This window comes from Mytilus galloprovincialis, chromosome 4, assembly GCF_965363235.1.
Source record: "Mytilus galloprovincialis chromosome 4, xbMytGall1.hap1.1, whole genome shotgun sequence".
Lineage (NCBI taxonomy): Eukaryota > Metazoa > Mollusca > Bivalvia > Mytilida > Mytilidae > Mytilus > Mytilus galloprovincialis.
This window is the reverse complement of record NC_134841.1, coordinates 29,000,639-29,061,586: the sequence shown is the minus strand read 5'-3', so window position 1 is coordinate 29,061,586 and position 60,948 is coordinate 29,000,639. Positions and strand designations below refer to the sequence as shown.

Below are 60,948 nucleotides of genomic sequence, written 5' to 3'. Positions count from 1 at the left end.
GTACTTTAAGATTATAAATGATATCTTTTTAAAGTGCAATACGATTTGGGCCATATAACGGCCTTAAAATGTTCTAAAGTAGATTTTTATTCTGTGCTCTTTTTTTCTGAAAGTGTTATTATGACTAAGAAAGTTGATAAAATCTGTCTCGATGAAACCTTTTAGTAATTTTTATTTTTTAAATATCATGATTGCATGCATTTTTCGTTTTATCTGTATTAAATTATTTATCCTACCAGCCATAGACTATATCTCGTATTTGCATTTGAAGTGATACATTCGATGCAGTTATTTTATTATTTGGCATGATGATCTATTTTAATATATGAACGATCTAAATAAATACACATTTTTGTATTCTTTTTGTGTAGGGGATATATAAATTTCTGTATGTTGTTTTATCCTTATACAAGATTTAAGATGCTCAACGTACTATCTTTTGAAGATTATTTTTCGCTCCTGAATTTTTACAGGTATAGATATAATATTTCAAAATCAAAAATTTTAACAAATAGCTTCCAAACTCGTCAGGTACAAGATGTTATCCCCATATTTCCTATATATCATAATAATAAAATCTTCCTTGTCTGGCTTTCCATTCCATTAAAAGTTGATGAAATTTCCTTGTATTTCTTGCATACAAAAAATAAAAAATAGCGAATAGTTGTGTCATAGTCAATCATACCGCAGTCTTCTTATTTTATATGAGCTTTCGATCTATCCTGAAGTCTGGTTATGATTGCTTTGCTTTCAATTTCTACAGAATTTTAAATGAACTAATTGTAGCCAACACTTGTTTGTTCACTTTAACACAATTTTTGTTACATTTTTTCGACGGATTTTGTACATAGAGCGGATTTAAATGATTTTATGGAATAGAGACAAAATAAAAAAAAAATGAAAATATTCCATGATTACACGTAGGAAAATTTATATTTAAATGAATAAACAGGCGTTTCAGTTTTATTTAAATTATATATGTAAACTGAACAAACCCTGACTCGCGATGAAAATAATCGGCAGTCAAGCAAGGCACATTCCCTCATCCGATGACTTTTTTCTGGATATAAAAATGTTCATATGTTAAAGACACCACACTTCCTAGAGCAATGAGGTCCTTCTTATGTGTCATCATTTTGATTGTCAACTTTATTGCATGTTTATGCTATACAGATAATTTTAACAGTAAGTCATTTCATTCATTTCATTACTTCATAATAATTCTACCCTCAACATATGTATGATAAAACTTTTTATATTATTATATTTTCATCTTTTAACACTATGCAACCCTGTCATTAACAAAATCAGGTTCGTTCAAATATATTTGAGAAAAAGTGAGATCTTTTAGTTTTTACTGATTTTTACATTCACACGTCTATTAAAGAAGTAACATCTTCAGTTTTCGGGGACATCTCGATGTTTAATCATACACACGACGTATTTCTAGAAACAGTTGCGGATCCAGGTTTTTTTAAAAGAGGGCAACAAAGACAAACTTTATGAGTTGGACTTTTAAAAACTCTATGCATTAAAACTATATGTATTTGTATACAGAAAGATGCTTAGTCCTACCTATGAGTAAATAGTTTAGATTGAAACGAATCAATAAATAAAAAATCTGAAGCAAACACTTGATATACGTTATTTGTATTAGTCAGCCAGTTTTAACAAAGTTCAACAAAAAGTGTTCTTATACAATTACGCACATATTCAAGAATAACTAAGTAGCTTGCAAGTGTACATACTTTATCTATGTCCGTCATATTTTAACGTTTAACAGCATAATTAAACAATAAATAAAATGTTATCGTGTTCTAAAATCAAATAATTCAATGTTTTTACAAAACGACTCACACGTATGTTCAAAATTAAAAGTAAAGTAAAAAAAAATGCACTCATATTGAACATTGAACATGTGCATCTATACTAAACCACCAACACCACTGACAATCATGATTGAAATTGCAGGATTTATTCTTTATAAAAAAATGAAACAAATATAATCGAAGTTTTATTACATTCTTTCTTTTCGTATCAAGAGTCACCCGTTTTTGAAAAGAAAACCTTATACATGATACTAGCATTTTAGCTCACAATGACCTGATACTAATATAGAAGTTTCAGCAATGAACAATAACAAAGAGAAGAAATTTTAGTATGTTTAAAGGAATCCGAATTGCAAACAAGTGAATTTAAAGAAAAAAACATGAAAGGAAGATCTGCCTTAATTTTCTGTCTTTTCTCTTAGTAATTCATGTACAAATATATATTTATACTTCATAGCTGACTGCGGTATGGGTTATAATTATTGTTGGAAAGCCGTGCAATGACCTATCGTTGTTAGTTTCTGTGACTTTTGTCTCATTGTCAAACATACCACATCATTTTATATGAGCAAAAGAAGAAGAAAAAAACCAAAGCTACTTAGTCAAGGCTCGAACCCGCTATCATGATATCAGCAGGCTATAGCGCGCTACTTACTCAGCCACAAGAACCAATATATAATCTCGGAACAATTAAAGTATATAACTCTTTTGCAAAAAAAAACACAACTTGAAAAAATTAACATATCATCTGCTTTTTCTCTTTTTTACAGTAGAATTTAGATGCAAATTATCAACTTAAACAATGATAACGAAAGAGATGAAATAGCATTACATTCTGTTATCTTTTCTCTGACGAACACTTTTTAAAATGTCCTCGCTGCGTCAAAACCACTAAAATGTTTTTCTTTGTTTTCAGGGACTTTCTATACTAAGTTAGTATAGAAAGTCCCTAAGTCCCTGTTCTTTTCAACCTCGGTAACAGGTTGATAATAATTATCCTTTTTCCTTGTTTTTGACAATTCCATACTTGAATAGGGGAGGGTGGGGTGGGAGGGGTCCTGATCCCGAAACCCCGGGTTAAAAACATGAAATCCCGAGGTCCGAAATTTAAATAAATCTTAAACAAATTAAAGTACCTTCATGATTACATACGGCTTGAACATTGATACTAGAAAAGTTCTTATTGTTGACGAAAGCAGCTTCATCCTCGGCTGGCCTCTGGATTCGTACATGGGTACAGTCAATGCATCCTACGACATGTTGGAAATTAGCTTGTTCATGGAAACCTAGCTTGACCTCGTCAATGTCAGCTTTACTGGTTGGAAAAGATATAAAATCATTTTTTCTGGCTAGCATTGCATTGGTAACATCATCCACGGCTCTGCTAACTGTTGACTTATCATTCCCCCAAGGTATCACCAATCACTTGAAGAAATGACCCGCTTGCATAAAATCTCAGGGCAATAGATAACTGCTCCTCCACTGTCAGAATGGTCTTTTTCATGGTTCCTCGTTGCAGATCTTTTCCAAGTAGATCCACTAAAAAATCAAAGGTCTCCCTCCCAAATCTATATCTATCTCTCATTTCTCTTTCTGTTAAGTTGGTGAGATTAATTCCTCCCCGAAATACTCGCGGTTTTCTTACTTTAACATTTGGAATATTAAAAACAAGTTGTGCTGCCACTTTAAAACTTTTAACCCGAGGTTAAATATTTAACCCAGCCCCTAAAGGTGGGTTAAATATATCTGCTTTAACTAATGCTTTAACAGAGGGTTAAATCTAACCACAGGGTGAACAACAGAAAATAACCAAGGGTTAAAATTTAAACAAGGGTTATGAAATTTAACCCTTGGTTAAAATTTAACCGAGAGATGAACAACTAGGTCCAGGACGGAACTGATGAATTAAGCCTTTTTCAACTGACTTTTATAGTTTGTTCTTATGTTGTACTGTTACACCACTGTCTCAGGTTAGGGGAGGGTTTGGCGATCACACATCTGTTAAACTCCGCCTTATTCTAAATGTGGATGTCCCAAGTCAGGAGCCTGTAGTTCAGTGGCGGTCGTTGGTTCATGTCCTGTAATATTTATTTTTCGTAAAAATTGTTTTGTTATATAATAGGCCGTTAGTTTTCTAATTGAATTGTCTTATAATTTTCATGTCGGGGCCTTTTTTAACCGACCAAACGATATGGGTTATAGGCTGTACTATTGTTTACAATTGCTTACATCCAATTCATTTGAACTTCGGTGGATAGTAAAAATAAAGAACAACACGTTTGATAATTTATTGCGTCCGAAGCGCTTTTCTGGATTTACCTTCATCAGGAACGCTCAAAGCCAAACATTTGAAATCCGAAGATGTATAAGTACCGAAAATCGTTGAAGAGCTATATGTTAAAAATACCTAAAATAAATAGCCAAATTCATCTAAAGCCAACTTTGCCTGAGGGAGTTGAAACCTTAGTTTCGTATAATTTCAAAATTTATAAACGGACAATTTTAGTAAAGTTTGTTTAATCATGTCAGTACCGAAGCACTGACTACTGAGCTGATGATACCCTCGGGGACTGATAGTCCACCAGCAGAGGTATCGACCCAGTGATGTAAAAATAAAGAACAACACGTTTGATAATTTATTGCGTCCGAAGCGCTTTTCTGGATTTACCTTCATCAGGAACGCTCAAAGCCAAACATTTGAAATCCGAAGATGTATAAGTACCGAAAATCGTTGAAGAGCTATATGTTAAAAATACCTAAAATAAATAGCCAAATTCATCTAAAGCCAACTTTGCCTGAGGGAGTTGAAACCTTAGTTTCGTATAATTTCAAAATTTATAAACGGACAATTTTAGTAAAGTTTGTTTAATCATGTCAGTACCGAAGCACTGACTACTGAGCTGATGATACCCTCGGGGACTGATAGTCCACCAGCAGAGGTATCGACCCAGTGATGTAAAAATAAAGAACAACACGTTTGATAATTTATTGCGTCCGAAGCGCTTTTCTGGATTTACCTTCATCAGGAACGCTCAAAGCCAAACATTTGAAATCCGAAGATGTATAAGTACCGAAAATCGTTGAAGAGCTATATGTTAAAAATACCTAAAATAAATAGCCAAATTCATCTAAAGCCAACTTTGCCTGAGGGAGTTGAAACCTTAGTTTCGTATAATTTCAAAATTTATAAACGGACAATTTTAGTAAAGTTTGTTTAATCATGTCAGTACCGAAGCACTGACTACTGAGCTGATGATACCCTCGGGGACTGATAGTCCACCAGCAGAGGTATCGACCCAGTGATGTAAAAATAAAGAACAACACGTTTGATAATTTATTGCGTCCGAAGCGCTTTTCTGGATTTACCTTCATCAGGAACGCTCAAAGCCAAACATTTGAAATCCGAAGATGTATAAGTACCGAAAATCGTTGAAGAGCTATATGTTAAAAATACCTAAAATAAATAGCCAAATTCATCTAAAGCCAACTTTGCCTGAGGGAGTTGAAACCTTAGTTTCGTATAATTTCAAAATTTATAAACGGACAATTTTAGTAAAGTTTGTTTAATCATGTCAGTACCGAAGCACTGACAACTGAGCTGATGATACCCTCGGGGACTGATAGTCCACCAGCAGAGGTATCGACCCAGTGATGTAAAAATAAAGAACAACACGTTTGATAATTTATTGCGTCCGAAGCGCTTTTCTGGATTTACCTTCATCAGGAACGCTCAAAGCCAAACATTTGAAATCCGAAGATGTATAAGTACCGAAAATCGTTGAAGAGCTATATGTTAAAAATACCTAAAATAAATAGCCAAATTCATCTAAAGCCAACTTTGCCTGAGGGAGTTGAAACCTTAGTTTCGTATAATTTCAAAATTTATAAACGGACAATTTTAGTAAAGTTTGTTTAATCATGTCAGTACCGAAGCACTGACTACTGAGCTGATGATACCCTCGGGGACTGATAGTCCACCAGCAGAGGTATCGACCCAGTGATGTAAAAATAAAGAACAACACGTTTGATAATTTATTGCGTCCGAAGCGCTTTTCTGGATTTACCTTCATCAGGAACGCTCAAAGCCAAACATTTGAAATCCGAAGATGTATAAGTACCGAAAATCGTTGAAGAGCTATATGTTAAAAAATACCTAAAATAAATAGCCAAATTCATCTAAAGCCAACTTTGCCTGAGGGAGTTGAAACCTTAGTTTCGTATAATTTTAAAATTTATAAACGGACAATTTTAGTAAAGTTTGTTTAATCATGTCAGTACCGAAGCACTGACTACTGAGCTGATGATACCCTCGGGGACTGATAGTCCACCAGCAGAGGTATCGACCCAGTGATGTAAAAATAAAGAACAACACGTTTGATAATTTATTGCGTCCGAAGCGCTTTTCTGGATTTACCTTCATCAGGAACGCTCAAAGCCAAACATTTGAAATCCGAAGATGTATAAGTACCGAAAATCGTTGAAGAGCTATATGTTAAAAATACCTAAAATAAATAGCCAAATTCATCTAAAGCCAACTTTGCCTGAGGGAGTTGAAACCTTAGTTTCGTATAATTTCAAAATTTATAAACGGACAATTTTAGTAAAGTTTGTTTAATCATGTCAGTACCGAAGCACTGACTACTGAGCTGATGATACCCTCGGGGACTGATAGTCCACCAGCAGAGGTATCGACCCAGTGATGTAAAAATAAAGAACAACACGTTTGATAATTTATTGCGTCCGAAGCGCTTTTCTGGATTTACCTTCATCAGGAACGCTCAAAGCCAAACATTTGAAATCCGAAGATGTATAAGTACCGAAAATCGTTGAAGAGCTATATGTTAAAAATACCTAAAATAAATAGCCAAATTCATCTAAAGCCAACTTTGCCTGAGGGAGTTGAAACCTTAGTTTCGTATAATTTCAAAATTTATAAACGGACAATTTTAGTAAAGTTTGTTTAATCATGTCAGTACCGAAGCACTGACTACTGAGCTGATGATACCCTCGGGGACTGATAGTCCACCAGCAGAGGTATCGACCCAGTGATGTAAAAATAAAGAACAACACGTTTGATAATTTATTGCGTCCGAAGCGCTTTTCTGGATTTACCTTCATCAGGAACGCTCAAAGCCAAACATTTGAAATCCGAAGATGTATAAGTACCGAAAATCGTTGAAGAGCTATATGTTAAAAATACCTAAAATAAATAGCCAAATTCATCTAAAGCCAACTTTGCCTGAGGGAGTTGAAACCTTAGTTTCGTATAATTTCAAAATTTATAAACGGACAATTTTAGTAAAGTTTGTTTAATCATGTCAGTACCGAAGCACTGACTACTGAGCTGATGATACCCTCGGGGACTGATAGTCCACCAGCAGAGGTATCGACCCAGTGATGTAAAAATAAAGAACAACACGTTTGATAATTTATTGCGTCCGAAGCGCTTTTCTGGATTTACCTTCATCAGGAACGCTCAAAGCCAAACATTTGAAATCCGAAGATGTATAAGTACCGAAAATCGTTGAAGAGCTATATGTTAAAAATACCTAAAATAAATAGCCAAATTCATCTAAAGCCAACTTTGCCTGAGGGAGTTGAAACCTTAGTTTCGTATAATTTCAAAATTTATAAACGGACAATTTTAGTAAAGTTTGTTTAATCATGTCAGTACCGAAGCACTGACTACTGAGCTGATGATACCCTCGGGGACTGATAGTCCACCAGCAGAGGTATCGACCCAGTGATGTAAAAATAAAGAACAACACGTTTGATAATTTATTGCGTCCGAAGCGCTTTTCTGGATTTACCTTCATCAGGAACGCTCAAAGCCAAACATTTGAAATCCGAAGATGTATAAGTACCGAAAATCGTTGAAGAGCTATATGTTAAAAATACCTAAAATAAATAGCCAAATTCATCTAAAGCCAACTTTGCCTGAGGGAGTTGAAACCTTAGTTTCGTATAATTTCAAAATTTATAAACGGACAATTTTAGTAAAGTTTGTTTAATCATGTCAGTACCGAAGCACTGACTACTGAGCTGATGATACCCTCGGGGACTGATAGTCCACCAGCAGAGGTATCGACCCAGTGATGTAAAAATAAAGAACAACACGTTTGATAATTTATTGCGTCCGAAGCGCTTTTCTGGATTTACCTTCATCAGGAACGCTCAAAGCCAAACATTTGAAATCCGAAGATGTATAAGTACCGAAAATCGTTGAAGAGCTATATGTTAAAAATACCTAAAATAAATAGCCAAATTCATCTAAAGCCAACTTTGCCTGAGGGAGTTGAAACCTTAGTTTCGTATAATTTCAAAATTTATAAACGGACAATTTTAGTAAAGTTTGTTTAATCATGTCAGTACCGAAGCACTGACTACTGAGCTGATGATACCCTCGGGGACTGATAGTCCACCAGCAGAGGTATCGACCCAGTGATGTAAAAATAAAGAACAACACGTTTGATAATTTATTGCGTCCGAAGCGCTTTTCTGGATTTACCTTCATCAGGAACGCTCAAAGCCAAACATTTGAAATCCGAAGATGTATAAGTACCGAAAATCGTTGAAGAGCTATATGTTAAAAATACCTAAAATAAATAGCCAAATTCATCTAAAGCCAACTTTGCCTGAGGGAGTTGAAACCTTAGTTTCGTATAATTTCAAAATTTATAAACGGACAATTTTAGTAAAGTTTGTTTAATCATGTCAGTACCGAAGCACTGACTACTGAGCTGATGATACCCTCGGGGACTGATAGTCCACCAGCAGAGGTATCGACCCAGTGATGTAAAAATAAAGAACAACACGTTTGATAATTTATTGCGTCCGAAGCGCTTTTCTGGATTTACCTTCATCAGGAACGCTCAAAGCCAAACATTTGAAATCCGAAGATGTATAAGTACCGAAAATCGTTGAAGAGCTATATGTTAAAAATACCTAAAATAAATAGCCAAATTCATCTAAAGCCAACTTTGCCTGAGGGAGTTGAAACCTTAGTTTCGTATAATTTCAAAATTTATAAACGGACAATTTTAGTAAAGTTTGTTTAATCATGTCAGTACCGAAGCACTGACTACTGAGCTGATGATACCCTCGGGGACTGATAGTCCACCAGCAGAGGTATCGACCCAGTGATGTAAAAATAAAGAACAACACGTTTGATAATTTATTGCGTCCGAAGCGCTTTTCTGGATTTACCTTCATCAGGAACGCTCAAAGCCAAACATTTGAAATCCGAAGATGTATAAGTACCGAAAATCGTTGAAGAGCTATATGTTAAAAATACCTAAAATAAATAGCCAAATTCATCTAAAGCCAACTTTGCCTGAGGGAGTTGAAACCTTAGTTTCGTATAATTTCAAAATTTATAAACGGACAATTTTAGTAAAGTTTGTTTAATCATGTCAGTACCGAAGCACTGACTACTGAGCTGATGATACCCTCGGGGACTGATAGTCCACCAGCAGAGGTATCGACCCAGTGATGTAAAAATAAAGAACAACACGTTTGATAATTTATTGCGTCCGAAGCGCTTTTCTGGATTTACCTTCATCAGGAACGCTCAAAGCCAAACATTTGAAATCCGAAGATGTATAAGTACCGAAAATCGTTGAAGAGCTATATGTTAAAAATACCTAAAATAAATAGCCAAATTCATCTAAAGCCAACTTTGCCTGAGGGAGTTGAAACCTTAGTTTCGTATAATTTCAAAATTTATAAACGGACAATTTTAGTAAAGTTTGTTTAATCATGTCAGTACCGAAGCACTGACTACTGAGCTGATGATACCCTCGGGGACTGATAGTCCACCAGCAGAGGTATCGACCCAGTGATGTAAAAATAAAGAACAACACGTTTGATAATTTATTGCGTCCGAAGCGCTTTTCTGGATTTACCTTCATCAGGAACGCTCAAAGCCAAACATTTGAAATCCGAAGATGTATAAGTACCGAAAATCGTTGAAGAGCTATATGTTAAAAATACCTAAAATAAATAGCCAAATTCATCTAAAGCCAACTTTGCCTGAGGGAGTTGAAACCTTAGTTTCGTATAATTTCAAAATTTATAAACGGACAATTTTAGTAAAGTTTGTTTAATCATGTCAGTACCGAAGCACTGACTACTGAGCTGATGATACCCTCGGGGACTGATAGTCCACCAGCAGAGGTATCGACCCAGTGATGTAAAAATAAAGAACAACACGTTTGATAATTTATTGCGTCCGAAGCGCTTTTCTGGATTTACCTTCATCAGGAACGCTCAAAGCCAAACATTTGAAATCCGAAGATGTATAAGTACCGAAAATCGTTGAAGAGCTATATGTTAAAAAATACCTAAAATAAATAGCCAAATTCATCTAAAGCCAACTTTGCCTGAGGGAGTTGAAACCTTAGTTTCGTATAATTTTAAAATTTATAAACGGACAATTTTAGTAAAGTTTGTTTAATCATGTCAGTACCGAAGCACTGACTACTGAGCTGATGATACCCTCGGGGACTGATAGTCCACCAGCAGAGGTATCGACCCAGTGATGTAAAAATAAAGAACAACACGTTTGATAATTTATTGCGTCCGAAGCGCTTTTCTGGATTTACCTTCATCAGGAACGCTCAAAGCCAAACATTTGAAATCCGAAGATGTATAAGTACCGAAAATCGTTGAAGAGCTATATGTTAAAAATACCTAAAATAAATAGCCAAATTCATCTAAAGCCAACTTTGCCTGAGGGAGTTGAAACCTTAGTTTCGTATAATTTCAAAATTTATAAACGGACAATTTTAGTAAAGTTTGTTTAATCATGTCAGTACCGAAGCACTGACTACTGAGCTGATGATACCCTCGGGGACTGATAGTCCACCAGCAGAGGTATCGACCCAGTGATGTAAAAATAAAGAACAACACGTTTGATAATTTATTGCGTCCGAAGCGCTTTTCTGGATTTACCTTCATCAGGAACGCTCAAAGCCAAACATTTGAAATCCGAAGATGTATAAGTACCGAAAATCGTTGAAGAGCTATATGTTAAAAATACCTAAAATAAATAGCCAAATTCATCTAAAGCCAACTTTGCCTGAGGGAGTTGAAACCTTAGTTTCGTATAATTTCAAAATTTATAAACGGACAATTTTAGTAAAGTTTGTTTAATCATGTCAGTACCGAAGCACTGACTACTGAGCTGATGATACCCTCGGGGACTGATAGTCCACCAGCAGAGGTATCGACCCAGTGATGTAAAAATAAAGAACAACACGTTTGATAATTTATTGCGTCCGAAGCGCTTTTCTGGATTTACCTTCATCAGGAACGCTCAAAGCCAAACATTTGAAATCCGAAGATGTATAAGTACCGAAAATCGTTGAAGAGCTATATGTTAAAAATACCTAAAATAAATAGCCAAATTCATCTAAAGCCAACTTTGCCTGAGGGAGTTGAAACCTTAGTTTCGTATAATTTCAAAATTTATAAACGGACAATTTTAGTAAAGTTTGTTTAATCATGTCAGTACCGAAGCACTGACTACTGAGCTGATGATACCCTCGGGGACTGATAGTCCACCAGCAGAGGTATCGACCCAGTGATGTAAAAATAAAGAACAACACGTTTGATAATTTATTGCGTCCGAAGCGCTTTTCTGGATTTACCTTCATCAGGAACGCTCAAAGCCAAACATTTGAAATCCGAAGATGTATAAGTACCGAAAATCGTTGAAGAGCTATATGTTAAAAATACCTAAAATAAATAGCCAAATTCATCTAAAGCCAACTTTGCCTGAGGGAGTTGAAACCTTAGTTTCGTATAATTTCAAAATTTATAAACGGACAATTTTAGTAAAGTTTGTTTAATCATGTCAGTACCGAAGCACTGACTACTGAGCTGATGATACCCTCGGGGACTGATAGTCCACCAGCAGAGGTATCGACCCAGTGATGTAAAAATAAAGAACAACACGTTTGATAATTTATTGCGTCCGAAGCGCTTTTCTGGATTTACCTTCATCAGGAACGCTCAAAGCCAAACATTTGAAATCCGAAGATGTATAAGTACCGAAAATCGTTGAAGAGCTATATGTTAAAAATACCTAAAATAAATAGCCAAATTTATCTAAAGCCAACTTTGCCTGAGGGAGTTGAAACCTTAGTTTCGTATAATTTCAAAATTTATAAACGGACAATTTTAGTAAAGTTTGTTTAATCATGTCAGTACCGAAGCACTGACTACTGAGCTGATGATACCCTCGGGGACTGATAGTCCACCAGCAGAGGTATCGACCCAGTGATGTAAAAATAAAGAACAACACGTTTGATAATTTATTGCGTCCGAAGCGCTTTTCTGGATTTACCTTCATCAGGAACGCTCAAAGCCAAACATTTGAAATCCGAAGATGTATAAGTACCGAAAATCGTTGAAGAGCTATATGTTAAAAATACCTAAAATAAATAGCCAAATTCATCTAAAGCCAACTTTGCCTGAGGGAGTTGAAACCTTAGTTTCGTATAATTTCAAAATTTATAAACGGACAATTTTAGTAAAGTTTGTTTAATCATGTCAGTACCGAAGCACTGACTACTGAGCTGATGATACCCTCGGGGACTGATAGTCCACCAGCAGAGGTATCGACCCAGTGATGTAAAAATAAAGAACAACACGTTTGATAATTTATTGCGTCCGAAGCGCTTTTCTGGATTTACCTTCATCAGGAACGCTCAAAGCCAAACATTTGAAATCCGAAGATGTATAAGTACCGAAAATCGTTGAAGAGCTATATGTTAAAAATACCTAAAATAAATAGCCAAATTCATCTAAAGCCAACTTTGCCTGAGGGAGTTGAAACCTTAGTTTCGTATAATTTCAAAATTTATAAACGGACAATTTTAGTAAAGTTTGTTTAATCATGTCAGTACCGAAGCACTGACTACTGAGTTGATGATACCTTCGGGGACTGATAGTCCACCAGCAGAGGTATCGACCCAGTGATGTAAAAATAAAGAACAACACGTTTGATAATTTATTGCGTCCGAAGCGCTTTTCTGGATTTACCTTCATCAGGAACGCTCAAAGCCAAACATTTGAAATCCGAAGATGTATAAGTACCGAAAATCGTTGAAGAGCTATATGTTAAAAATACCTAAAATAAATAGCCAAATTCATCTAAAGCCAACTTTGCCTGAGGGAGTTGAAACCTTAGTTTCGTATAATTTCAAAATTTATAAACGGACAATTTTAGTAAAGTTTGTTTAATCATGTCAGTACCGAAGCACTGACTACTGAGCTGATGATACCCTCGGGGACTGATAGTCCACCAGCAGAGGTATCGACCCAGTGATGTAAAAATAAAGAACAACACGTTTGATAATTTATTGCGTCCGAAGCGCTTTTCTGGATTTACCTTCATCAGGAACGCTCAAAGCCAAACATTTGAAATCCGAAGATGTATAAGTACCGAAAATCGTTGAAGAGCTATATGTTAAAAATACCTAAAATAAATAGCCAAATTCATCTAAAGCCAACTTTGCCTGAGGGAGTTGAAACCTTAGTTTCGTATAATTTCAAAATTTATAAACGGACAATTTTAGTAAAGTTTGTTTAATCATGTCAGTACCGAAGCACTGACTACTGAGCTGATGATACCCTCGGGGACTGATAGTCCACCAGCAGAGGTATCGACCCAGTGATGTAAAAATAAAGAACAACACGTTTGATAATTTATTGCGTCCGAAGCGCTTTTCTGGATTTACCTTCATCAGGAACGCTCAAAGCCAAACATTTGAAATCCGAAGATGTATAAGTACCGAAAATCGTTGAAGAGCTATATGTTAAAAATACCTAAAATAAATAGCCAAATTCATCTAAAGCCAACTTTGCCTGAGGGAGTTGAAACCTTAGTTTCGTATAATTTCAAAATTTATAAACGGACAATTTTAGTAAAGTTTGTTTAATCATGTCAGTACCGAAGCACTGACTACTGAGCTGATGATACCCTCGGGGACTGATAGTCCACCAGCAATTGTCTCATTGGCAATCATACCACCTCTCCTTATTTTTATATTGCAGTCACTTGGAGCTTATTCAAAATATTTCACCTTATCATACAAATGATAAGTCAAGGTAGTGCCAAGTAGATTTTTACAGCAACATAATTTAGGGAGGGACATCCGACATATGAGATAAAACTTTACAGTGTACAGGATTAAGAGTTTTAGAAAAAAATTCATTCAAAATAATTTTTAATATGATAATTGGTGTTATTAAAAAAATGGTACCGTTTATGTTATTGAATTGTATTCGGTCTCTTCGTCGCTATACAAACAATGAAGAGTAATATTCCTTCTGCATCTAATATCATAGACAATAACTTTATAGAACGAAATGACATTTGTACTGATCGTTATGGGCATATTCGTTTACGTGTTGGAATCACTCTGAATTTAAGGTGGTATGGGAGTCTAAAATAAAAATGATAGAATTTGTTCATACTTTGCTAAAACGTATTATCTATTGATATATAATTTAATTTTGGATGTAACGCGTCTTCTGATTGGCTGACGTTATTTTGTTATCAGCCTATAGCATAATTTAGTCATGTGACAGTGACGTCATCAACGATTTTTCATGGTTTTCTACGGTTTGTAAAATGGAATTTAGAATTAAATTATAAGAAATGACTGTAACATTTTTTTCTGTCTATTCGAAATAACATAAAAAATGTGGTGCACACTGTTATATAATCCGCTACGCGCGTTATTCAGTGTACACCAAATTTTTTATGTTATTTCTTCATAGACAGAAAAAACATTACAGTCATTCCTTAAATGTTCAAAAATATAATAAAAATGATAGGTCACCGCGCATTTTTTCAAGCTACAGGTTGTGACAAAATGATAGAATTGTAAAATAAATTAGGAAGAGATAGCTTTCAGACAGTATTTTGAGAAAATATCAAAAGAAAAGATCGGGTCACCGTACGTATTTTCCGACTAAAATACAAAATTATAGGAAAATTCCATGTAGATTCCTTCAGAAAATGCAGTTTAAGAGTTACCTCCCCTTAAAATGCCGATTTAAAAACATTTAAAAACAACCAAAAATAATCTACACATTTTTATTAATCTAAAAAAAAATATTTATAAGTTATATTCTTATTAATTGGTTCTTTAAATGAAAATTCATATCAAATATCTGCATTCCTGAATCATATTTTGCTAACTTGATAGAAAATCTGGACCTTAGGTTCTCTGTTTTTTACAACTCAAGATGGCGGAAGACATCCATACCACCTTAAAAACAGGTTTTACGTCACAAAAAGGCAACTCACGGTCTTTTTCCAATTGACGAACACTATAAAATTATAAGGTTACCACAATATTTAAAATAAGTATCTCCAATCCAGGTCAGTTAAGGCGATGAACCTGTTCTATGACAAAAGACTTTTTAATCGAATGGAATCTACACTTTTAATTTTATTATTTGCCTAACGAAGAAGAAAATGACGACGTTTATCTCATCTGTGTTATCCTGTAACAGACATGTATTTAAGTTTTAAAAACACCCAGAGGGTATTAAGGTTGAGAGTCGGGGACGAAAGTGAGGTGTGAATTGACCAACGTCACGTTTCAATCCATATAAAATCATTAGAGTTTTAAAAAAAATCTTACTTTGAAATAAAAATGAAATATTTGGCTATATTTTTTGCTTTCATTGCAACAGTTTCAGTGTGTTTCAGTTATAGTATCAAAGGTAGGAAAAAATATTTCATTTATTATAATATTTCACGCACGAAGTTCATAAAGTGTTTTTTTATTCATTTTTTTTAATTTTATTTAGAAAAAGATATAACGACATTAATAAAAATTGAGTGTTTAAATGTTTGCTGAAATTTTGGTAACCTCGAGCCTCTTTGATAAAAAAAAAATATTTAATTGAATTGCGTCCGAATCGTTTTTTTTCTGGATTTATCTTCACCATAAACGCTTAAACCTAAATCATAGACTTAAAATCAAATGGAATTATTCATATAAAAGTGTGTCAGCACAAAAATATTTGATTTTAAGTCGACTTGCGGTTAATTTTTTTTTTTATTTTTTTTTTAAGGTTGTGTGACATGTGTGCATATCGTATATACATACACGATAACAAATATTTGAGAAAAACAAATGTCTAAAAAAATGTGAAGCATCTGACTGTTAATATATTTAAAAAGATATGATATGAGTGTCAATGAGACAACTCTCCATCTAAGTCATAATTTGTAAAAGTAAACAATTATAGGTCAATGTACGATATTCAACTTGGCTCACACCGAACAACAAGCTATACAGAGCCCCAAAAATGACTAGTTTAAAGCCATTCAAAGGGAAAACCAAGAGTATAATCTATATAAAAATCTAGAAATGAGAAACATTTATGAACACCTTCAACAAACGACAACCACTAAACATCAGGTTCCTGACTTAGGACAGGTGCAAACAAATGCAGCGGGTTTAAATGTTAAGACTATATAACTTTTAAATGTTATCTTGTTTTTTTCGTATTATTATGATTTACTTAACAAAAGCCCTTTTAACAATGTCTTTACTATTATACCTTTCGGATCAAGATTGAAAAAAAGTGGACACTCATCTAAAAAAAAAATTGAGAAGAAAACAAAAACAGAAAAATACTTGTTTTCGTGTGTGGCTGGTTTGGATCCGCCTCGACTTCATTTCCATGTCTCTGCATAATTGATGAGGTTGTTCATGGTCCTATAGGTTCTAAATAAAGAATTAAGTATATCAATATTCACTTAAGCTTATATCGAGATATGAAATGTGCCGTGCACGCTGAAGGTGTGTTTTGATGTATACAGATGATCGCTGTACATCAATTTTACATGAGCGCAATGTTTTTTTTTTAAACGTTCAGGGTTGGCGTCTCCTCACATTTTTCAGTTCATCCCATTTATTATGTGCCCGCCACAAGTCAGGAGCCTGTAGTTCAGTGAGCTTCGTTTGTTCATGTCTGTTATATGTTTTTCTTATAATATTGTTCTGGTATAAGTTAGGGTCGCTTTTTTCTCAATTGAATTATTCTACATTTTTAAGTCCATGCCTTTAATATCATACTATACGGCAGCGGTCTTTTCGTTGTTGAAGCTGTATAGTTGCCTTTATTGCTTACATCCACTTCATTTGAAAGGTGAACAGTTGTCCCATTGGGAAATATACCACACATCTGTATTTGAATTTCGATAACACATGTAAATATCCCTTTAGTAGAAAGAAATCTTAATATGGACCTTCACAATACGGATATAAATTTTAACACGTAAAATGCACCTACCAACAATAAATTAAAAAAAATTGAGGTTTGCAAGGTAACTGTAGAAAGCATTTACATTTGTATCTGCATTATTATATAGTTTTCGGCAGGTTATAGAGGGTTATCTGCACGATCATCATCGTTTTTCTTTTCATAATTATAGATTATCGTTGAGATGACCAATGATAAACTGTTTATTGCTTATTTACCTATGACGATGTTGTCAATTTAATGTCAATTTCATTAGCAACACCACGTGCTTCCTTAGCGATAATTTTCCATCTCAAGCGAGTAGCATGATATGAAAAATTACCACAAAAAAAGATCAAAGGAAAAATGCACAAAATATCGATAATTCCTAGTTCTCTTGATTGAAAACCCTATACAACCCGAGTAAACATAGAATAGACTGAAATTGACACTCTTATTTTCATTCACTGAATTGTTCCAACAAAATAACATTTGATGTCATTTTTGATAAGATTCATTATTGCCTGATTTGCCACTCATATTCTATGTTTATTACATGTGAAAATAAGTATGTAGTTAAAATACATGTCAAGAACCTTTTTAAAATAATTCCGAGAGCGTTAATTGATTGTGTGTCTCTTTTAGCGTAAATTCAATTAAAACAAATTGAAAGAATTTCAACACTAAAGATTTAAGTGGATTTATTTATTCATTCATTACTTTTGTTACAAAAAAAGTAATTTCGATAGTATTGAAAATAATAATGACAATTGCCTCAAAAAAGTATGTAAATTCACACCTAATTCAAGGTACTTCTGAGCTCGATAAACATAATTACCAGTGGCATAGCTTGCATGTATGCTCAGATGCTTAAGCATCCACATCATTATGACAAAAAAAAAATAAAAAAAATAAGTAGAAAATAAATAAATATAATTGCATGTGTTTGTAGCAGATACACTGAAGTATCCAAATGTAACAATGGTGAGGATATGAGAATAGCGTCTAATCATTTCCGAAGTAGTATACGTGGTCTTGCCTTTAAATCATTTAGTATAAAGTAAAATCACAAAAATACTGAACTTAGAGGAAAATCAATTCGGAAAGTCCATAATCACATGGTAAAATCAAATAACAAAACGCATCAAAAACGAATGGACAAGAACTGTCATATTCCTGACTTGGTACAGGCATTTTCAAATGTAGAAAATGGTGGATTAAACCTGGTTTGATAGCGCTAACCCTCTCACTTTTATGTTACCAAGATGGATAAATCGCAGAAAAGTGATCTCGACATTTTCGTAAAAGTCTAAGCCGTAGCGCGTCAAGCGCATAGGATGATTATACGCAGACATGCTGACATGTTTGGTCAAATAGAGCCAAGCAGAGCGATGACCTATAGCAACAGCCCTATAGCAACGTAAATTACTAGTTCAAAACTAAACCATCATATCCTGATATCGTTTTCTGTGACATGAAAGACGACGTGATAAAAACTCTACTAGTATTTATAATGGAGAGTAATCATTCCTGGGCTTATAAATCCGCTTTTCCATCTAGGTACAAATAATCATCTTATATTTAACAAAAGAACAGAGTTCCAATGTCCCCACATTGTTCATATTTTATCTAATCAAGATTTAAGGGCAATAACTAAACTTGAAAAAATCAAAAAATAAAAGCTTAAGACCAAATGCAATGGGATTTCCATTATAATTCTTTTTATTCAAGGGGCATAATTGGTTAAATACTTTTGATCAGAACTTTTTTCGCAAGTGTCAAAGACATTGCTGATGATATATAAAGTTTCACAAAAATCTGGCAAGAATTTACTCATGGCAGCGCTAACAAGATCGGACGGACAGACACCCGCTATTTTCATGTCCCCTGCAACGCGTGAAGACAAGTGATCAAAAACCCAATGAAGAGGATCAGATTCCAGGAAAGGGGGGGTCACTTCTGTTTCTACATTCCGCAGTTCCGTATACATAAGTGCCGCGCTGTAATGGGTCCGTTTTTGAGATTTCAGATATAAGATTGGATATGAAACTTTGACATCAAAACAAGAAAATAATGTTAGAAATACAATTTTATATATATATATATATATTATTGGTGGGTATTTTGAAATTAAACAAATCTAGCCAGTGTCGGAATGTAGGGGTGACATGTAGTTTTGCATAAAATGGTCCCAAAATTTTTCGCAGTTTCGCATCCACATCATTTAAGCCCTGGCTACGCCACTGATTACTTTTTTTTGCTGTGACACAATAGGTTCAAAAGTTTAGTGCTCTATAAATAGCACCATAGAGTAGAAAATGTAGTTTTTTGCATGTGCTGAATCCATTCAAAACAATAGTTTTACATGTGGGATGCAGTATATTATTTTTCTATATGAACACCCACGTTATAATTTACAAAAAAATGTTCATTCGAGTTTAACATAAAACGCGCAAACTTATTAATATATAATATATGTAAACCGCTGAAGATTGCTTCATTTAGTTTATGTGTGCAGTTATTTTTCTTTTACGATCTCGGTTGGTCCTTTAAAGTTTTCAAAGAAATATTAAATAAGGAAAAAAATAGAAAATATAACCAATGAGTAAAAACGAAAAATCAGTATAAGATACATATCAAAGTAATTTGACTAAATGTAAATTTGTTATATATTTAATTGTATTCAAATCATTGTAATCATTTTTTTTTGTAATCATTTGTACCAAATTTAACTTGTGATTATCCTGCCTGTAATGGGCGTCTTTAATTGACAATAAAATATATTTGATTTGTTATATATATATATGATTACTTAAGTCTGGAACCCTTACAATACAATAAACCCGTCCCTTTTTATCCCCTCCCATTTCCATAACAATCAAGGTATTAAGATGGAGTTTTTAAACAAATAAAACATATAGCGTTTCCACTCAAGCGACAATTGGATTGAATCTGTGAGAGTATACTTATCTGCAGACATCAAATTTTGTTTTGGTCAGAAGAACCAAAGTACTTACTACACAATGTAGGCATCACTACTCAGTTGACCTTGTTTAAAATAGTTTACCATAGTTTGAGTGAGTTTGGCGTGCTACACATCTATGAGATGAGATTTTGTTTTAAAAAAAAACAACTGTCTTTTTTTTTAAATGCCTTATAAGAAACACTCGGATGATTCCATCAGTTATTTGTGAAAATTCTGATGTAATGATATTGCATTTACATGTATCATTACATGAAAATGCTTAGAAATTAATGTTTATCGAAAGTAATTGTTTACTTTGAATTGAACTCAATACAGACTATTCTTGTATCTTTATTGCATTAAGCAAAAGTTGCGTATATATTATTGTAGGTAAAAGTGTTGATGAACAAATAAAGACCACATTAAAAAGGATAAATCAGGAGTTTAGACATAGAGGGGTATGTATGCATAAATGGTAAACCGATAGATTAATATATCTCACATAACATGATAAACCACAGAATGGACAAAAAGAAAATGCTACAAACTTCGGTAGATTACTAAAAATAGACAGAAAGAAAATGTGCTTAACTCAGACAACACGATATAGGGTGAAAGCTAGACAACACAATAACAGACTAAAGCCGAGAATGACAACACAACAAAAGACTGAAGTCAAGAAATATACCAGGACAATGCAGATGAAAGAATAATATCAAGGAGGTAAAGGTTTACAAATGACTTGACTACGGAAAATAGTTCAGTTTACATCATTCTTTGAACGGGACCACGTGTGGAGAAGGATCTTCTTATCCCTCTAAATCACAAGAGACAACCCAAGTTTATCGTTTGGGCTAGTGTTTCTCAGTCGTTAGATTTCTATGTTGTGTATTGTATATTTGTGTTCATCTTTTTTTTTTTTTTTTTTTTTATCTTTTTACGTTTTTTTTTTTGCCATGGCTTTATCAGTTTGTTTTCAACTTATGTTTTAAATTTCCGTTTAGTACATTTAGCCTCTTCCTTATAACTAATAATCAATGACTCATAGTTACAAAAAAAATGATTGATATTGAATGGCAAAAGAATACAGCAGGAGGAATTTATCAATTTCTGAAACTATATTTTAATACCAAATGTTTTTATATAAACTTTAAAGGGGAATCAACAGAGAAGAAACCATTACAGAGAAGTTTTAAAAGCTCTTCAAAATGTAGGTATTTTGACCGTTCTTTGACCTATAATGGTTTAATTTTACAAATTGTGACTTGGACGGAGAGTTGTCTCATTGGCACTCATAGCATATTTTCTTCTATCTTTTTTTTTTTTTTTTTTAGATTAAAACAAAAACAACACAAAAAGTAAGAAAATATCAAGTAAATTCTAAATACAATAATTCGGGGACAAAACAGGCAACACCACTGCAAAACTAACAAGTATAATTATAGTACATATATGCCTCATTGGAATTAGGTTTTTTTTATTTGGCTGACAACAGTCATGATGCATTCCAATATCAATTTTATTTCCGTATGGAATACATCTATGACTGCAGGTACGTTCAGTGACAATATTAAAACAATGCATAAAATACAATTTTTATAATAAAAAGTAGCTTAACACTCTATACACGAACCACAAGTAATAGAACAGCTTGGAAAAATGGAAGTTACATTCATAAGCAGGTGCTGATAAGAAAATCGAGTTAATTTCTTTATCGCAATGTTTATTTCTCAACCAATACTCTTTGTCGTGATCAATTTCAAGTTTTTAGTAAAGTCATTTTCAATGAGAGATACGATCAACAAAGTTACCAAACTACTGGTTTGTTCCACTGTTATGCCTTATTGTGAGGCATAACTCCGTAGAGATCAAGTGAAATGGTTCTTTATAGATAATATCATTCATACCAGCAGGTATTTAAACGAAACATTGTCAGTAATCAATTCTGAGTTTTCAAAATAAGCTTTGATTAAAAAAATCAACGGTAATCTATTTGATAGAATCGGTGATAAACGAGACGACCTTTCCTTTGTTAATTTTCCTTTTCTTGATAGTGGTGTTCTGATAACTACTTCTTATGGAGTGTACATTTCTACGCTGTTCCAATGTGTATGTGTGTCTGTATAGTGACGTGTCAATAAATATATATTATTTTTTTTTCTTAAAACATACATATTGCTTATAGGTAAAAATGTTAGTTTAAACATATTTGATTTATAATTGATTGGGAAAACGTTACCACAACTTATATATATCCCTCACATCTACAATATGCATATTTTGAGTATTTAGTGAGAGGATATCACCCATATAGAGAAAGGAGAAAACATAGAAATGTAATTGTTTGTGTTTGCATACACTAGCACTAGCTGAAGTGACCGCAAACACAATTTAAAATATAATGTGTAAATAGGTAGACATTTGGAATACAGCTTGTTTTTTTTATATCATACTTTATTTTAGAGCTATTTCCCTATACTAACATTGTCTAAAAATTCAGTTACAGAATTTAAAACGAGAGGATGCTAGCAGAGCAAATGAAAACATAAAACAATTGGAAAGCGAGGTAAGTGAAATTATTTATATAACATTATTACAATAATATTGATGTGTTTTGTTTCGTTCAATGATACTATTTGATTTGAGTACAGAATACAAGTATTTGCAGTAAGCTATATAGTGTTTGCCTCTATTAAACTAAACCACTATTTACATCTTTTACCCTTAACTAGTATTTGCCTCAATTACAGTAAACTATATAGTTCTCACCTCTATTACACTAAACTAGTATCTACTCTTTTTGCACTAAACTAGTATTTACCTCAATTACAGTAAACTATATAGTGTTTTAAACCTCTATTTTAATAAACTAGTAATTACCTCAATTACAGTAACCTAGTACTACATTTATTACAATAAACTAGTTTTTACTTCTATTACAGTAAACTAGAACTATCTTTATTACAGTAAACTATTATTTACTTCTATTACAGTAAACTAGAACTACCTTTATTACAGTTAAATAGCATTTACTTCTATTACAGTAAACTAGAACTACCTTTTTTACAGTAAACTAGTATTTACCTCAATTACAGTAAACTAGAACTACCTTTATTACAGTAAACTAATAATTACCTCAATAACAGTAAACTAGTACTATCTTTATTACAGTAATCTTGTATTTACTTCTTTTACAGTAAACTAGTACTGCCTCTATTACAGTAAACTAGTATTTACTTCTATTACAATAAACTAGTACTTCCTTTATTACAGTAAACTAGTATTTATCATTATTAGCCAGGTCCATTCTTTGCACTGAAGCAATGACATATTCTTTACAGCTCAGTACTGTTGCACTGTAACAAGCATTAGTGTGAAGTCAGGTTTTGAAAAAGGGAATGGCTTTCGTAAGATACTTATGCTGATATAAACAAATATAAAATCCACATGTATATATAGTTACATGTGTCAACCTATAATTTTCGTAGGCAGCAAATGTTCAGTCCTTTGAACGTAGGAGGGGATTTTGTTAACAAACTGATCAAGCTCATTAGGATTTGAAACGAAAATATAGGAAAATTCCATTCAAACAAGAAATATCTGTGTCATGGATAGATACCCAATATCTTTTGTTTTTTCTATTTAAGGAATGGATGTAATATTTTTTCTGTCTATAAAGAAATACTAGTTATAACATAGAAAATGTGGTGCACATTACATAATTTTAATTATTTCAAAGTGTGCACCACGTGCACATTTTTTATGTTATTTGAAATACTAGTAGACAAAAAAATAATACAGTCATTCCTTATAATTTAATTCTAAATTCCATTTTATACCGGAGAAAATCATGAAAAAACTTTGGTGACGTCACGGTCACATGACAAAATTATATCTATGAGCTGATAGACAAAACACTGTTAGCCAATCAGAAGACGCGTTACATCATTAAATCATTAAGAAATATCTGAAGGTTACTTTCCTAACAGTCAAACCTACTACCTCAACCATTATCAATATGAAGATCAAATTGTTTATCCTGTTTAATATATTTTTTTTTATTACAGTATGTCGATCCAGATTCCAAGTTCATGGAATTAGCTGAAAGTTTCCAAGTTCTACGAGATGGTCAGATATTATTGGTAATATAAAAATTAAATGATTACAAAACTTTCATATACAATTGAGAATGGAAATGGGGAATGTGTCGAAGAGACAACAACCCGATCAAAGAGTATATAAATGTTTAGATCTTACATGTAATACGATAACAGAGTTTATCATATAAATATACTGAGCCAAAAAAGTTTAGCAACAAATATGTGAAATTTTATTTTATTACAAAATCATAACAACATATAATTTTAATAATAACAAAATGGAATTATGACATGTCAGAAACAACATGAATGTTTATAACTCACTAGGATTATCTTTGTATGGAGCGCGGGAGGGTCAAAATGCAGAAATGAGTATAGTGTTATTCAAAATCAATTTTTCAGCCATGCCCTAAGTGCACCAATGAAGGACTGGCAGGCACACCAGCAGCTGCCCTTAGTCAATGCATACTCTTGTGGCCGGAATAAAAACTTGTCACGTGTTGACGTAAAGTGAAGGTAGCGCTCCTCCCTTGGCGATAGTTTTTTTGGTCTACGAGATATCGACATATCCTGTATTTGTTAGTCTCTAAAAGGTTGCCTTATGCACATTAAATCGAGCATCGATGTCAGCAACACTCATTCCGGCATCAACCATTCCAAGAGCATTCTGACAGTCATTTTCGGGGAGGCCTGGTTGACGCCCCATGCCATTTTTTCGAAGGTGTATGTTTTTTTTCTTACCAATGGTGTGTTTCTGAACGTTATTGAAAAAGAAATTTTTAATATCGTTTTAAAAGTACAGAAGCTAAAACATCAATTACACGTGCAAAGCTGAAATGGCGCGAAATCAATCACCAGGAAAAAAGTACGACTGTTTTAAATTACAGGTAAAACTAAGGATTATATCAATGCTGTTAAAATAATTTTTTTCCAGAAACAACAAAAAAAAAAAAAATAAAAAAAAATAGTGTTGCAAAACTTTTTTGGCTCAGTATATATACATACTACAACAAAGCAAAATTTCATTAAATAATCTATATCTTAAAATAAAGTTTTGCTCGTCGAAAAGTTAGTCTTATATATATCTAGCTATTGTATAACTCAGTACAAAACTAAATCTTCAAGGCATACACGTTGGAATAATATTAGTTTTCAAGGTAATGTGTAATTGATTGAGGAAAACTCATTAACTTTAAAATTTTCCACACCAGTTTTTTATCATAACTTTTTATTTATCCAATAATCTTACATCGTAAAAAGTTTTGAATGTTTTACAGGCTAATGGCTTACATCCGGAAGACGGACTCAAAGCCAAGGCAGACAAACAAGATAAGCACATGCTGACACACCAACAAAAAGTGGAACTTGGTCTGGAATCAGAAAAGGTATATGCTTGATGATAAAATACTTTTTCAACAATAAAAGTAAAATCACAAAAATACTCAACGCCGAGGAAAATTCAAAACGGAAAGTCCCTAATCAAACGTCAAAATCAAAAGCTCAAATACATCAAACGAATGGATAACAATTGATAATAAAATGACGTAAGTAGCAGGGTCAGATGTTTTTCAGTCATGGCAAACAGACGTGGCGTTGACGTCATCTATCGTTATAGGGCGGCCAAACCCCGTATGAGTCATATAATTTATCTATCCTTATGATGCCCCTAATGAGTCACACCGAATGGAATAGGATCTTTTAAAGTCACGTAACGCATAAGTAATGGTAAACACAGTATGGCTCACACAGAATCAGTCATGATAGTTAGTCTGACTCTTATGTGCAATGACTCATACCGGACGCGTTACGTTCATTTATTGTCAAGTCATGGCCGTCCACTTCTTCTCAATAAACAAATTTTAAAAAAATAATACATTTTGATTATTTACAGATATGCTGAATATTGTATTATATTTATTTCAGCCCGGTGAAGGTCATGGTATTGTTTCACAAAGAGCATTTACTGCAGGAAATAATCTGTGGCCAGATGGCATTGTACCTTATGAAATCAACACAACTTCACTTAGTAAGAAGAATTTTTTATACAAGTTAATATCATGTACCATGCGTCTCATATTTTATATATAGTTCACAGGCATTAGTCTCCAAAAATACTAATATTATAACAGGTAGTTTGTTTTCAAAATCAAGTGCTTGAGCTGTATTTCGATGGTCCTGAACCAATTTTTAAATTTGGAATATCATACCACATCTTCTTATTTCTATATTTGTTCCAAATTTTTCCAAGTTTGCATGAGCCAGGTATTAAAAATGCAAAATATAAAAATAAGAGTGCATGCGTTTTGTACCAACCCTATCAACACTCATTTTTGTGCATACTCTAAAAAATATTGACAAGCACTATCAAAGTCAAACTGTTTCCTACTAAAACCAGTCAAAAACTTTTTTATCTTATTTTTTTTTTTTTTTTTGCCTTACTAAAAATTCCTTTTTTCCCCAGCTTATTAACAGAACCAAAGATATTCTTTTTATCAACCTTAACCACAGGGTACCGACAGGGTCAAATGCGTTTTTTTTTTCATCACTTGTCGTTGTCGTCGTTTGTCCGTTAGATCTTACCAAACTCTTCTCCTCTGTAGTTGGACAACAAAGATATGATTACTCTTGGTTTTCTTCAGACCGCAGAATACTTCTCGATACAGCGCTTATTAACTAGAAAAATATATTAGTAATCAGTTAACAGAAATAGAAAATTTTATTCTCCATCAGATCAAAGTAATCAACTTTTTACATACTAGTATTCAGCCTCGCATTTCTTTTTTGTTTCAAACTAGTTAAGATATTCGTATTGTTCGATTGGAAAATAATGACTTCAAATGTAAAACATTGAGGCAATATAGTTTTACAATTTTCTTTAGCACACGAAAGAGCTTTACCTGTGATAGAAGATGCTATTAAAAGATTTAACGAAACCACATGTATACAATTTGTTCCTCACACAAAGACTCTAGAACAAGAACTAGGGCATACTGGATGGGTTAATTTCGTAAGTGACGGGTAAGTTTAGATATTTATTCTTAATTCATTCGTAAAAGCTGTACATTAGAAGATCGAAAACATTTGTATTAACTGCATTCCAATAAGTTCAAAGTTAAATGTCCGGATTTTTGGAAAACAATGATTAAAAAAAAATTTGTAATCAACTCTTCATTACATTTTTAACAGAGCCTCATATAATATGTTTATGTTTATTGAAAATGCGAACATTTCTTCCCGTGCTCATTTTCAGGATATTTGCAACTTTTCCAACAGTTGAAACTCACTTAGCAGTTTCAGTAAAGGAGTATAGGCAAATAGGCCATTATTTGGCTAAGATATTAGTGCAAATTAAAAAGTTACCATACACATAGTCTTATACGTGTTCTTACTATACAAAGATACAAGATGATAAGACAAACTAAAAACACATTACAATTTGTTACCATATCAACAAACCATGAGAGCATTTAATATTTTGTAAACATTTTGATTGTATTATATCAACTTACAGGTATATTTTTGCAATAAGATGGAAATGTGCGCACCAAAGAAACAAATACTCAATTAAACATATCAAATACTAGTGCCATAACCACTTTTATTGTCTTTTAAAATACAATAATAAGTATTAAAACATGACCATGTAAGGAAAAAGTAAAATCACAAAAATACTGAACTCAGAGGAAAATCCAATCGGAAAGTTCATAATCAGAATGATATTGTAGATTAGTTGGATTTACCTTCAAGGAAATTATTTTTTTTTGTCATCATCGCTTGTTTAATTTTGTTCTATAAAAAACAATCGGTTGTTGCAAACTTGTCTCTATTTTACTCTTATTTTAGACTTTATATCTAACTGCTTCACGCCTTTGACGCCCTTTCAATTTTCTGCCTGCAAACATAAAAAATATGTTTTTATTTTTAAAGATCCTTCACAAATTCCTTTTATATCTAAACGAATTAATTTGAAATCTGGTAGATATTTGTTTCATAGTTTTCTTTTCTAATGAGATCGAGTTCCTCTAAAAAAGCAAAGAAAAAGAAGAAAGATATAGTGTATATTACTGTGCAGATATGAGCATGACCAACATAACTTTGATTTTTTCCAATATATTTTTCATTACAGCGGCTGCTGGTCTTATGTTGGAAAAGTGTTCAGTGGACAGTCTATCAGTTTAGGACAGCCAGGCTGTTTATGGGTTTGTAAAAATTTTAGCAATAAACAAAATGTTGTATACGTTTGTTTAGTTCATACTATATTTGTCAATATTTCAAGTCATCAAAAAAAACCCCACAAAAATGGATAAAGTCCTCTCGTCCACACCTTATAAGAAGATTTCTATTTTATATTCAATATGGGCGAGAGTGGTATACTTTTTGAAAGCAAGGAAAATTTACTGAGAAACGAATTTATAAAAGTTTTCAATCCAAATATTAAATTGTACTGTTTCTTTGTTATTATTTTCAATACTAGTAATCAAATCCTTAAACCAGGTATTATATGAAAAGCGTCTCACAATGTCTTTGGTTTCCATTTTTCTAACTGGTTAAAAGGATAATAATGAGAAATTCAAAAATAGAATGAGTATGTCTAAATAGCTAAATGTATGGATAATAAAATTAGTGTCAAATGATGTGTATAGGCTGCACATTGTAAATACAGCTGTTTCATAAACCATGCTTCTTTTAGGCAGATATGCACTATTCAAAGATATTTTGTTTTGTTTACGTACTTGTTCCCAGAAATGATCTCTATTTTTCATCTCATAGAGACAAAACTTGGGAATCGCTTCAATATTTAGCTTGTGCCCCCGTAAACATTTCTTTTAAATGACAAAATATATAAACAACTTTAAATCTGCTGAGCCTGTGTTCTAATATTAATGTCGGTAACCAAGCCAATTTCTTCATTTCATTATGATTTAATGTTATGATTTCAGGTTGGAATTGCTATCCATGAAATGGGTCATGCATTAGGTGAATGGCATGAACAGAGCAGAACTGACAGAGATCACCATTTAAATATGAGATGGGATATTCTGGGACAGTCGACAAAGGGTGGTGCAAATTATGGTAAAATGGATACACGAAACTATAACCCATATGATTATGAATCAGTTATGCAATACGGTGCTGGGGTACGTTTGATTAATTTCATTTAGATAACAATTCATTTGTTTTAATTGCATGATGTTTAGCAAAACTGCTAGGCTGATTATGTGTTTTGTCGTGTTTTGTGACAAATTTTGCGTAATTGATAGGTGTTTTGTCTTGTTTTTGTGGTTGATATTTGTCTGGACGTCTTTCACCTTTTTGTCATGTTTTTTTTCTGTTTTTCTCTAACTTAACGCCGTCTTTGGGTTCATCTAAATTTCTTTTAAATACATCATGTGTATTGTTGCTTGAAATGGAACTTGTGATATAGAACAACGTCATCATCATCAAAGACTTTCTCCTAAGTGTCCACTTACAGAACTTTTTAATGCCATTTTGTTTTTAAAACTAGTTTGCTAAGTATTTATGTCATGAGGGTTAACATATTTGTAAGTAGTTTCTACTGAAGATTAGAGTGCGGGAATTTCTCGCTACATTGAAGACCTGTTGGTGACCTTCTGCTGTTGTGTTTTTTTCTATGGTCGGGTTGTTGTCTCTTTGGCACATTCCCCATTTCCATTCTCAATTTTTTTTAACAAGAGTTTATTATATTTTTTGCGAACGTAGTTTGGAAGTCACAATATTACCACGTAAACTATACTAACTATAACGTCAAAATTTCTGTTTAACTTTCGAATTATGGCAAACAAGCAACATGATTAGAAATTATTTAGAAAACAATACATATAGCTAAGCTTATTACATTAACGGTACCAATTTTAATGCACCAGCTGCACATTTCCATAACTAATGTCTCTTCGGCCATGTCGGCGATACTCGAGGCCATAATGTTTGAAAATCCAAAACCTTTTACAAACGTTGGTGAGTTAATCAAATCAAAAAGGACTTAAGTTATAGCCTAACCGGACAAGGATTCAAACTTTTCCATGAGGGAGATAGTTCCTTATTTTGAAATAATTTCCAAAATATTATAGTTATAACAGCATGAAGTAAAATTACAAAAATACTGAACTCCGAGGAAAATTCAAAACGGAAAGTTCCTAATCAAATGGTAAAATCAAATGATAAAACACATCAAACGAATGGACAACAGCAGTCATATTCCTGAATTGGTACTGGCATTCGCAAATGTATAAAATGATGAAAAATTGAAAAAAAATTGTTATAGTAATGAGTTCAATATTTTTTGCTCACCTGGCCCGAAGGGCCAATTGAGCTTTTCTCATCACTTGGCGTCCGTCGTCCGTCGTCGTTAACTTTTACAAAAATCTTCTTCTCTGAAACTGCTTGGCCAAATTTAACCAAACATGGCCAAAATCATTATTAGGGTATCTAGTTTAAAACTTATGTCCGGTGACCCGGCCAACTAACCAAGATGGCCGCCATGGCTAAAAATAGAACATAGGGGTAAAATGCAGTTTTTGGCTTATAACTCAAAAACCAAAGCATTTAGAGCAAATCTGAAATGGTAAAATTGTTAATCAGGTCAAGATCTATCTGCCCTAAAATTTTGAGATGAATCGGACAACCCGTTGATAGGTTGCTGCCCCTGCATTGGTAATTTTAAGGAAATTTTGCTGTTTTTGGTTATTATCTTGAATATTATCATAGATAGAGATAAACTGTAAACAGCAAAAATGTTTAGTAAAGTAAGATCTACAAATAAGTCAAGGGACCAAAATGGTCTGTTGACCCCTTTAGGAGTTATTGCCCTTTATAGTCAATTTTTAACCATTTTTCGTAAATCTTAGTCATCTTTTACAAAAATCTTCTCCTCTAAAACTACTGGGCCAAATTAAACCAAACTTGGCCACAATCATCATTGGGGTATCTAGTTTAAAAAATATGTCCGATGACCCGGCCAACCGACCAAGATGGCCGCCAAGTCTAAAAATAGAACATAGGGGTAAAATGCAGTTTTTGGCTTATCACTCAAAAACCAAAGCATTTAGAGTAAATCTGACATCGGGTAAAATTGTTTATCAGGTCAAGATCTATCTGCCCTGAAATTTTGAGATGAATTGGACAACCCGTTGATAGGTTGCTGCCCCTGAATTGGTAATTTTAAGGAAATTTTGCTGTTTTTGGTTATTATCTCTAATATTATTATAGATAGAGATAAACTGTAAACAGCAAAAATGTTCAGTAAAGTAAGATCTACAAATAAGTCAACAAGACCAAAATGGTCTGTTGATCCTTTTAGGAGCTATTGCCCTTTATAGTCAATTTTTAACCATTTTTCGTAAATCTTAGTTATCTTTTACAAAAATCTTCTTCTCTGAAACTACTGGACCAAATTAAACCAAACTTGGCCACAATCATCATTAGGGTATCTAGTTTAACAATTGTGTCCGGTGACCCGGCCAACCAACCAAGATGGCCGCCATGGCTAAAAGTAGAACATAGGGGTGAAATGTAGATTTTGGCTTATAACTCTGAAACCGCAGCCTTTAGAGCAAATCTGACAGGGGTTAAATTGTTTATCAGGTCAAGATCTATCTGCCCTGAAATTTTCGGATGAATCTGACAACCCGTTGTTGGGTTGCTGCCCCTGAATTGGTAATTTTAAGGAAATTTTGCTGTTTTTGGTTATTATCTTGAATATTATTATAGATAGAGATAAACTGTAAACATCAATACTGTTAAGCAAAGTAAGATTAACAAATAAGTCAACATGACGTAAATGGTCAATTGACCCCTAAGGAGTTATTGTCCTTAATAGTCAATTTTTAACAATTTTCATAAAATTTGTAAATTTTAACTAACATTTTCCACTGAAACTACTGGGCCAAGTTCATTATAGATAGAGATAATTGTAAGCAGCAAGAATGTTCAGTAAAGTAAGATGTACAAACACATCACCATCACCAAAACACAATTTTGTCATGAATCCATCTGCTTCCTTTGTTTAATATTCACATAGACCAAGGTGAGCGACACAGGCTCTTTAGAGCCTCTAGTTTAAAGGTACAAATTGTAAAATTAATAAGGGAATTTATTGAAAAGGAACAATTTTTTTCATCGTACTGTATGTATTGTGACTGATCTTCATTTGACGTTTTGAAAGTTTGTTACTTTGATATCAACCATATAATTCAACAGTACAAGAATCTTAATTTACTTTTTTTCAATATACATGCCAAGCTCTCTTTCCGTCTATTGTCTACAATGTCTGTTTTGTCAGTTTTTGCTATTGCCAGTGCGATTTCTGTTCTCTTCGACTATTTGTCTTCTTGATGTCTTCACCCTCTTTTTTCATCTTTTTGTTTTTGTTTGCTTTTCAAACTTTTTGCTGAAAGGTTACATAAACGTAAAGGACGAAAATGTGTGTTTTATTTTGACCGATAAAATTCATTCATTTACAGATGATAATTGTCATATAAAAAAGAAAACATAAAAATCAGTTAATGCGTTTCAAATTAAGTACCTTTGTTAATTTTTCAATTGTCGTTTTACAGAGCGGCATGGAAGTTTTACAACCAGAGTTAAAGTTCTTGACATATTATGGGAGTGATTTATCATATTATGACATAAAAGATATAACGGACGCATACAGATGTACAGGTATACCTACAATGAGTTATTAACATAAATCTTTGCAATATTAATTTCGAGGAAGAAATACATTGAAATATCACCCGAATTTATTAGTACCGCTGCAAGTGTCAAATTAAAATATTTCCGTGTCTGTTGACACATATTCAATGGTCTCTTCTAAGGTGTTTCTGTTTTGCTTTCCACGCTTTTACAACCCTAAAAAATTAAAACAAAAAAAAACAAGTATTCAAATCTTATAATTATATTTGTATGCTACAATCATGAAACTAAGAGTTATATCAAGCTTTTTGATTGTTTTACTATGAACTATTTTAACAATGTTGGGGATAGTACGTGCAGTCAAAGCTGTTGCATTTAATACAAATCTAACAAACTAGTGTCTCTTCACGAGGATATCTCTAGCCAAGTAGTCAGCACTTCGGTGTTGACATGAATATCAATCATATGGTTATTTTTATAAATTGACTGTTTGCTTGAGTATGAATCATTCGGAAAACTAAGGATATTCTTAGCCAATGCATAGTTTACCTTAGCCGTATTTGGAACAATCTTTTTGGAATTTTGGGTACTCAATGCTTTTCAACTTTGTTTTGTTTGGCTTTCTAACAATTTTGATCTGACTGTCACTGTTGAGTATAATGTAGACGAAACGCTCGTCTGGCGTATCAAATCATAAGCCTGGTAACTTTGATAACTATTTTAATACACCACGGGTTCAATGTCAATGCTGGCTGCAGATTCGTCCCCGAGGGTATCACCAGCCAAGAAGTTAGCACTTCGGTGTTGACATGAATATCAATGATATGGGATTTTTTTTATAAACTTACTGTTTGCTAAAGTATGAATTTTTCGAAGAACTAATGATATTTTTAGCGCATGCATAGATTACCTTAGCCGTATTTGGGTCAATGTCTTGAATTTTGGGTCCTGAATACTCTTCAGCTTTGTACTTGTTTTGATCTGAACGTCAGTGATGAGTCTTATATAGACAAAAGTCACGTCGGGCGTATTAAATTATAAGTCTGGTACCTTTGATAACTATTTACACCATTAGGTCAGTGTCACTGTTGGTTGACGTTTCGTCGCCAAGGGTATAACCAGCTCAATGGTCAGCACTTCGGTGTTGACATTAATATCAATTATATGGTCTATTTTATCAATAAATTATGAATTATTTGAAAAACTAAGGATATTCTTAGCCGAGGCATAGATTTCCTTAGCCGTATTAAGCTCTTCAACTTTGTACTTGTGAGCCTTTCTAACTATTTTGATCTGAGCTTATGTTTTAAGTTTTAACAGTTAACTAGTATGATTTCCCTCGGTTATAGTTTGTAACCCGTATATGTTTTCTCTCAATCGATTGAGGACTTTCGAATAGCGGTATAATACTGCCTTTATTTATGTAGGCGAAATGCGGTGTCTGGCGTACTAAATTATAAGCCTGGTACCTTTAATAACTATCTATTGTTGTCAGCTAATCAAAATTACGGTTTGTAATCAAACATACATGTATTGGTATTATTTCGTTACAGAGATATCATTTGGCGAAGAAAAATATTCAATACGATTAGGTGTAGAACAAGATAAAGTAATTTAGTTTTGTCATCCTAATGAGAAATAAAAACTGTTTATTTAAAAGATACACTTATGTTAAACTTTTTTTCTTTTGAACAGATAAGTGTGTGAATCCACCTAAATGTCAAAATGGTGGCTTTTTGAACTTCCAATGTATTTGTAAATGTCCTGAAGGACTTGAAGGAGATACTTGTGAGTCCGTGATAAACGTGGAAGGTGAGTTTTCTATGAAGAAAATGAAGAATATACTATACAAATCACTAAAAACCAAATACAATCTAGAGATCGACATTGTAAGATTTAAGTTAGATTATCAGATCTCTAGAACTGTTTAGTATTCACATCTGATTCATAACAACAATAGAGTTGACTGTGTTCCAGTACCTCTCACATCCGGTTTCGATTAATCGCTGATAAAAAAAAAAGTGTGGATAACTGGAGCTTTCGCTCAGCATTTAACAGATCTAGTCATGAAACTCTATTTGTAAGGGCACTTGCTTAATTTTATTATGCAGTAGAGTGAAAGAATTCTGTCCCTTATTTTTTGTTGGATTTCCAAAGGCACATCTTAATAGGTGTCGTGTGAGTAAATGTTGGGTTTCTAGGCCAATTGTTATCACTGAATTTTAAAGCAAACAGTTTTGAAAATGGGATTGAAGAAATTTTCGATATTCTTTAGGGCTTTATCTACTTGTACGAACGTGAATCGTATTCATCTGAAAATCAATTGTGTTTCAGTATGTGGTGGAATAATTGATATTTATCCAGGACAAGAAACTACTATTACAACACCAAATTATCCAGATAGTTACAATCTTGATACAAAATGTGTCTGGTTATTACGGGTAAGTAGGTTTACTGATAAAAAAATTAGTGTGTCTTTCTATGTTGTGATGTTACACTATTGTTTCAGATGAGGGAGATTGTTTGGTACCATTAAAACGTTTAATCCCGCTGTAATTGTTTGCACCTATCCTAAGTCAGGAATCTGATATTCAGTAGTTGTCGTTTGTTGATGTGGTTCATAAGTGTTTCTCGTTTTTTATTTGAACTAGACCGTTAGTTTTCCTGTTTGAATGGTTTAAAACTAGTAATTGTGGGGGCCTTTTGTAGCTTGTTGTGCGGTGTGAGCCAAGGCTCCGTGTTGAAGATTGTACCTTGACCTATAATGGTTTACTTTCATAAATTGTGACTTGGATGGAGAGTTGTATCATTTGCACTGATACCACAACTTCGTATATCTATATAGAAGCAAGTGTAATTTGCCGAAGTCTGACCACCACAAGCTTTTTGTCTTAATTGAAATAACGTTCCAAGATTTTTGACATTATGATTACAAAATATCGTTATTAATGTCAAAGCATGAATTCAAAATCCTTAATCTTCAAAATGAATGAATATATTATAGACGGTTAAGTGTTTTGTGACTTCGAGGTCATTTCATTCAAGTGGACTGAGACTTCTTATACAGATCAATTATAATATATAATGTATATAACGAGTTCCATCTACCAGGTCGGAATTTAACCTTTATTTGTTTTACGAAGAATCTTTTGGTTGTGACTTGAAGCATGTATTGTATCTTTTAAGTGTGTTCTTTCTTTGTTAAGTATTTCTTTAATTCTTAAATTTTGCGGTACCAGATAAAAAAATAAAAAAAAATGAATTCTTTAGATTTCTTGTGTAAAATTAAAAATGAATCACTGGCTTTTTGAGTTAGCACTTTCATTTTTTAAATTTCCTCGGAGTTCGGTGTTTTTGTCATGTACTTTTTTCCAAGAGCTTACAACTGTATCTGGTAGGACAACACTATACTTTACACAAATTTTTTTTTCCATAGGCTCCAGAGAATTTACATGTCAGAGTGAATGTTGATGTCTTTCATTTGCCTTTGGTTGATAATAACAAATGTTATCATTGGTTAGAGGTCAGGTATAACCTGGTTGGTCAAACAGGTGTCAGGTAAATATTAAATATCATTTCTATAAATTCTTGATTACAATGTAACTTTAACTTGCAATTTATAGTCCTAAAGAAATAGTTTAGTTAGGGTAACAAGGCCCTAATTTGTTTAAGCATTCTGCAATAACTATTGTCATGGGATCAGATTCAGCTTTATCAATGTCGTTAGTCTATGCTGAAAAACAATGCCTACCTACCGAAACTATATGTTTTTGGACATTCTGTTACTTCACTGTTCGTAGTATTGATTTTACATTATTATTTTATCCTACATTGTTATACACCTGAAACACTATTTGTTATATATTATGGAACCATCATACGCTCTAGATATAACAAAGAAGATATGGTGTGATTGTCAATGACACAACTCTCCACAAAAGACCAAATGACACAGAAATTACCAACTATAGGTCACCGTACGGCCTTCAACAATGAGCAAAGACTTTGCAGCATAGTCAGTTGTAAAAGGCCCGAAAATGACAAAACGTAAAACAATTCAAACGAGAAAATTTTACATTTTTATGAATTTTGTTTTACTTCTAATTATACACCGTAGAGTTTTTAAAACTTATTATGCAATCCTTACACAATCCTTACACACCTAAAAGTGTATATGAAATATTTTTATTGCAACCTGGCAAACCTAATCGTCTACTTATATGTATTTTTTTAATTTGTTTTCCCTATCTCAGGAAATGTGGAACAACTGCTGGTGATGTTTGGACAACATCTGCATGGGGTGAACAAAACTTAATGTTGTTGATATTTGATAGTGTTTATGGAAAGAACCATCCTGCCGATAAAGGATTTTCTCTTAGAGCAAAAACTGTCCATAAAGGTACTTTATAATTAATAAACCGAATTTGGGGTCGGCATGTTTGAATATGTTTAAACAACCACATTGTAGTAGATTTTGATGCTCGAAAAAACAATATTTGAAAATCCAAAATTGAATAAAAATGAGGAGCTTATTAAAAGGCCAAAATTAATAATCATATCAGGGCAATGATTCAAAGTATTGCATCAGGGAGTTATATTCGATAATTTAGAATAATTTCAAAAACAAAATTGGTAACAACAATTCTAATAACACAATATTTAAATTTTTGTGCCAGAACCGAAGTACTGGCTACATGTCTGAATATACATTTAGGTATTTGCAGTTTACTAGCAGAGAGGACAGTTAGTCAGTATTAATTGACTGATCAATCACTGTCCAAGAAAAACACTGACGTCCTTTTTCGTTTGCTGAAAATTATATATTCAACGATGTTTTTTTTATCAACTTGCGTATTTGTTTTAATTTTGTATAATTTCAAATGTATTTTCTGTGGTAATTATCATGAAACTCTTACCAGATGCACTAAAGGTCAATTAGATTAATTTTTTTTTTTTTTTGTTATCAAGTCATTGATAGTGTTTCAGTATTACAATTTAGCTTAAGAAGTTAATATGTTACAGAAATTACATAACATTTACACTATAAAGTAAGAATCTGCACGCGAACTAAAATAGCATATAAAAATATAAACGAATGGAACAATGACATAATGACACAAAATCGACACATTATCCTTGAAGAATCAACTGTCAAAAGCTAGGTATTTTCACGACGTTTCAATGGAAAGCTGCTATCGTATGCATTATAAAATTTTACTAATTCGATATTTTTCGTATGATAATGTCAAACATCTGTCTATACACGTTTATTACACGAAAAAACAAATTGAATCCTTTATTTACAGACATGTTCTTCTTTTTCAAAAAGGTTGTATTCCTATTCCATGTGTCAATGGAGTGTGTAAAGAATGCGAAGCAGGACAATTTAGATGCCAATGTGATCCAGGATTTGAAGGGACACTGTGCGATACTATGGAAGGTAAGAACATGTCAAGTGGAATCTTACTGAAAATATAGATCACCTTAGTAATGTGATACATGATGAAATGAACAATGCATTTAAATTCAATTTTTCTGGTCGGCTTACTTTGTATTATAAACTGATTTTGAGATGAATATCAATAATGTGGTCATTTTTATAAATTTCCTGTTTACAAAACTTTGAATTTTTCGAAAAACTAAGGATTTTCTTATCCTAGGCATAGATTACCTTAGCCGTATTTGGCACAACTTTTTGGAATTTTGGATCCTCAATGCTCTTCAACTTTGTACTAGTTTGGCTATATAAATATTTTGATATGAGCGTCACTGATGAGTCTTATGTAGACGAAACACGCGTCTGGCGTACTTAATTATAATCCTGGTACCTTTGATAACTATTTGATACACTTCCAAACAGATTTGGTTAAAAGGTCAAAACAAAACATGGTATAACATTATAATACCAACTACAAATGACGTGTAGGACCTCAATCGTCATAGGTTTTGCGACAGAAAATAATTTTAAGGGGAAATCTATCAAAACATTGATGTGTTTGGATATATTTTAACATATTTCGGACGATCTTTACCGTTTATTTACACAATTTGCATGCTTTTTTGTAAAGCGTGCTTGAAAAAAAAACCTAAAAATTAAAACACCGAACTCCAAGGAAAAATTCAAATCGAAAGGTTCCTTATCGAATGGAAAAATCAAAATCTCAAACACATCCAACGTATGAAAACAGTTGACACATTCCTTTTAACAATCCTTTAGATATGTGGTTAAGACGATGTTGTTCGTGTATTTTACTTTATGTTTGATTATTTTTCACTCCCTGTTCCTTTAAAACAGAATTCGAAATAGACCATAATTCTAAAGTTGATACGAGCCCTTTTGAGTGCAAATACATATTTTGCTTTAATTTCTAGAATCTATTGGCATATACACCCTGTTTGCAAATACAGCAAATATTTATGGTTACTATTTAATTAAAATGTATTAAAGCTTAAAGAAAACGAATAAAATTGAATAAAACCAAATTACCTAAACGAAATATATCTCAATTTATTTCAGCTTCAGCACAACTTGATTGCACGTTTGAACGTTCCAGTCAATGTTTTCTGAAAAATACAGAAGAGGACGATTTTGACTGGATAATATATTCTGTGAGTAAATGTGTTCTCATTTAATAAGTATTTTAACAATTCTTTAATTTATAGTTTCAGATATATTTCTGTTGATTGTTAAACTGAAAAGCAATTAAATGAAAATCATACCGAAATTCTAAAAGACAGTGTGTGTTGCATAACGTTTAAGTTTTCTAATGAGGAATAACAAAATGATTATACGATAATTATCAATGATATGGATTTTACATTCTACACATAAATGAGATGTAAAACAAATTTTCTTGGGTAAAAAGTAAAATAACACAATAATAACGTCAAGGAAATTTGAAAACGGACCGTCAATAATCAAATATCTAAAATCAAAAGCGCAAACACATCCAACGAATGAAAAGAAACAACTGTCATTTTACTGACATGCCATAGACATTTCTTTATGTAGAAAATGGTGGTTTTAACCTTGTTTTTAAGCTAGCTTAATCTCTCACTTGTATAACAGTCGCATAACATTTACTCCTATTTACAACAATGTGTGAACAAAAGAAACAGACATTGTAGTTAAAAATTTAAAAATAGAGGTACAGCAGTCAACATAGTGTTATGATTTAAGTCACTAAAACAAACAAATAACAGCTCAACAAAGAAACACAGTCGTTGCTGCAAACCAGCCGTACCGGTAATGGGTTCATGACTGACAGTGTCCGTGAAAAGTAAGCTCCACATGATTTTTAACCCCCATAACAATTACTAAAAATAGCAAGAAAACTACATGGGGACCTTCATGATAGCTATTGGTCATTCTCGACTAAGGGAAAGGGAGGGGGCATGCGCGCTTGGCCTTTGAAGGGTTACAAACGGCAATTATTGAAAACACATGTATATGTCGTGTACATTTTATTATTTTGGGTTTTAATTATAAATATTTATTTACTTGGTTTTTTTTTGTTTGGAATTGCACAATTCTTAATTATTCAGACCAGTGTCAGTTGTTCTAATGAGTGAACTCATCAAACTCTTTATGTCAGCGTTCTATATTGTTCAAAGTCCAGCGTTTTTATGGACACGTGACTTTGAGGTTGAAGAGGTCTATCATACATGAATGAAAGTTCTAGCCAAAGACGAAATTCCCTTCAATTGACATCATGCAGGATATGTGGGGCTCCAAATAGTAAAAACAATGTCAGTGAGTTGGTTAGCCACTTCTGCCTTTTACGGGCGCAGTCCACTGATTTTGATACAGTGATCCTGATAGTACATGATTGATTATCAACATGGTTTACCTGACAGTAACATCTTTGACTTTGACTTGACTACAAGCATTAAAGACTGTAGTAATGATAGAAGGAGCGACCTTTTTCAGAATATTCACACATATGAGTGAAAATCCGGATAATTTCTCTTCTTATATTGTCAAATTGTGTTTTTTAACTCCTTATAATCATTATTTGGATCAACTTTACATTAATAAATAATTTCGTCTCCTTAGCAAATGAGTTTATTAATTTAATTCCTGCTACATTCAAAACATCATGCCATCTTAAGAAATATTTTTGAAGTGCTGTCTTTTTAGAACTTAACTTGGCTTCCTTTACATTACTTAAAGTATCTCTTTCTCTTCACAAGTGAATACTGAATTATTTGAAGATTTTACTTGATGTTTTCCATTTTTATCCTTTAATACCCTACTAAACTGTACAAATAGGCTACCATATTTATCAAATAAAATTTCAAAATGTTTCAAGTTTTCACTGATGCACTTATAATAAATTATTTGTTTAAAGGGAAACTTTTGTTGTAATCAGGAAAAAGGCCAAGGTAGAATAATGATTTGTACAAGTTATTATCTTTTTCTCAATAAAAATTGGACAAGTAATTACTTGTTCAAAATGTTTTTACAAGTAATAATCTGTACAAAATAATAACTTGTACACGACATATATTCTTCTATATAGTATCTATAATGAAAATTCAAATAAATATAATTTAAATAAGCAATGAATTAGCATGTTCACCTATCCTTAAATACAAAATTGTTTCTTGGCTGGGCATATACTTAAACAAAATATCATGCAAAAACTTTAGTATTCTGTTCACTGTACGGCGTAGATACGGTTATGATGGTAAAAGTTCCTCCATCGTTCAATTTTCATACATGGAGATCCCTGAGAGGGACAGTCAAATTTCATAAATCGCTAATAAACTGACAACGCTATGGCTAAAAATGAAAAAAGACAAACAGACAAACAGTAGTACACATGACACAACATAGAAAACTAAAGAATAAGAAACACGAACCCCACCAAAGCTAGGGGTGATCTCAGGTGCTCCGGAAGGGTAAGTTTGAATACGGATGTTGCAAACGTTGATGTTCATAAATTGACTTTTCCTGCAGGGCCAAACACCTTCTGATTTAACCGGACCAGATGGGGCACTCACAGGAGAAAACTACATATATGCTGAAGGGTCATCTCCTAGAACCACGGGACAAACAGCTATACTTATATCAGACATTAACTTCCCAGGTAAATATTGGTTTTCGAATACACTGGACATTAGTTTGATAATGTCAGGAGGGGAATCTATAAATGGAAACAAAACAAAAAAATCAGGCTGCAATAAAATGATCTGTGTGAATTTTATTTTATTTTAAATATTCTTCTATATGCTGCACGCCTCTAGTTACTCAACATTGCTTCGTACGTATCTATTATAATCCTTTCTGTTTTAGTATTGGATACATGAATACTTTTAAAAATGATATTAATGTATTCATGTATTTATAAGCTTATCCAGGGCCATTGTAGATTTTTAAAACATTTATTAGCTAAATGCGAGATGAAAGATACCCAATGTACATTAAAACTCATCAGTCTAAGATAAACTATGCCATTGCAAAAATTGTAGAACTATGAAAAACACAAAATTACACAAAAAAACACAACAACAAAAACATAAAAACTGAGCAACACGAACCCCAGTTAAACCAGTGACACATAAATGCTCCGAAAGGGTAAGCAGATCCTGCTATACAAACATATATTCTCCATATGCAAGTGCTGCCTGTCATGATCAAGCATCTATATCTGTTTTAAAACGATATATTCCGTTTGAGTACATTCAACGGACGGTCAAAAAAAAATTTCAAATGCTTTATTTCATTTTCAAAGTCATTCATTTGCATTGATGTTCAAAAGATTCATTCTGTTTATATCATATATTTATATTATTAACAAGATTTGTATTTATATTGGAAGTACCATGTGAAGTACATTACAATATTTTATACGTTTTATTGCGACCCCAATGATACTTTCCCACAGATTCACCTGAAAGTTACCTGTCGATTTTAACTTTTTTCTGTTCTATTGTCTCATTGAATAGATACAATAGCTATTGTTTTCTGTGTAGTTTATTCACTGAGACCTTCAAATTTCTTCTAGCAGAATTCAATCATTCATTGACCAAAAAATTATCTTCTTTTTCTTATGAAATACTTCTATAAACTCACATAAATGCATGCAATTTTGTATTTATTCAATATCATTAATATGTTTTCAATTTGTTCTGATTTAATAATAAAGAGTTTATTTCTAACACATTTTTTAGTAGTTGTCAAATGAATGTTTTTGTTATTGTTCAATTATAGAATACATTTATGAAGATCTGAATTTGAAAATAATAATAATCAAGTTTTTATTAGTCAAACACACAAAAAAATGCAAGTTTTGATATGTAAAATATTGAAAAATTAATCAGAAATCAACTTTTAACTTTTGAATCGGTGTTTACATTGAGCACATTAAAAATGTACTATTGAGTTATTGATATTGAATATGCACATGCAGTTTTGTGGGTTCTTATTTAGTATTGCTTCTAGTATTTTCATTATTGACAGTTCCATTTTTTGTTCTGGTAAATTAATCAGTGAGTGATAGATTTCTCTTGGAAGAAATTGAAAGGTCATATTGTATAAACTACACAGAGAACAATAGCTATTGTATTTATTAGATGGGACAAAGAAACTTACAAAAATATGAATAGATAGGTAACTTACATGTGAATCTGTGGAAAAGTATCATTGGGCTGCAATGATTTCTAATTCTTTCAATACAATAGCGGGAGATTACTGCTTAAGACTTAATTATAACATGTTTGGTGCTGATGTGGGATCGCTAACTGTTTCCGTGAAGGATTCTAAAGGAGATCGCGAGTTATGGACATTATCTGGTAATCAAGGATCAAGTTGGAGAACAGACAATGTGTATATACTATCAGAAGGGGACTTCAAGGTAAGAAGAAAACTGTTTGATATGAATGTTTTTGTTTAAGTTAATATAATTTTCTTACCTGACAAACTTTAATAAATTGTATATAAAGTGTTGCAATCTCACCCAAAGAGCGTTTCTTAACAAAATGAGTACAAGACATATATACAATAAATGTATATAGAAACGTAATTAACGCACTCAAATTCACGGACATGCGCTCTGATCTTTAATGAGAATGATTAGGCATCAGTAAACCTGTGTTTTAAAATGAAAGATGACTAAAAAGAAGATTTGAAGTTTTTGAATGTTTTTTTTCTCTAAATGTTTGTTTTTTTCTCTTCAATTTTACTGTTGTATAGTGGGAAGGACATTTTAAACTCGTAGAATATTATTACTCTATTCTCTCCCAATCTATCCATATTTTAATAGAAGATTGTTCTTGCCAAATGACGCCGGAGACCACATGAAATATATATATATATATGTATATTTATACCATGTGGTCTCTGGTATCATATATCTATGTTTTGAAATAAGCAACTATAGGTCAACGTACAACTTTCTTAAAAGAGAAAAACCCATACCGTATAGTCAGCTATAAAAAAAAAACACGAGATAACAAATGTAAACTAATTCAGACGAAAAATTAGGGCCTGATTTATGTGAAAATACAACGTACGAAATACAAATATGATATATAGCAAGAAACGATGAACACTGGATTACAAGTCCCTTATTTGGGATATGTACATACCAAATGTGGCGGGTTTAAACATAAACGCAGGAGCCCAACCCTCCCCAACCTGGAACATGTGTGTAACAGTTCAACATATGAACAAAATATAAAATAAAGTAAAAAGGGCTCCAGTCATCAAATCGATAATCAACAAAAATACACATAGTACAGATCTCCAAGTACGCGCAGTTACTAAGAGAAAGTTTTCTAGTTTGGATTTGCTACATTCTGACTTTTTGTATTCTGTTTATATTTGTTTTTCTTTTAATTATTTTAGAACATATTTCTTGTTTATATACTTTTCAGTGCTGTTTTTTTATTGTTTCTAGTTTTAATTTACACTATGGCCGTAGCTTAGTTAGGACAAAATAGGATAACGATATCAAATGTTTTTCACGGAAATGACAATAAAGGCATTAGTTTTATACCACTGTTCAAAAGTGGTAAATCGAGTTAACTGAAACAAATTAGGGACATAAACCAAGGGAACAACACAAACACACTGTTTTACTAAACTTTTCCAGTTTATCAAAACCTTTAATGCATACGGATTATATATCTCCCAATTGATACAATATTCACGGGCTTGTATTTCCTATCATGATTTCCTTGAAAGAGGATTGCTAATCAAAAGGAAGCTATTAAATTAAGAGTTCCAAATGGTTAAGTTGAAATCATCCCTTCGTAAATTTTACGGACGCCATCACGAGCTGGTTGCCCGTTATGGAACAACCGTTTCACAGATGATATCGGATATATTCCTTATGTCGTAACTACAATACCTTTCCCTTTTCACGAATGTGACCTACCGAATAAGACTATTTATCGGATTAGTAATAACATAAGCAACACGACGGGTGCAACATGTGGAGCAGGATATGCTTACCCTTCCGGAGCACCTGAGATCACCCCAAGTGTTTGGTGGGGTTCGTGTTGCTTAGTCTCTAGTTTTCTATGTTGCGTCTTCTATACTATTATTTGTCTGTTTGTCTTTTTTTATTTTTAGCCATGGCGTTGTCAGTTTATTTTCTATCTATGAGTTTAACTTTCCCTCTGATATCTTGCATCCCTCTTTTAAAGATTGATCTCGTTTTATTCACATTGATAGTTCTGAATAGTATAGAGACATATAAACCCACGTTTGTACATAAATAAACAGTTAGTGTTGTTCTTGTTTAGTATGTAAATTTTCTCGATACTGTTAAATATAATCCATCTCCAAATTTGTTATTTATATATTTCTGATTGTATTACTAGATTCGTATTGAAGCAGTACGAGGCAGTAACTGGGAAAGTGACATAGCTTTAGATGATTTAAAAATTTCTCCTGGATTGTGTGGTAAGCGAAATTAATAATCTATCAAACTACGAATATAACTTTCCTTTTTTTATTTAAAAGAAGATATAAAATTCTGGCCTTTTGAAAACAAAATCGAGATAAAAAAAGTTAAAATATAAAAATAAATAAAAATTCATCATATAGGAAAGCTATTACTACTCCAGCAGTATTGAAGAGAAAAAATTAAAAACAAGGTATAGAAAATAAATACCGGATACCAAGGGAAATTTAAAACGGAGAGTTCACAGTCAAATCAAAACTTTAACACAACTAGGGATTGAAAAACAATTGTCATATTCTTCACTTGTTATATACTTTTCCTTATATATGTAGAAAATGTTGGATTAAACCTGTCTGTATAACTAGCTAAACCTCTCACTTGTATGACAGTATACAATTCAATGAGTTTGTTCCGCACAGGGATAAATGGCAGGTGGTAGATTATGATATGTTGTAGTAAGGGTTTACATGTTCCCTTGTCACAAACCGACTTATTAAATTTGAGTGAATATTTCTTTTAACATCTGATGAATGAATGTATGTTCTACATTTCAGAGGAACCAAAACCATTAGATTGTATAGCAAGTCTAAAGGGTACAGATTACACTGGCAACGTCAACACTACAGTGGGTGGACTAACCTGTCAAAGATGGGACTCTGATAGTCCGACTAAGCACTCTTATCATGACTATGATGATCACGAAAATTATTGCCGTAATATACGAGGAGATGAAAATAATATATGGTGCTACACTACTGACCCTGATACGAGATGGGATTTTTGTAAAGTCCCACGTTGTGGTAAGGGAATTTCATATTACTCGATTATATGTTCAAACATTTATATTTTATATTTTCATTATAATGCATGCCAACCATTTAAAGGTTTACACCATATTGATACAGTCAACACTATATCAGTTGAATTCCAGGATTTACAATGGATTTCAGTTAGACCTTCGTAATCCCCTTTTAGTGATTGTCATATAACAATCAGGAACGAATTTCGCAATAAAGGAGGATTAGGAGGCATGATGCATGGTTGTATATCAAGGATTTAGACAATATTTGGAACACATTTATTGTCCAAATGAGTGGTACGTTGACTTGAAATATTCAATAAAGTTGGAATCTTATTAGTTACATAGTGTGCTAGTGACGTAATACGGTATATATGGAGTCAGTAAATTCCATATGGGGATTCGAGCGAATCCCCATATGGAATTTACTGACCCCATACATACCGTATTACGTCACTAGCACACTATGTAACGAATTTATCTTACCGACTATCTTAACGTGTAAAATTTAGACTAGTGACCTATCAAAGTGAGCAAGTTTTCAATACAGTTAGCATTAACATGATTAAGAAACTACTTCCTTTGATCCTACAAAAACAGATGCCAACAATGACAACTTGTTAGATTTAAATGTGTTTTATGAATTTATTTCACTGTATCATTACTTTCTTCGACTGTTGAAACCTTTAAAAATTTTTCTCAGTACTGTTTTGTTTTTCTAAAGGGACGTAACACCACTACTAACCGTGTATGGAATAAGCCCCGCCTCCTTATTACCTTATATGGAATATTAAGGGATGCAACTCCACTACTTACCGTGTATAAAATAAGCCCCGCCTCCCAACTAACCTAATATTAAATATACACGGTTTCCCCCAGGACGCTTTTAACCAATCATATTCCTAGAAATGTATAGGAGGTAAGATAATATATAATCTGCATTCCTTTGTATATTTATAAAACATTAATATTAAATATATTTATTGGAATATAAAAAACTAAAAAAATAAGCGCTAAATTTGCAGTCAAAACGTAAAAGATTAATGAGAATTGAATTTATGATTTTGCAAGTTCATGACAAAAAAACTAGATACTCCTTTTCTTACTTTCGCATTTAATGTTTTATTTCGCGTTTCAAACCCTGGGATAGACCCAATGTTGCGCACAATGAATCGAATTGGAAACAGTATCAAATGAAGCAGCAAGTCCTAAGGGGAGTATTGCTGAGAAGCAAAAAGACAACTTTCTGTACTTTTAGGCTCTTTAGATAATATTCATTTTTCATCTTATTTTGAAAAATAGTTCGGTCAAAAAGGGGGAGATAGCTACTACAAGAATTAGAATCCACGTCCGGTGCAAATGCAAAATTTCAATACTTATATCTATGATGAGTTTGTTTGATATTTATCTTCTTACTTGACATGTTGATAAAAAAAAGGTAATGCAGGATTGAGTTCCAGGGTACATTCAACTTCATAAGTCCAAGATGAAAAGACAACGCCTTGGCGAAAAAAAACTGTTGAAGAGGAGATTCTTTACGCAAAGCATGATAGTGTTTATCATCAATTTCTTTTTGAAAAAATGCTTCATATGGTGTGTATGTAGATTTATGTTACCATTCAAATATGATACTTTTTGGAATTTTGGATCATCAATGCTCTTCAACTTTGTACTTGTTTAGCTTTATAACTATTTTGATATGAGCGTTACTGAAGAGTCGTATGTAGACGAAACGCGCGACTGGCGTACTTAATTATAATCCTGGTACTTTTGATAACTATATACATAACTTTAACATAAGAACAAGCCAGAGCAAAGAAAGTAATTGCCAATAATACGTCGTGAACATGATGTTACCTGTGTATAGCAGGCTTAGATTGGTAGTATATCATATCAAAGATTATTATTGTACAAAAAATAATATCCCAAATAGATTTGATTATTTTCAAAATTTCTTTCATTTTTTTACAGACGTAGAAGAATGTAGAAGGTCTAAGAACGGTTACGATTATATGGGAACCAAAAAAACTACAGAACAGGGATTGACTTGTAAAGAAGGCACGTTTTGTACGGCTAGCGCTAATTCACCTGCACCTTTTTGCTACGTCGATGACCCTGACACCCGATGGGATACATGTATCATACCTAAATGCAGTAAGTTTAAAGGGGAAGACAAAATAGCATCCACCTTATTTCTCGCATACAGACATCATTCGTAAATATATCTCAACATGCAGACATCTTATACGTTCAGGTATTTCAAATCCAATCTTTTATGGTAGTGTTCTTTACAAACCACAACAATGTCAGTATTCACCTCAAAAGCTAACAAAACCTTTAAATAGACTTATTAAGAAGGGATATAGTTACGATACTGTTGTCAGGTCATTAAATATTACATATTTTGGCTTTAATATTGATTCACTTATAGGGTCTATGCATCGGAATTAAACACATTTATTCTAAAACCAGTCGTTGGCATGACACGGGTTATGTTCTTCTCGTGTATTTTATTATGGTATAATAGTAAACCCCTAACAGGAGGGCTTGTATCTGATATGCATATGATGAAGACATAATCTATTAATCAGTTTAATTGAGGTCTGGAGCTGGCATGTCAGTAACTGCTAGTAGTCTGTTGTTATTTATTTATCATTGTCATTTTGTTTATTTTCTTTTGTTACCTATTCTGACATCGGACTCGGAATTCCCTAAAACGGAGTTTTACTGTGGGTATTGCTGTACGTTTGTTTTTTTCTACATTGGTTAGAGGTATAGGAGAGGTTAAAAAAAATCGTTTAACCCTTCCTCATTTTTGCGGCTGTCCAAAGTCAGGAGCAACTGACCTTTGTTAGTCTTGTGTATGATTTTTAATTTAAGTTTCTTGTGTATAATTCATAGTTTAGTATGACGTCCATTATCACTGAACTAGCATACATATTTGTGTAGGGCCAGCTGAAGAATGCCTCCGGGTGCGGGAGTTTCTCGCTGCATTGAAGACCCATTGGTGGCCTTCGGTTGTTGTCTGCTCTATGGTCGGGTTGTTGTCTTTTTAACACATTCCCCATTTTCATTTTCAATTTAAAATATCTTATACAGTTTATTGATGATATATATATATATAATTGTTGGTCATGACAAAATAAATAGAAAAAAATATATTTAACTTTTAATTCATCGTCCAGAGCCGTTTCATTCAGGATAAAAATCAAATGGTCAAAGTCAACATATACAGTAAATTTAAATTGAACAAACTTGCACAATTAGACATATACATTTGTAGTTTGTAAGTGTTCGACACTCATAAATTATTAATACCATACAAATCGTAATAAACACAGAAACTGAGGGAATCTATTGAACTAAGTTAATTGAGATTTTCTTTTAAATAAAGTTTCCCATATTATTGTTCCATTTTAGTCTATCGATCAATTGAACTATTAGTAAAATTAATTAAAACTTTTCATACTTCCTCTTTTGATAAACATCGATATGAAAAGAAAAATCTAAATGTACAAATGATGCATCGAATATACATCATTACCTTGTTATTTTGTACTTGATAGAAATACCAAGTGAGAAAATGATAGTAAGATTAATTCCTTTGATGTTTGGATATCTTACTAATCAATCGTACATCTTTATGTCGTATAGTAAATTTCTATTCAGTATTTTCCAAATCTGATTTTGTATAGTTGGAAATGACGAAATATTGTTTATTTTTTGTGTTTCAATCGCAGCATTCAGAATGCATTTGCCGTAGAACATTACAGAAAGAGGTATGACATAGTCACGTGTCTCCACGTGGTCCAAATTATAATTGCAATCCTTTGTGAAATTTACCTAAAATATTTGATCACGAAATCAAATACCAGATTCTTTATACCTTATTTGTTTTCTTAAAATTGTATTTAAAATTTCCTTGGATTTAAAAATATGTCAGTTATCTTTGCAAAAACATTTCTCGACCTATCTGAAACAAACCAAAAAATGTTCATAAAACAAATTAATCTACAATTAATTATGCGGTATCGGTTTTGTTTAATATGTGAGGCAGTGCTGTGACTTATAATGCTGGACTACGGCATTTTGTTTCTGGTTCAGGACTGTCTCATTGGCAAGCAAACAATATTTACAGTTGCATAAATTCATCAGGATTTGAATAAAAAAATCATCAAAGGTATCAGACGCGCGATTTGGCTGAATAATAATCATATAGTAAGACAGGTGATAAAGACCCATTTGAAATTCTATATAGTTCTATATCTGTCTTATATTCAATTTTATTGCACTATAACTTTCATATTTGGAAAATTCACCTTGGGCCACAATGCAAAACTATATTCATTACTGTTTTTGCTACATGATATTCATTTGGTGGATGCAACTCCTCGTGGACTACAATTTATGGCGGCCTTTGATTTCGGAGAATGTGTTCGATAGTCATTCATTCGTACTGATATAATTGTATATGGACACTAGGAAATTTTGGATTATCAATAAGATGTAGAAATTATAAAGTTACCCATCTGAAGCGTATACATGTATGTTACTATTTTTGTTTTTTGTTCATTTGTTTTGATAAAAATAGATTTTGATGTTGCATAATTTTGTGATTTCCAATATGTGGATTTAGATAAATAATGCATATATAAGGCAAAACAAGTAAAATCACAAAAATACTGAACTCCGCGGAAAATTCAAAGAGGAAAGTCCTTAATAAAAGTCCCTGAAATTAACCTTGATGTCTTATGATTTTGTATTATTGTAAGAATGGTTAAGTGATACGTACAAAAACACTAATAACTGTTTATAAAAGATGATGTCAGTTAGACTTAAGATTGGAACTATCATTATAGTATTCATTAAAGAGGGACGAAAGATACCAGAGGGACAGTCAAACTTATAAATCGAAAATAAACTGACAACGCCTGGCTAAAAATGAAAAAAGACAAACAGACAAACAATAGAACACATGACACAACGCAATAAATTTCATAAAATTCGATGTGTTGTTTTTTTTTATTTTAAAGCAACCCAGGCAGACGAATGCATCAAGACACCACTAGGGAAGGATTATTTTGGTACAGTCAGTACCACCAAGTCAGGAAAGACTTGCCAAGCTTGGAGTAAACAGGAACCACATAAACATGGATTTTGGGCAATGAATGATGAGAGCAATTATTGTAGGAACCCAGACGGAGAACCAGCTCCATGGTGTTATACAACTGATAGTGAGACACGATATGAAATGTGCGATATTCCATTTTGTCGTAAGTTGCAGATGTATTTTCATCTTTTTTTTTTACTTCGATTACACTGCAAGGCATGATGGTTTGTGCATGACATAAACCATTTGGATTATATAAAACAAACATATCAAATATACTAAATATCAATTTTGATAGGCTCCTTTTAAAGTCACACAAATGGAAAACAAGATTTCTGTTTATTTTCAGAGGACTTAGCCTGCAGATCTAGCCCATGTGAAAATAAGGGAATCTGTGCGGAGGAAGCTGGAGGATTTAAATGTAAATGTCCCTATGGGTATACAGGGGATACCTGCAGCACTAGAGGTACATATTTTTATTTCTATAAAGTTAAGCGCAGATGAATTAGGTTAAGCTGGAGAAAATTTTTGTTTCATAACAGGATTTATTTCCAAATTTCATTCAACATGCGAATAGATAAGGCCATTGGAAAACGCATGTACATTTAATTCACAAGCAGAAAAGTGAGACTAGCGACGTTTAAAAATTTGAATTTATGATCCAATCTATGTGAACTTGTGAGATTGTAAGTTATGAACAGTTTTGTGTGTGTGGCTTTTGAAATAGATTATTGAAGAGGAATAAATTATAAACAAAGAAAAACGCAATTAAAAAAGCAATCTTGTCATACAACATATGCCTTACAGTTGATAAGCTTGAATATTACAAATATAAAGCAACGCAAAACTCGGGTTTCAAGTTAATTTTGTTTGTTTGGCTATGGCATCACTGCGGTAAATTATATTTTCTAAACTAAGCAAAAATGAATAGCAAAAATAGTGTACCGAACTCCAAGGTAAATTCAAACAGGGGAATTCCCTGACAAAATCAAACGATGAGACTGTATCTACACACGGAATTATTGGAGAACTGTATTGCCGTGTAAAATTTTTTTTTCTATTCAAAAAAAGTTTGCCAGTTCGTTTAAAAAAAGCATGTTGAACATTTCAAAAATAAAGCAAGGAAGATTTGTTTTTTCTTTTTTTAAATAAAACTGTATATATTTTTTTTTATTTTTTTAAATAAAACTGTATATATTTTTTTTTTCGTCCGAAGTGCTTTTATTGATTTTCTGTCATCAGGAACACATACCAGGTAATGGTTTGATAATACAATGATGGATGATATTCTCGTATTATAAAAACTACCTGAAAATAATATGAAGCTACAATGCATATGTTCATACGAGTGCGTGCACAAGAATGTTCTCAGAATGTTCTGACTAAATCTAAAAATGCATCAGGATAAATAGTGACTTATAATTGAAGGGTGATCGTATAGTGTATATATAGAGATAATGATGATCTATATCGTAAGTTAATTGAACGTAAAATATGAAAATAAAGGCAACAGTAGTATACCGCTGTTCAAAATTCATAAATCGATAGACAAAAAACAAATCCGTGTTACAAACTAAAACTGAGGGAAACGTCTCAAATATAAGAGAACTACGACACAACAGAGACACAACACCGAAATGTAACACACACAGAAACGAACTATAATGTAACAATGGCCATTTTCCTGACTTGGTACAGTGCATTTATATCTGCATTACATCCTTTGTCTCTTTATATATAGTCCTGAAGGACAATTGGTATGAATCGTACACATCAAGGCTGGGTAAATTGTCATCTGGCATCTTGGTTTGTCTGATGATGGGTTTGTAACATGTCAAACGTTTAGAATTTTTCTTGGCTTTCGTTATCTTTTATCATTTTACTTTTTATATATAGTTATGTGCAAGATATAGATACATATTCAACTATGTAACACACTTAAACTTGAACATTTTAAACATTCTTATTTTGTAATTTTTTTGGTATTTTTGTAGACAAAACTAAGGAGGATTGCAAGAGGTCAACCAATGGTTTTGAGTATAGAGGAATGATTAACACCACCATCAGCAACAGGACATGTCAGAGGTGGGATTCAGATATTCCTCATGGTCACAACTTTAATAATTTAAATGCAGAGAACTATTGTCGTAATCCAGACAATGAACCTGAACCTTGGTGTTATACTACTGACCCTAATAAACGATGGGAAATTTGTGATATTCCATTTTGTAGTAAGTAGCTTAAAACCAATAATGGTGATTCCTTCAAACAGAATTACCATACAATGCAAGGTCATGTTTTCCTAGTCTTGATTTTAGACCAATTGTATAATTCATTATGTGAAAATAACACTTCATGAATTTGATACGCTCGTAGCTATTTTCTAGATGTTTGGGACTAATAAGCTTACGATACCTTTGAGATCTTTAAATTTTGTCAGATTAAAATTTAATAAGTATTTATAAGTCAAATCAATCGGGGGACTTATGGTCAACCAGCAGACGTATCACAGCAGTGGTAGCTACCTATACGTAACAAACAGTGTTCTGTGATTAAACAAAACAACAAAAACAAAACATGTATTTTCAGGAAACCTTTATCAGGTACGTTAAACTCTATAAAGTCATCACCATTGAACTATCTTCAAAAAACTTTAAAAACGAGGTAAGAGTAAATTTGAGCAAAACAAAATCGATTCTTCGGGTTTTGTAATCTTTATATCAAAATTTAAAGTGAACATGGTAAAAAATTATTACTTTGTTCATTTCCTAGTTTATAAAATGTTATTTATTTCGAAATGAAAAGATGTTTCTACCCCAGGTATAGATTGTCGCAGCAGTATTTCACACAACTTTTTTGACTTCCCGGTTTAAAAGGAAGATGGAACGCACGTATCTGGCGTTACAAATTATAAGTCTAGTATATTTGATGACATTGTAAAACATTTCCTTATTGCATGTTTGTAACATTCCAGCAACTCCAGCTCAAGAATGTGTGAGTTCTCTTTATGGAGAAGACTACTTTGGAACTGTCCGCCAGACAAAGAATGGAATTCCATGTCAGAAATGGAGTGACCTGACCCCGCATTCACATTCATACAATACGAAGCTAAAGGACCAGGATGACTATTGTAGGAACCCCACAGCACCTGGTGACAATTTTCCATGGTGTTACACTATTGACCCCGATATCAGATGGGATTTTTGCGATATACCTAGATGTTAAGTGTGAATGGGGATGCATACGATTGAACTCATTAAAAATTGAATCGATATATTGTTCCATTTAAATGAGATAAAATACTTGTTCATGTGTATGAGTTTAATATGAAATAAACACTACTTGCAACTTTGTATTGGTTTTATATCACAGAAATAATAAACAAACAGGTAGTTTTATACGAACGATTCCAATATAGTCGGTATGAATTACATCAAGTGATGAATTACATGAATTCATTCTTTCACTCACTATAGTTATCTTACATAATTTTTTTCATTGAACTATCATCAAAGGATCTTGATTCTAAAAAATGGGAAGGCTTACGGAGTTTCAGAGATTTTAAACCGAAACAATCATATTGTCGTTTCTTATTTGGATGCGGACATTCATATCTGGGGTAAAACAAAATCAGCTACCTCGTTTTGGAGTGTTAAGAGTTCATTGATCGTAAAAAAAGAAAATAACTGGTAAGAAAAGGGAAAGACATTAAACATTAAATTTGCACTACTCATTCTTTAGCATAAGCGTTGACATATGGGGCAAGGAACAGGCGATAAACGTTTATACTTCCAAAATATCACTAGATAAATTTTGTTTTTAACCGACCCTGATTGTCAATTTCTACATGTATGTCAAGATATGGAGCAGACTTAACTGTATCTGGTTTTTTTTTTATCTCAAGTTCCATAATATAGATCCGTTCAATATAGTCACAGAATTTTGAATGAGTTGGTGAGAGAAAATCATTTATAAAGCGAGAATTAAAATCAAATGATACTACTTTCCTTTTTATCTAAGAAGTTCTTTTATGAAGTCATCCTTATATTAATAAAAAAACAAATGGCAAGAAGAGTAGCACGGTTAGCTTCCATTGTAAGCCGATTGTGTATGGACAATCATCTCCAAGTAACGTCACACATTTGTTGTCAATGAAGATATCAAGTACTTGTGATAAGTGTAGAAAAGTCAAATGTTTATTTTTATAATTGCAATATTAAATAGTCTTATATTGTCTTAGATTGTATGTTATCTTAAAGATGTTGTGATTTTTTTAGTAACCCCTAGAATATGTAGTTTCACAATAACCTTGACGCCCGGCTTTGATTAATAATAAATTTAGAAAAGGTTTCATGAAGCACTTGTAAGACCCGGCAATATGCAGTTGTTTGTATGGAAAATTAGGTAACTTAGGGATATAATACAGTAATGAAAGATACAGTTCTTCCTCTTTGTTTGAAATTTCAAAGGAACATAGAACGGTCTGTTTCAAGGATTTCCTGTTTAGAAAGTGTCTTGGGAGTTTTTGTTGAGTGTCCAAGTGAATTGCCAATACCTTATTCATTATCAATCAAGCAGTTGATGTTATGTGAGGTACACAACTAAACTATGTTTTGGGGGCTTTATCTATTGGGACAAAATATTCGTCATGGTGCTAGGACAAGTGTTTTGCAATGTTTGGGTCTTTCAAGATTGATGTAGCCTGGGTATTAATATACCCATTCGCTTCTCATAAATTTAATTTGTATCAACGACCCCCACGGCCTTGATCGATTCGGAAAGAGGATGTGCGTCTTCTTTTCCGTGTTTAACCTTGGCTAAACCCTCGATTGAATGTTTCCTTGTTTTGGTGTTGTTTTTCAGTTGATGGATTTAGGCACTGGATATGTCGGACCTTTGAATAACACATTTCGCAGAGACGTGTTGTGGACAGTTGTAAGGTCACCGGTAAAAACGTGGCCAAATGAATTATATGTGTAAGGGTAGTCTGCCTATAACTGTGTTCTACCAAACAAAATCCTTCGTTTGCCTGTTTCACTTCAGGAGTCCGTGTACTTCTGTTTCTGTCGTTTGTTGTCTCTCATATACATGCATACGTCTTACCTCGTTTGAATTGATTCGTATTTGATTATGACGAGTAGGTTTAGCTTTGAGCGTTTCTGATGATGGTAAATTCAGAAAAGCGCTTCGGACGCAAGAAATTATTAAACGTGTTGTTTTCCATTTTTTACATCACTGGGTTGATACCTCTGCTGGTGGACTATCAGTCCCCGACGGTGTCATCAGCTCAGTAGCCAGTTTTTCGGTACTGACATGATTTAACAAACTTTACTAAAATTGTCCGTTCTTGAAATTATTATGAAACTATGGTTTCAACTCCCTCAGGCAAAGTTGGCTTTAGGTGAATTTGGCTTTTTATTTTAGGTATTTTTGACATATAGCTCTTCAACGATTTTCGGCACTTATTCCTCTTCGGATTTCAAATGTTTGGCTTTGAGCGTTGAGCTGATGAAGGTAAATCCAGAAAAGCCGGATGCAATGAATTATTAAACGTGTTGTTTTCCATTGTTTTCAAATGTTATTCTTGGCTATACAACATGAGGGGAAATGTAAAAACAAGACTATGTACACATAGTTTTTAAACGACGTGAAATTAAAGATATGCAGGAATTTCCGAAGGGGTTACAGTAGTCAAACTCATAAGTTGAAAACGAACAGATAATGTCAGTTCACATTATTCTTTGTGTATGATGAGTATCGTGATGTCGCACCAATTCAACCTGAATCACAACATATGTTATAGTGAACGATAGTTGGGATGACTCGATCAGATGTGTCAAGCAAATACAAATCAAATACAAACAAACAAAACCTTGAGAGTATGTATATAATGTGTGTGACAATGACAATGGGCATGATGAGCATGAGTAGAACAAATTGTTGTGTGATCGTAGCCTATAGTGTCACGTGGGTATAAATAAAGGCAACAGCAGTATACCGCTGTTCGAAATTCATAAATCCATTGAGAGAAAACAAATCCGGGTTACAAACTAAAACTGAGATAAACACATCATTTATCAGAGGAAAACAATGAAACAACAGAAACACTGACGTGCAACAAAAAACTGAAACGACAATGAAACACACACGGAAACGAACTATAAGATAACAACTGCCATTTTCCTGACTTGGTACAGAATATTTTAATAAAAAAAAAATGGTGGAAAATAATGAGGCCATTAAGAAACAGGAACAAATCTTATATGCGAGTACCATTACAAAAAAGTATAATTCAAGTTGTTCTTGATCTCAATAGAAAGATAAACGATGACATGATGTATTGCATTTATTTATGAAGTCAGATAAAACTGAAAAGTAATCCAAGTAACTGCTTTGTACAGGAACAAATATTGTATGCGAGTACTATTTCATAAAATTATAATTCAAGAACAGCTATGAATAAATTATAAAATATGCATTGTTATTTCATTAAATGAGTTTTACAATAAAATAATATTAAGATAATTCTATTCAAGTAATTTTGTCGCTTGAAAAGAATGGATAGAAATGCAAAAATCATTATAAAAAGAAATGCATATGCTCATTATATTTTTTCAGTGATTACAATATTAAAAGATGAATGTACTATCTACAACATATCGTTTGTGCAAGAGCTAATATATATCAAATAGCATATTTATATTTCAATTAATTATTTATATAGATATTTAAAAATTCTTTATCTAAACACATCAAAATTACATATGCATTGCAGAATGTAAAAGCTACGGGAGTCAAAATATCCAATTACTTAACCGGGGTGTTTTATATATGGTATAATTAAACGTTCATTATGCCATGGAAGTATTATATTCAATATAATACTTTCATGATTATACATATCTTAATTCATCTTTTACGAAAGAGCTGATGAGAGATGACACTCAAATACCCTTACTAATTCATTTTTTTTTCTAAATGTATTGTAATACTGTATTAATGTTTGTTTCAAATACCAGACCAGGTAGAATGATAACATTGACAGAAAAGTTTTTTTTAGTAAAAGTAGACTATCTGATCATATTTTTGTATTAAAACTATAATTTATAAGTACAAAAGTATGAAAGGTTGGACATGTTTTGCTTGCTTTGTCGATTTTGAAAAAGCATATGAGAAATAAATGCCCATTACAGAACTGAAACTGAAACTGCAGATCTGCAATTTTGCTGCTAATAAAAAGTATGCAGGAAATCTGGAAATAATGCGTTGAAAAAATCCTTCAAACATCGCAACATTTTTAGCTTACTCCAAATTTTCATTCTCAAATTGGTGTGAAACAAGGTGGTGTTTAAATAGATCTTCATAACGGATTTACCAGAAGCAGTTGAGGAAATTCCAGATGTTTTTGATATTTCACTTAATAGCCACAGAATTGACAGCCTTGTGTATGCAGAATGATGAGGTTGTTATGTTTTCTAGTTCTAAGTCATGTCTTCAAAAACGATTTGATGGTATATTCCAATTTTGTAATAAATGATATTGAGAGGTCACTTTATCAAGAACTTAATATAATTCTTTTATTTAACAAACCTAAATTACTTTAAATGTGATATCTGGTTTTTTTTTATATTTTTGAGGGGGGGGGGTAATTTACTTTTGACAAGATACAATGCAGAATTTCTGATGATACAAATGTGTTCAAAAGTCAGAAAAAAATAGCATGCATAACAACAAATGAAAATGAATGATCAAACCATAAAGTAAATCAATGGAAGCATGAAAACTGTATAATCATTCCATTTTAACAGCCGCTATATTTGAGAACCTGAATCTTGGCATTTCCTGACTGACCCTCGTATCCATTAGATCCTATCCAAAGCATTTCATCCCTATCAATATCCAAACTACATGGCATTTTAATATCCATAGACAATGTTAAGAAACATTTCAGTATTATGCCAGCTTCCGATAAAAAATGCAAAGCGCTATTAATTGTATCAGCCACAACTATATTTCCAACTGGAGTAACAGCGAAATCAAAAGGACTAAAGCTATTATCGCCACGTGCGTCGTTTACATTGGGATATCCGCGATAACTCCATTTGACATTTCCTTTCACTTTGTCAAGACATATGATCTTTCCAAGGTCACTCATTGATAAAGTATCTATAATCAAAATATCACCTTTCAAGTTAGTTGTTATTCTGTTTGGAAGGGAAAATAGTGGTGTGTTCTTTTCATTGAATTCTATGATGTTGAGAACTGTCTTTCCATCTAGTTCAAGGATAACAATTTGACGTCTACTATGTTCCGTAATTGGAAAAGCACCCTTTTTATCCTGAGTACTAACAATAATGTCGGAGCTTGTGGCATGAACTGCTTTGGCAAAGAGAGGACTAAAGTCATGAACAATGTTTAAATGATCAATTAGATGATATAAACAACTGTCTGCAACAAACGTAAGTAGTTCTCCGTCATTTGACATTGTCATATCGTAGACTTTTTTATCACTGTAAGTTCGGAGATTTGTTATTTCTGGCCCAATTCCTAATTCGTTTAAGGACTGGTCTTTCCAACAGCTGATCCACAGAGAGTTTGTTGTTCTTAAAATGGGACAGATGAACGAGAGATTAGTTCCTATTATGTTCTTTAATTTCAAAGTTATATCCATTGCTTTTTCAGAAACATCCAGTCTGTTAAAATATCCAAATATGAAACTGAAAGCCTTTGGATGAACTTCAGGTGAAAACTGCTTCCGAAAATATTGAAGTTTTTCGTTATAAATGGTTTGTATGTCTGCCTTTGAATGTTCGAGATGGGAGTTAACTAAACATTCTTTGCATATTATCTCTTCGCAATTTCTGCAATAACTGTAACATAGTTTATCACCATGTTTGTCGCATGGAATACCATGTATATCTCCGTCTTCTTTTATATCGACTATATTGTGTTTCAGTGCATTTACATTCTTAGAATGTTCAGCCACCTTACATTTTTCACACATAATTATTTTACAGTTCAAGCACTTCCACTTTGCAGCCACAAAGTTTCTGCAGAAATAACATTTCACGGTTAGGCAAACTTGCGCTCTTTTTGTACTGGGAACTGTTAAAGAAGACGCCATGTTACCCAAAACGTACAGATAGTTCTAAAATTATATATTAAAATTCCGTGTTGAATACTTTAAAAACTGCATGCTCATTACTTCATTTTCACAATTTAGCTTTGTAACCAATGAAAAGCGATGTTCGTTTTCTTTTCAACGGAACAATTGAAGAAGTATTGGTTGTTTATCATAATATATAT

General features: G+C 32.7%; 1 protein-coding gene across 3 annotated transcripts; it reads left to right on the top strand.

The window, feature by feature from the left end:
- The first annotated feature begins 1,063 nt into the window (after positions 1-1,063).
- Positions 1,064-54,995, top strand: LOC143071805 (uncharacterized). Of its 3 annotated transcripts, none has more exons than XM_076246399.1 (26): positions 1,064-1,185; positions 20,458-20,525; positions 21,224-21,277; positions 22,574-22,633; positions 24,135-24,209; positions 25,445-25,552; positions 26,091-26,193; positions 27,047-27,185; positions 28,294-28,366; positions 29,108-29,305; positions 32,741-32,846; positions 34,515-34,631; positions 35,154-35,260; positions 36,256-36,377; positions 37,073-37,218; positions 38,149-38,259; positions 39,337-39,428; positions 41,782-41,911; positions 43,506-43,678; positions 45,651-45,732; positions 46,288-46,533; positions 48,504-48,686; positions 51,566-51,805; positions 51,992-52,108; positions 53,637-53,873; positions 54,617-54,995. In XM_076246399.1, the coding sequence occupies exons 1-26, from the start codon at positions 1,110-1,112 to the stop codon at positions 54,865-54,867; spliced, it is 3,414 nt and encodes a 1,137-aa protein (XP_076102514.1). In that variant the 5' UTR covers positions 1,064-1,109; the 3' UTR covers positions 54,868-54,995. The 3 variants fall into 3 exon arrangements, with proteins under 3 accessions (XP_076102514.1, XP_076102512.1, XP_076102513.1); XM_076246397.1 differs by having other exon boundaries at positions 22,568-22,633; XM_076246398.1 differs by lacking the exon at positions 1,064-1,185 and adding an exon at positions 15,476-15,572 and having other exon boundaries at positions 22,568-22,633.
- Positions 54,996-60,948: the final 5,953 nt, after the last annotated feature.

What these genes read in the sequence shown, in the direction of transcription:
- LOC143071805 (XM_076246397.1), top strand. Translation starts at nt 1,110, where the DNA reads ATGAGGTCCTTCTTATGTGTCATCATTTTGATTGTCAACTTTATTGCA. An exon ending in AGGAGTTTAGACATAGAGGG is followed by an intron (nt 20,526 to 21,223) that starts GTATGTATGCAT and finishes TAAACTTTAAAG; the next exon opens with GGGAATCAACAGAGAAGAAA. An exon ending in TATCAGAAGGGGACTTCAAG is followed by an intron (nt 43,679 to 45,650) that starts GTAAGAAGAAAA and finishes TTGTATTACTAG; the next exon opens with ATTCGTATTGAAGCAGTACG.